The sequence below is a fragment of the Amborella trichopoda genome, chromosome 9, assembly GCF_054954075.1.
Source record: "Amborella trichopoda isolate Santa Cruz 75 chromosome 9, AtrichopodaSantaCruz75HAP2 v2.0, whole genome shotgun sequence".
Lineage (NCBI taxonomy): Eukaryota > Viridiplantae > Streptophyta > Magnoliopsida > Amborellales > Amborellaceae > Amborella > Amborella trichopoda.
The window spans coordinates 40,432,718-40,504,806 of NC_142344.1; the positions used below are offsets into that span (position 1 = coordinate 40,432,718).

The window sequence follows — 72,089 nt, forward strand, 5'->3', positions numbered from 1 at the left end:
AGAAATAAAAGTGTTTGCTTTAGAGAGAGGAAGAAGAAAAGGGATAAGAGAGGGTGAAGGTTAGCTTGGCTCTCACTAAACCTTCCAAAAGGGAGAAGAGATGAAAATGAAAGAAAGAAGAGAAGAGAAGACAAGAGAAGAAAAGAAAAGAGAGAAGAGAAGTGAAAGAGAGAGAAGACGTTTGACCGAGCGGCTAGACTGGCACAGTGGCAAGACTGGCGCGGCGGCTGGTCTCGCGCGGCAGCTAGACGGGCACAGTGACTAGACCGACACGACGGCTAAACTGTTCGTCGATAAGACTGGCACGATAGCACAAGGCTTAGCCTGCCTCTGGTCAAGCAAGCAAAGAGAGGAGAAAGGAGAGAGAGGTCGTGCTCGACATTATGCACTGTTGTGCAAGATAGAGAGGAAAGAGAGAGGTGTCACACCCGACAGTATGTGTTTCCATGTAGGACAGAGGGGGAGAGAAGAAAGGTCACGCTCGGTGGTGTTCACTATCATGCGAGACAGAGAGAAGAGAGAAGAGAGAAGAGAGAGAGAGGGTCGCGCTTAGCAGTATGGACTGCCATGCGGAACAGAAATAGAGAAGAGGGGAGAGAGAAAAGGTCGCGCTCGACGATGGTCACTACCATGCAAGACAAAGAGAAGAGAGAAGAGAGAGAGGGTTGTGCTCGGCAGTGTTCACTACCGTGCGGGGCAAAAGAGGGAAGAGAGAGGAGGTCGCGCTCAGTAATGCTCACTGCCATGCACAACAGAAGAAAAAAAGAAGAGAGAGAAGGTCACGCTCGACAGTGTTCACTGTCGTGCTCGACAGTGTTCACTGTCGTGCACGACAGAAGAAAGAAAGAAGAGAGAGAAAAGGTCACGCTTGGTAGTATTCACTGTCGTGCAAGACAGAAGAAAGAAAGAAGAGAGAAAAAGGAAGGAAGATGAGAGAGAAATGAAAGAAGAAGAGAGAGAAAAGAAAGAGAGGAGAGGGAAAGGAAAGAAGAAGAGAGAAAAAGGGAACGAGAAGAGAGAGAAAGGGAAAAAAGAAGATAGAGAAAGGAAAGAAGAAGAGAGGAGAGAGAAAGGAGAGAAGAGAGAGACTACCTTGAGGCTTAAGGGTACGCATCTAAATTTTCTCTCTCCTCTCTCTCTCCTCTCTCTCTCTCTCAAATTGTGACCCAATACTCAAGCAAAAAAGTCAAATTTTTATTGATTGAGGAATAATCTTTTACATGAAGAGAGTACGTGCTTATATAGAATTTAGGTCCAAACATGGGTGGATGCCCAAATTCTAACCTAATTGATAAAAATTATCAAGTAAATGAATTAAAGAAATTCTAAGAAAGTGAGGTAAAATGACGATTCTGCCCCTACACCAACAATCCGTGAAATTTTGAATCAATCTTTATAACGACTATGCAATCTTCACGATCTTTCGGGATCCGTTAGGGTCCTTCTAGTCTTCATCTGACCAAAAGATTATTCTTTTCCTGATCTGCTCGGGAAGATGATTGTTTTGATATCCATTTCGAGACATGGATCAGATTCTCGGGCCATCATAGCGTGACAAGCATGTTGCCACGATCGTTTTGCAAAAGGAACGGCTCGATTCGGTGCCCGGATAACCGTTTTCCAAATTGGAAAACTTTGGATGGAGTTTGGTTTTCGGTGCTGGAAATTGCAGCAACTTCATACTCGTAATGTGTCGCAATCTAACCATCCATTACGTGCGACGTTTGGGTAAAGTGGCCAGAACTTGCGCCAAAAGCATCCAAATGCGTCAAAAATTGGTACATGGGGGTTTTCGAATTTTCTGAATCCAATGGCGATGGTATGGAAACCATTTGATGCTCTGATAATGGTGTTGTAGTTCAGGGTCCATTTTCAACATTATAGCGGCATAATTTCCCAAAATTGTTTTGTCGTCTACACTGCCTTAAACTCGTCGGTTTGCGACGAAACTTGGCAGGTATTCTTAAGAGACCATTAGGCACGATCTTGAACCTTCTTCAGTCATTCTGATACTTTTAGAAATTTTACTTCTGGATCAGGGCTTATTGACCTACAGCTTCCATAGTCCATAGGCATTTTGGTACCTGCGGACCTAGGTCATGAACTGCTCTCTCCTTATTCGCACCGGGGATGCAAGTGATGAAAAATAACCTCAAACAATGACCTCTTGCTCCGATCTCCCCTATGCCTAGGACGTTGTGGGGGCCAAGAGCCATAATTCTCTTCTATGTGTATTCTTGGGCTATAATATCCAACATAAGGGTTATAGACGTCTACATCCACCCACGTGCCGAGCATATATCTCAAGACATGATGTATTTGATAAAGATATCTATCATTATGCTAATCTCAATTCTTTGTTTGATAGTGCTCATGTTCAAGGGAAGTTATCCAACTATGCAAAATGGACGAAGTGTTATGAGTCTGACATACAAATTTCTTCCTCTTCTGATTCATCACCTCCACATAAACCACATATACATGAAGCTTTTGATGTATCTTCTCCATCACATCCTACTTTGCCCATCACCAATGATAGCTCTCCAACTTTTCTTATAGAGGAAAATGTCACCACTGCAATACCAATATAAAATATCTAGGATGATGCAACACACAATCATGGCAATGAACATCTTACCACTTAAGAAACCAACCAATCTAAATTTTTACCAGCCTTTTAGCATCCCCGTCATCACATCGTCATAAGATCTCAAGATGATACTCGAAAACCTAGGATTTTCCTATCCATGACAGCAAACTCAAGTGCTCCTACTTTTGAAGCTATCCCTTATGAACCTAAAACCATTAAGTCTCGTTAAAACCATTAATATGTCTTGGGTCATCCGGGTTGGCATTGTGTAATGAAAGAGGAAATTGAAGCCCTACAGGTTAATTCAACTCGGGAGCTAGTTCCACATTTTTCAAGTATGAATATTGTTGGTTATCGTTGGGTCTATAAGGCTAAATTAAAGCCTGATGACAGTCTAAAGAGACTTAAGGCTAAATTAGTTGTTAAAGGATACAATCAAGTTATTGGAATTGATTTCTCTAAAACATTCAATCATATTATTAAGCCTGCTAGCATTCAGATTGTGCTCACCTCATCAATTGTGCGCTACTGGCTTATCAAACAGCTTGATGTAAACAATGCTTTCCTACACGACTTTCTTAAGAAACATGCATTTATGGAACAACCTTATGCATTTGTGAGGTTTAAATATCCAAATCATGTCTGCAAATTAAAAAGAGTTTTATATTGTCTCAAGCAAGCACATTGGGTTTGCTTTGACCGATTTAGTATCTGTTTATTATCATTGGGGTTTTATTGCAACATAGCCGATTCATCTATATTTGTTTCTCGCACTACTCAAGGCACTATTATCCTTCTCCTTTATGTTGATGATAATATTGTTACTATTGATAATTCAAATCTTCTAGAATTGTTCATTTCCCAATTTTGAAAGGAATTTAAAATGAAAGATAATGGCCATCTTCACTGGTTTCTTGGCATAGATGTTTTTTTTTTCAGGTGAGATTTTTCTCTCACAAAGCAAATATACCCAGTATCTTCTTGATCATATTTAGATGCTTGGTGCCAAACCTATTTAGGGGAATTCTGATCTATTTCTTGATCCATCTATTTATTGGAGTATTATTGGTGCACGCCAATATATTATCATAACACGGTCAAACCTTTCCCATAGTGTTAATACAATGTATCAATTTATGTATACCCCTACAAATGCACATTTTCAGGTAGTTAAATTGATTCTTTGTTATTTCAATGGTACACAATCCTATGGTCTAAGAATCTTATCTGCTAGTTCTCTTGAGGTATATGTCTTTTCTGATGCAAATTGGGTTGGGTGTGCAACCAATGGTTTTTGCAACTATATTGCTTCCAACTGTATATCTTAGAGTGTTAAAAAAATAATCAATTGTGGCTCGTTCCAGTATTGCAGTGGAATATCGATTTATAACATCCACTACTGCATAATTGACATGATTTTATTTTCTTCTTAGGGATATTGAGTTGCCTCTTCCTAAGCTACCAACACTTTTTTGTGACAATATTAGTGCTCTCTATATAACAGTTAATTCTGTTTTCATGCATGGATAAAGTATATTGAGTTAGACTATCATCTTGTGCATGAAAATGTTGCTCTTGAATTACTTGTTACTCATCTTGTTTACTCTCGCAATCAAGTAGGTGATATATTCACGAAGCCTTTGCCACGAGATGTTTTTTAAGATATTTGCTTCAAACTCAGACTTCAAATGCCTCATCAGCCAAGTTTGCAAGGAGTAATAGAAACAAAAATAAAATATTCAAGTTTTTTGAATGGTCACAGTAGAAATATTACTATTTTCTTTTAAAAGGAAAATGTAACAATATAGGAAATTATATATTGCATGTAACAAGATAGGAAAGTGTATATTGCATATAACAAAATATATTGCATATAACAAAATAGGAAAATGTATATTATACAATTGTATTTACCATTTTATATACAATAAAAAAAGTACCACAAAAATAGTGTGGGGCACAATTATTTTCTCAAAGAGTTCATCTCTCTCTTGAAATTTCCATACTATTATCAAATTGAATACTTGAGATAAACAAAATTAGCAATCTGCGGGAGGAGAACAAGAGTTTGAGTAGCATCATCCCTGCTTATAGACAATGTGCTTTGATGCTCATGCTCCTATGCACTTTAGAATTGATGTCTATTCTATTATTCTCTTTCCTACTATGTGTAATTTGAAAAGAACAACAAAACCTCATAAAAAGAATTATTAACAAAATAAATAATAATAACAAAACTTAAGCGAAGAAAAGCTTAACAAGACAAATAGTAATAAAAGCTAAACGCTTAAACACCACAAATAACGGAAGCTCGCACACAATCTTAACAAGATGAAATCACGATAGCTTGGAGCCTAGGTGTGAAAAATAATGCATGTAGTTTGAATAAGGTTCCGACATTAAACAATGAAAGACACACATTCAAATGGTGTCAAAAGATGTTATTTCAATATTAAAAATCTTTATGCTAACCCAAAACTTTGTTTTCACATTTAATTATGAAAGTTAAGATTTAAAAAATATTATAGATAGAGTCAATCTATGAATAATGTTGAAAATGAACGATTCATATAACACATTATAAGATGCACTATTTCAAGAACCTAAAATCTTTTTTTTTTTTTTTTTCACATGTGAACCTCTCCAAGGCGAGACAATGAATTGAAGAATTTTTCAATGTGAGAACCACCTTTTCTACATATATGGTTCACACTTTAACTAAATTCTCTCTTAAAGTCTAGAAGTTGAGATAATTAATTGGAAAGTTTTTCAATATTGAATTTTAAAAGTGTATATACAAGCCCGAAGATCTTAACAAAAATAATGAAAGCTTGGAGTAGTGGTTTAAATAATAGATATTAACGAGATAACTAATAAAAGTTTTGAGTCCTTGTTTAAATAATAGAAGCTCCGATAAATAATAAAAGCATGGGTCTTGGTTAGGGGTGGCAACATGTCCGGTCCAACTGGACTCGTACCTGAACCCAAATAGTATTTGGGTCTAGGTTTTGGACCTGAACCAACCTTTTGGTCCAAAATTTGGACCCATATCTAGACCCATTGGGTCATGGGTCTGGTCAGGCCCATTGCCACCCTATGACTATGAGTTTCAACTTCTTTTTTTTTTTTTGCCTTTTCTTTTACTATCATATCCTCATATTATAGGTAACATTTATAATATTGCACTACATTTAGGAGTACCTACATATACCTTCATTCCTTATTGGTTTACGTAATAACTGGAAATTCCTAAGAAACAAATGTATTAGCAACATTTATGAATATACCAACATAACATATACCCCAATTATTCGGGTCGGGTACGCGTCAAGTTCGGTTAGATTCAGACCCGAACCCAAACTAGGACCTAAATAATATTCAATTCCAGGTTTTTTACTCGGACCCAAACCTTCAGGTTCAAAAATTGGACCCATACCCAGACCCAAAGTCGGATCCATTGCCACCCCTAGTCCTAGTTTAAATTACAGAAGCTCCGATAAATAATAAAACCTTGGAGTTTTGGTTTAAATAATAAATCTTAAGGAGATAAATAATAAAAGCCTCGAGATAAATAATAAAGCTTGAAATCCTAGTCTAAAAAAACTCGGAGAAAAAACTTTTGATTTAAATAATAAATCTTTAAGAGATAAATAACAAAAGCCAGAAATCTTAGCCTAAAAAAACTTGAAAAAAAAAGTTTTGGTTTAAATACTAAATCTCAAGGAGATAAACAACAGAAGCCTCGAGATATATAATTAAAAGCCTGGAATCCTAGTATAATAAATTTTAAAAACTTGGAGTTTTGGTTTAAATAATAAATCTAAAGGAAATAAATAATTAAAAGCCTCAGAGATAAATAATTCAAAGCCCAGAATCCTAGTATCATAAATTAAAAAAACTAGAAAAAAAAAGTTTTTGTTTAAAAAATAAATCTTAAGGAGATAAATAATTAAAAGTCTCGAGATAAATAATTACAACCCTAGAATCCTAGTATTATAAATAAAAAACTCTAGTATCATAAATTTAAAAAAACTTGAAGAAAAATGTTTTGGTTTAAATAATAAATCTTAAGGAAAATTGCATAAAACCCCCTAAAAATGGACTTTCTAAGCTATTTACCCCAACCTAACTTTTCGTAACAACTTTTTATCCAAAACCATGTTTCCTAGCAAATACGTCCCAACTCAAAAAAAGAAACTGAAAAGAGAGACTAAAATACCCCTCATTTATGGTCCGGCACTTCACCATGGCGGTTCAGCATTTGGAAGAGGCGTTCCGACACTTAACTCACTGATTTGGAACGGTCCGACACTTCGCCATGACGGTCCGACACTTCACCATGGCAGTCTGGCGTTTGGAAGAGGCGGTTCGGCATTTGGAAGAGGTCGTTCCGACGTTTTCTAAGTGCGGTCCGGCATTTGTTTCTGGATTAATGAGCGGTCCAGCATTTATGATCTGTGGTCCGGCAAAATTGTGTATGGAATAGGCGGCCCGACAGTGTACAGTTCCGTTCCAGCAGAATGGATAGGTACGGAAATATACAACCGCGGTCCGTTGTTTCCTTTTATTGGGATCCGAAATTGATTTGTTATGTATAAGAAGGGTATTTTTGTCCAAAAAAAAGAACTTTTTGTATTGGGGGTATTTGCTATAAAACTTGATTTTTGAGAAAAATATGCTAAAAAAAATTAGGGTGGGTAAAGTGCCTAGAAAGTCTACATTTGATGGTAAAGTGCGTAAATTTGAGGAGATAAATAATTAAAAGCTTTCACATAAATAATTAAAAAAATATCATAAATAAAAGGGTGCGGTTTCTATAAGATTGCAACAATCCAACTAAGGCGCACCTCCAAAATTTATCATAACATGCTATTTTTGGGTAAAAAAATCTTAGGATTATCTGAAAACCTACTTTTATATCTATTTATAAAATTTTAAACTCCTAATATGATTAAAATCAAGTGGATCTATAAATATATGAAAATCTTGAAAACGGACAGTCTAGATAACGTGTTGCAAGATGCACTATTTCTAGGACTCAAAATAAATTTTTTTTTTTTTCAATATTCATACATCTCGATGTCGAGATGGTCAATTTGAGAGTTTTTTAACATAAAAACAACCTTTTGTGATGGAGTTTTGATGTGCATATGTGATTCTCTATTTTAAGGTTGCAACCTTATATAAATTTTTTCTTAAATAAAATAAAAAACTTCAGCAATTGTAAATAATTTTTTTTTCCTAAATATGTGATTCTACATTTTAAGGTTACAGCTTTATATAAATCTTTTTCTAAATAAAATAAAAAAAACCCGACAACCTTATATAAACTTTTTCGTAAAAATAAAATAAAAAAACCCGGAGAAAAAAGCTCTTTGGTGTTAGAGAATCATAAAATCGTTGACAGCTGTGGGATTTGAAACCCACGCTCTTTCGGACCAGAGCCTAAATCAGGCGCCTTGGGCCACTCAACCAAACCGTCGATGGTATGGTATTAGATGGTTTTCTTTTCAATGATTATAAAATCATAAAACCCCAGCCCTGTGACGTCTCATCTACCTGAAGTCTTAGAAAACCCTCTGGTCCTGCACTGTCTGCCGTTTTATCTCCATAAAGTATTAGAAAACGCTCCACCCCTGCACCGTCTCCAGCCCTGTGCTGTTCTAATCTCCATAAATTCTTAGAAAGCCTTCCAGCCCTGCACCGTCTCCAGCCTTTTGCCGTCTCATCTCGATAAAGTCTTAGAAAACCCTCCACCTCTGCACCTTCTCATCTCATACAGTCTTGAAAAACCCTCCAGCCCTGCACCGTCTCATCTCCATATATTCGTGGAATATTCAAGCAAGCTTCGTCTGTTTCAATAAGTTTCTTATCTTATTCTTGAATTTGACTTCCATTTTCTCTATATTTCTAGGTTCTCATGAATTAGTTTTCATTTAGCTTTAGTTTATTGCGTTCCTTTATCTCTACTGCACACAAGTGGGAGGGTAATGGAGACTAGAAACCCCTCTGCAACTACGCAGGCGGGAAAGGGGACAACTGATAATGATTCCAAACATAATCTCAACAATGTTATAAACTCCATTGACAAGACCCTTGGTCTTCTTCACCAGCTTCACCTGACGGTCTCTTCTTTTAGTGTGTCCTCTCAATTGCCGCTTCTTGAACGATTGTGAGTCCAAACTCTCCTTTCTCATTCTCTGAGTTTATTTTCTTATGGGTTTTAGCCTTTCTGGTTTCTTAATTGCTAGGTTTCTGAGCTTAAGTGAATTTATTGTCTTGAGTTGCATGATTTTTCTTTTATGTTTAGTGAAGAGCTATGAGAATTTTGCTTTTTAGGGAATTAAGTTTCTTGTTTCTTCTGACTTTCTAGGGTTCTTAGATATAAGGTGTTTCAGTTATGTATTTTCGCTAAATTAGCGAGGGGTTTGAGCGGCGCTTCACGTGTTGTAGTAATACTGTTGTATTAATAGGTGAAATAGAAATATACAATATATGGGAGGTACTTTGTCACTCTTCTATGTACATAATGCTTCTGTACATTTGGTTTGGAGTTGAATTTGCCATCTTCTATATATCTCTTTTATTGTCGTCCATTGTATGATGAACCTACAATCCGAGATGTTATTCTTGATCTTCCAAATTCATCCCTTAAAACCCATATATGATTTGTTTGCTGTCCTCTTTTGCTATTGAATTTCTTTCTTGCCAAATAAGGGCTAGTTTGGATGTCACAGAAAAAACTATTCATATAGAAAAAAATTGCAAGTTTTTTCCTCCTCAATTGAGAAACATTATTGTCTTATTTTATTATGTTGGTAGACTGTTTAGATGTTTATTAGAATATGAGAAGAAAATGTGATGTGGGTCCGACGCAATTTGAGAGCACCAAAGAACAACTCGTGCCATAGCTTCCACATAAAGAGAGTTTTTTATTCTGCAGTTATTTCATCTTGGTTTCCCTACTGAGAAACCACTGCTATGTTGGCTTTCCTATTGACTGCAAACATGAAAACGGAAAGCAACAAAAACCTGTAAAAAAATATCTACTAAAAACTAAAAAATTTAATACAAGAAAGGCTGCTATGTTGGCTTTCCTATTGCTTAACCACTGCAAACATGAAAACGAAAGCAACAAAAACCTGTAAAATAGTATCTAATAAAAACCCAAAACCTTAATACAGCAAAGGCATAGTTTGAGGATCTGCTGATGCCAAGCTACTAATGCTCCAAAATCCCCCATTCCCGTAGAAGCTTCTATTTTGAGCAGAAAACCTAGAATTCTCCCTAACCTCTAATTCTTAACCAACATGCTGAAGACACAATGTGGCACAAATGATCTTAATACACACCAGTGAAACAAGCTACTTGGTTTGCAAAAGTTGCAGAAACTAGAGAACAAATTAGGGCACAGCCTGAAAGGGAGAGAGAAGGAGAGAGAGAATAGAGAGAGAGCCTGCGTGTGGAGAGTACTTGTTGATGAGAGAGAGAGGCCTGCGTGTGGAGAGACCTTGATGAGAGAGAGAGGCCTACGTGTGGAGGAGTTACCTTGTTCATAAGAGTACCTTGTTGATAAGAGAGAGAGAGAGAGGCGCCGGAGGGTAAGTTTTAAAAGCAAACGCGTCTAAAGCAAAAAATATTTGAGTCTGACCTGATTTTTTTTGACACGGTAGTTTGAGGACAAATTGATATCTTTTTGGGTGAACTAGAAATCTTTATGAGGTTATCCAAATGGTTCTTGCCTTTTATCTTAATCATTTTTTCTTGGCATCGGAAAATATTGCAATTTTGGGTACATCCAAACTGACACTAAATCATATAATGGTGGGGAGATGTTGGAGGTATGGCATTTCAAGGCCTTGTATTTGCTAGCTTAGTTCTTGTTTCCAGTGTGAGTGAGCGAGAACCATTAGGCAACCAAAGTCCGTGAGAACTGGGATTCGGTTAAAGCGTGAAAACCCCATGTCATGAGGCGATTGTGTAAAGCCATTTTAGTTTAGACCGAGAGGTTTGGAGGTTCCTTCTAGTCAGGGTCGGTATGGATGCCTCATGACGATTGTAGCCAGGGCGTTTGTAAATGGATCATGTTCTTTAATGTGTTAAAGTTTGTCATGTGAGAGTGAACTAGGCTCTGAGAGGACAAAGCCAAAACCCTGACTCATAGTAATCACTCGCAGCGAGTGCCAATACAGTCACACTAGGAAGCCATTTTGATAAGGTTGGATCCTCCAAATTAGAAATGTGCACACGTGTAGAGAAAGGAACCCCTACATTCTTGAGAATGCATGTCCTTGGGGGGCCACCCATAATCCACTGTAGTCTCGGAAACCTCATCGCCAATTGGTTAGCTTTGATAGAACCATTTTTGTGTACCAACTTTAGATTATGTCACATGGGGTCTGTTGTGGCTAATTTTAGAAGACTATCCGTGTTTTTTAGGAAAAGCCCAGTGGCATACCATTTGCCCAGCTTCCATCGAATCCTAAATTGGATTTCTTTGGAATAAGTAAATATTCCAGAAAATGTTTTGGATATTGTTGATAGAATTATTTGGATCGAAACTATCTCGTAAAAATCGTTTTACCAAAGATACATTATTTGGACTCTTGCACATGTGGGAGTGCCACACAAATGGCCAATTTGTATCACCCCCATAGGGCCCACCTTGCCACATCATTGCCCAATGGGAGTGACGTGGATTATCCAGGATGGGAGTGGAAGGGACCATTTGTGTAGTAAATAGATATTCAAGACGTGTATAATTAGGACTATGAGAATTATGTACTCTTGTGTAAACTATAGATGAACATTTTACAAATATTTTCTAAGTATCTTTTATAAAGCCAATCATAAGGAAATGACCTTTGGTCCTAAAGAGTTTGTTGACAATAGATTGGATGAGTACATGAAAGAAAATGACATGATATTATGTTAAGGGAACATGTAATGCACTGTGTCATATGCAATCATTGTTAAAATGAAGGCTACTTGTGATGTAAGCAAGCTTATGGTTTCATGAGAGAAGCAAGATTCAAATTTAATAAAGTAGGGGCACACCCCACCTAATTAATTTGCTAAAGGAGATCATGTTGACTATGAAATCAGTGGTGACGCCTTATGTTTATGATAAAAGGGCATGTTGAAATTTAAGGGAAATTGAAAGCACTTTATGGGGCAATGGTGATTAAAGGTGTATGTTTAAATCCACACCATCCCATGATGGTAATGTGATGGATTGGGCTATGATGTGTTAGCCTCTCTCAACCTTTGGATTGTCTAAATTGAGCTCTAGGATTCAATCACTCATCACCACTCTTTTTTGGATTCTATAAATAGAGATTGGGGCCTAGGGGCCTATGGGTGTGTGTGCTTTTGGTCCATATTTATTGAAATGAATTAGCCACTTGAGTCATTAGATCTAGCCTACTTGAGCCCCACGCACCTATTCCTCCCATTATCTTTTGTAGTTGACAAGAGTAGAGTCTATCCTATTATAGTATGAAGTGAAGAAGCCCACACTTGCAGCCGTAGGTGTGTGTGGTAAGTTTTCAAACTCATTTCTGAAATCTACGGTTAGGGCATGAATCTTTGTATGTTTCTGGTCTTGTCTAATCACATAATATTAGTCCTTTATGTAGGAACATATAGGGCATGATCTGAGCCCACTTTTGTGCGCATCACTGAGTTTTATGAAGTGTTTTACTGTGACTATTATAGTCAGTAAAACAATAGTTGCATTAGGTGTTTTGGATCATGGTTATTTGAGGGTTTCATGTTTCTGCAACTGTTATTTTAGAGATAACTGTAGGTCGTGACATTGCAGATACTTTCTTGAGATTGCCTATTTCAACTTTCATTTAGCCACTGCATGAATGCTGCCATTGGATTTTATTACAGTATCATACGTGTCTGTCTTGGCATACCTTCCAGCATTTGATTTTCCATGTGTGTTCATCTTGCTGCATTTTCTAGCATCTAATTTTTATCTTGAATCCATGAGTGCTCACTGTGATACACTCTCTAGTTTCCACGTTCATGAGTGATCATCTTGCGGCATTATCTAGCCTTTGACTTTTTATCATTAACTTCATATGTGTGTTCTTTTTGGTCCATCTTCTAGTGTCTGATTTATTATGAGATGATGCATGATCAGCTCATCATTCATCCTAACTGTTATAGCAGTTGGATCATCACTTTACTTGCTCATTAAAATCCCAGTTTTGATAAATGTCTAGTTGGTGTGCATGAGCACATAACACATTCTTGAAATCATGCATTTTCCATGAGAATCTTGCTTGTCAAATAGCAGTTGCTGCTGCGGCAATAAGAGCCAGTGCGTGATCTTCCTTTTGTGATCTAAAAGCACTTGTCGCAGCCTATGACGTGATGAGTCTCATCTCGCATTTGCGTGAAGAAATGATTGCTCATGAGGTCAAGAGTCCTTTGAGTTGCTGCTGATAAATCATCGCCTAAAAGATTGTTTTGAATGAGTTTTTCCAAACTGTTTTGGGTATCTTGTATGTGTCTTGATGTTGAAAAACAGCTCCCTTGCTAGATTCATAGCATTGTGACTTAATTCAAAATACTACATTGCCTCTAGCATGGTTTTGGAATACCCGCTATTGTATGATCTAAATTGATATTCGTTCTCGGGTTGAGACCTCAGTACAGGTTGAGAACTCAGTACGTGTAGTTTGCATACCTTGGTTTGGCTGCATTTTGTTGCATGAGTTTCCAATTTCAGATGTAGTACCCTCATTATGTAACTTGCATAAACCTGTGTGGCTCATATTTGAGTATGGCTCGATTGTAAGGCTGTGGCTCGCCATAAAGGGAATTTGACCTAAAGGCGTGGCTTGTTCTTATAAGTGGTTTGGATCAAATGATGTCGCTTGAATCTTGAGGAGATTTGCCCATATCAAATGGAGAGATTGACATCAAATGAGTTACATGCATATTCTACTGAACCAATAGTGTTCTGGTATTGGTTCAGCTTGAGATCAATGATGTTTGAAGTATGAGATTTGCATGGCATATGATTCACTTTGATCATAGGATCGAGTGAATCCTTGGCACATGTGTTTTAGTCATTTCTCTTTGTCTGAGGGATAATTGAGGGGCCATTGATTTGAGGTGTTGATGCACTCATTAACATAAGTGGTGACACAATAACTGTTATTGTGTATGGCTTCCATTTTGAAATGAAATACTGAGCCCCAACTAGGGCCATCGATGTGAGACGATAACGAGGGTTGAATTCAGTCCAAGGATGTAATCTTTGACAAATTTGGTGATTTAGAAATCGGCTTCCCATTCCTTCTTAAGTCGTACTACTGTGTCTAATGTTATTTGGTTGGCTATTGTATGTATTTTGAGAGATTGTAGAAAGAATAGCGTTGTACTTCTTTTCTTTTGCAAGATAGTATTCTTGTAATAAAAGGGTTTTTCTACAAGTAAGTGTATTTTGTAAAGGGATTATTAGGGTTGTTGCTCCAACGAAGATGAAACTTTGTTGTGAATGGAAAAAGATTATAAAATTTTTATTTTTCATATCCTTGTGTAGCAGCCCTGTATCCCTACAAGTGATACTTCTGAAATCTTGGCTGGGCATTTATTTGTGAATTTCCTTTTAAACCAGTTTGTTATGAGATTTGGAATACTTGAGTTGGCTGTTGTATTAGTGTTGAACCTCCACGATATTTCTTTGTATATGCCCCTCACAAATACACATGAAATAAAAATATGACCACGATTCTCATTATCAACTTTATGTGAGTGGCATATGTTACCCAATTGGGAACCCCATCTCTGCACCCTATCAGAGTAGTCTCTTTTGGTAGGCTAGCCATGAAAACCATGAGGGCCTAGGATGAATAGGTCTTTTCCATATGGCGATTGATGTCTTGTTTTCCGGCCCTTGTTCTCTTATTATTTCATAGGCACTATTGGAGGTGAAGTCACCACATCACTAGAAACCTAGGTAAGTCTATCCTCAACTTCCTCATAGCCTGAGGCTTGACGGCTATGTAATTGGTTAGTTATGGTTTGATGGACTTGTAGATATTAGAGATTTATTATCTTTATTTTCGGGATTTTGATCCTTGGTTCCAGGTGCCTTTATTTTGGGATTTTGGACCTTTCTGGTACTTGAGTCTCATTTTTAAATTTCAAGTTCTTGGTGGTTTGGTGAAATTTTAGTTATTCTATTTCTACTTATTTGAAACTCTAAGGATTTCAGGTTCTTGATATTTTGTCATCCTAAAATTTCAGACTCTGATCCCTTCAGAAATACTCTATCTAGGTGTTGGGGTTCTGGAATCAAAGTTTGATATACTGTGGTTTTAAGATTTTTGGTCTTTTATAATTTACCTGTATGGTTATTGGGTCTTTGTATGCAAGTGTTTTTTGGTTTCTGATATCTTATTATCTGTGTAGAAATGCTGTTGTAACCGAGCTTGATACAATGCAGAGATTAGCAGACAGTTGCAACATTCAGATTCCCATGGAGGTTGTAAAGTGAGTTTTTCAAAAATACTTATACCCATGATTATTTGGTTTAGTTTTTTTTTTTCCTCCCATATGTTGGATTTTAACATATTTTTGAGATTTCAGCCTCATTGATGATGGGAAGAATCCAGATGAGTTCACAAGGGATGTTTTCAATAATTGTATTGCAAAGAATCAGATAACCAAAGGCAAAACTGAGGTTTTCAAGGTAAGATTGCCTATATTATCATTGAGCAGATATTCTACCTTTCTGTTACATTTAATTGAAAATTGCTTATTAAGATATCACACTGCACCCTGGCAGACTTGATTCTTGTAATGCAATGATGACTAGTTGTAATTTTTGCCCCATTTACTAATTTGCATTGGCACGTTTATTTGTGAGCCTAATTCTCATTGATAAATATTGCTTCCTGGGTACATAAAAGAGAAGGAAATGAAAGAGAAAGGATAGTGGGGTCTTTACTTATATCCATTGCATCATAGTTTCAAACACAATGAAGCTGCAGATTGAATAATTTTTGGGTGGGAATAGTATGGGGAGGACTAAGAATTTCTTAATCCTCGTCTCCTTTGATCGGTCTTGTTACATAAGGGATTTCCCTTTTTTTTTTTTTTTCCCGGTCTCATAAGTATCCTCCTCCCCATCCTTTTGTTTCTGTGGTTTCTTGATTCCGTTACTGCCCCCGTAAATTGGTGAACTCTTATGATCCAACGAGGTGAACCACCACCTCCTTTCCATAATGCTTACTGTCTATGACCTCAGTAAAAGGACGGTTTATATTTTGTTGATTACTCTTGGAAAATGTTGAGGCATCTACTCATTGTATGCTTTAGGAAATTTATCGGAAGGAGGTTTCATCCCAGTTTACTTATTCATTTTTGTAAACATGTATTGGCCTAACTATTCTCTAATGTCTTCATGACTTTGTTGGAATAAATAGATATATAGCTATCTGATTCCAAAGCTGCTGGATCTTGTAGGTGGCAATCCTCTAGAATGCGGCATTTTATATTGGAATAGAATAAGATGTCTACCTTGAGATCTAAAGAATTACTTCTTATCTACAAAAAATTTGTATCAGTTGACTTGAATTTTACTTGGAGAAGGTAGGATTTTACCCCATTTAGACTCCATGTTAGTTAAACAGGTAAAAGCTATCTCGGGGGTGAACATGGGCCCCATACAATTCCAATCACAGTTGTGGGAATATGTAACAAAAGAAAAGGGTAGTTTCAGTTTCTGAAACTCCTGGTTCAACCATCCCTCCAAAAAAACAGAAGGGAACGCTTGGTTCAACTAATGAGCTCTCTGGTTTAAGGATGAAACCAAAGTCTTTGGTCCCTTTGAACTAAGCAAATAAAACCTGATAAAATGGAGTCCTTCAAAAGATTAAAAAATAAAACAGACAACAAGTTTTTTCAATGTCCTAGTGGCCTTCTCTATATCCAAAACAAAAAACTACTTAACTTAGGGTTTGGATGTTTCGTCTTGTGGCCAGATTTTGATCAGGAAAGGGCTGGATCCCACAACGAAGCTTGTCCTTCTTTCAGTTGAGAGAGTTCACAAATTCCGTTCTCTCCCTCTCTCTAAAATTGTATTTTATACCCCCAAGTAACCCTAAAGATCGAGATTTTGCATATCCCATGCAAAAACCCATGAGAACAATACGCCCCTAAAACCTTATATCTGTTTAAAACAAGTTTAAGATCAAAATTGACCTCCCATCCCCCCTTGCCCCACCCCATCTCCTCCCCCCCGCCCCCCACCAAAAACCTGATATCTGTTTAAAACAAGTTTAAGATCAAAATTGACCCCCCCCCCCCCCCCCCCCCACGACATGCCTAAGAGATCGGTTTTAGTGTCATGTCCTTGTTTACCATTTGTTAAAATAGTCTTTTACCATCATTTTTGGTGATGTGTCAGGAGTCTCGACCATACTTACCGGAAGTGCTCAAGAAGGTGATTAATTCAGCTTTGGAAGCTTGATCGTGCACACTAGGACCAAGGATCTCGATTCCAGACATTTTTGTGAACTTAGTGATCTTGATCCGCAAATTTGGAGATCTAGATCCTTGGTCAAAGGGGTCTAAATCCCCCTCATGCAAATCATGAGTCTGATTATGTCTGACATGCTAAAGAGGTTAGAGTGAAGAATCCATACAACATAGCCAAAAGGTCTGGCTCCCCATACTATTGGGTATATACCTATATACCTAGGATGATTGGTATATGGTCTGAGATTGGTTTTGGAAGGGCGTTTAAGTGGGTGGAAGTGTTCTCGGCTTTCCAATCTTGTGATACAAGGAATCTGTCTGGTTTCATTAGAATTGGGTTTTGCGACTGGGGACCAAGTAAATTGGTCACCAATGGTAGGGATGTCTATCAAGCAGTATCTATATACAAAATCCACATAACCGTCCATGTGGGACCTTATCCTGCGTCTGTTTTCTTCACAGTTTTTTAGGGGTGTACATTTGAAATTACTCCCTATACACCTTGGTTTGGCGAAGTTTGATACCTGATCCAGTTCCTTCCTAGATTCCTCTCATTGATTGACCTTGTTTGGTCTGTAAACTGCAATGTGAACCCATTTGGAGCCCAATGCCGCCTCTCTGAAAGTGACCGAAATGGAGAAATGGCCCTTCAATGTCTATTCCTTAACAAGATAGTTTGGGTTCCATACAAACCGTATGCTGCCTGATGCACCAGATGAGGGTCATACCTCCTACCTAGCAGGTTTTCTCCCCATATGCCTCGAATCTTGGTTGAGGATGGTGCTCCCTATTCAATTTCCACAATAGCTAAGTTATGGCCTTGTATTTGAGCTCAAAATTCCCATTGCCCTCGCATTCCATGCACGAATTTTCAGCCTTGACAGGTAGTCAACACGCCGCTGTTCTCCTATCCTTTTGGGCACGGGCATTTGGGGCTGCTCTGTCGTAGTTAATATTAGAGGCTAAATTTGGAATTCACACTACCCTTAGACATTTTCTTTTTTAGCATTTGATCTAAAGGCATCTGCAATGTCTTCCATCTCCTCTTCATATTAAGAGATCCCTGGCCATTTTCTTCTGCTTGACAAACAACACACTTGTCTCGAGTTATGTTTCTGAAGGGCGTCAAGTGTTTGGCCTTGGTGGTTGGGTGGGTGACATGTCCGTCTTGTGGTTGCTTGTGGGTATGGACCATAGTTACCGGAATCTCTCACCCCAAGTGGTGACTCCACTTTGGAATCTTGATTTGGCGATTCCATCAAGGAATCTTCATGGAACCTATTATCGTAAAGTTAAGAATCTTGATTCTATATTTATTGAGTCTCGATATGATTGTTTTGAATCTAGACTTTACAATATCAAGTATTGCGGTTCATAGGTGCACGAGACCGTGATTCGATCAACATGGAATCTTGTTTCCACCTTTACAGAATCTTGATCCGAGTTGTTTGGAATCACGTAAAACGAAGACATCATATCAACCAAATAGTATATTATAAATAAATTTTAGGGATTTTTACACAACTTGCCTTTCTACTAGTGCTAGAACTTGCTGCCTACTTCTTAAAGAGGGTTTAGAAAGGGTTTTTTGTTTGATTTGATTCCCACTGATTACAACATGGAGCATCACAAAGGCTCAAACAAAAGTCTCATTTTCAGGTATGTGTGTGTGTGTGTGTGTATATATATATATATATATATATATATGGAAAAAGCTAACAATAGCTGGGCAGTTGTAATGAATAGTAATATAGGTGGAATGGGAGCCGTCAGATCTTCATCATGTGGTTCAGAATGCATATCACTATCTGAATTTTAATAGTTTTTCTAAAAGTCGGATCATAATAAAATTTTAGACCTGTGTATTAAAAAATAGGGTGCACAATTAAAAAATATATAAAAAATATTTCCCAAAATATAAAATGATCGAAATACCCCTGAAAAATGACGGGGATAAGTTGGTCATTTTAAATTATTCAAAATAATTTTTTTATATTTTTATATGGTGCGCAATAGTGTTAGGTATATACACCCAAAATTTCATCTTAATCAGATTTATAAAAAAACATTAAAATTCATATACTTATATGTATTCTGAACTACATGATGATCCGACGGCCGGGGTTCCACCTGTATTACTATTCACTATAGTTGCCAGCTATTGGAAGGTTTACTTTATATATATATATAATATCATTTTCATGTATGAATAAGATAATACTTGTATGTTTTGTATGCACAAACGTGAATTCCCTAGTGGACTAGTGAAGCATTCTGCTACAAATTTATTATTATTTAATATATGATCGATGTTTAAGAACTCTATGGATGAGTTCCTAATTTTTGAGAACCCAAAATAAATATCTTGTTGTTTTAAATTTCCTTGTTAACAAACCAAGCACTTTTATGTTCTTTATTCAATCCAGAACCTCAGTAAGGTTATTCAAGACATCGATTTTAATAATAGGAGAAGCTCTTGTTCAGGTTTTAAGGACCATTGAGTATCTTGATTGCAAGGCAGGGAAACCTTGGTGAAGCTTACCCGATACATTGATTCCAATACCAAGGGATTCTTGCTTATGTATACTCTAGAACCTTGAACCTTTTACCCAATACATTGATTTTTGTTGTCCGTGCTTTACTTGGGCCAAGAACTCCCTGGGTTGGAGGTGTCATCCTCTTGGGTTGTGATGTGCCGAACCTGGCCTCCAACTGGTGCTCCTTTTTTGCCTCTCCTCGGCTAGCAATGCAGCCTGATATGCCATTTCTGCTTGGGGTAGGTGTTGCAAGGAAAACTCATCTTGGATTTGAAGCCGCAAACCCGAGGTATACTGATGCAGATCAAAACGCAGATCAAAATTTGGTTGTTCAAAATTTTAATTTTATTTTTGTTAATTTTATTTTTAGAGATTGGGTAGACTTTTTATTTTTATTAAGGTTAATTTGTTTGAGATAGGATTAGTCTAGAATTCTTTGGGTTAATTTGATAAGTTCGTTTTAAAGAGGTAAGTCCGTGAGAGTTGAGTTATCTTTTAGTAGGTTAATTTTATTTTTGTTAATTTTATTTTTAGAGATTGGGTAGACTTTTTATTTTTATTAAGGTTAATTTGTTAGAGATAGGATTAGTCTAGAATTCTTTGAGTTAATTTGATAAGTTCGTTTTAAAGAGGTGATTACGTGAGAGTTGAGTTATCTTTTTTTAGAAGTTGGGTTTTTAAAAAAGATAAAGTTGACGTGCACGGTAGAAGTTTAGGGTCAAGTACAAGGTAAAGCTTTTAATCTTTAGAGAGATAATGCTTAGCTTTTAGACGTTAGAGAGATAAGCTTTTAGTCATTAGAGAGATAAAGCTTTTAGCGTGAATAGTTTTTGGTTATCCTTTTTTTTATGGATATAAAAAGAGTCGTGCCATTGTATTTGAAAGATTGAATTTTGATTAACAAAGAAAGTGTTTTCTTGGAGAGAGAGAGAAGCCCTTTGTGGGTGTGCCCTTTGTGAGTGTGTTTTTCTTCTCTTGTGTGTATGGGCCCGTAGTGGAATACTTGGATCCGCATGTTTTTTGTTCTTTCTTCTTGTGATTTCCTTCACGATTTTTATTTCTCTCTCTTAAACATGATTAATTTTGCTGGTGTTGTTTGCCGTTAAATTTTATATTGCGTCATATACCTTGCCACCTGTTGGTCCTTCGTCTCATCCAACCTTGTGCGCAAGGACAAGCAATAGAAGCCTTCAGTATACTTAGAGATTGACTTTGATCCTTTATGCAATTGATGGAACTGTTTCTAAATGGTTTGTACAAAGTTTGGCTGAAGAAATTGCTCACGCGTCTTTGCCCTCATTTTTGCCCAAGTTCGAATCTTATCTTTCCCCTTTCGTAATCTTTCTTCCTGAGCTTGATCCCACCAAACGAATGCAAGTCCCCGAAGCTTAATTGCAACTAATTTTACTTTCTTTGAATCTGACAAATCCTTCCATTCAAAGAATCTTTCTAACGTGCTCAAGCAATCTAAAACTCTGTCGGTGATAAACTACCACAAAGTTCAAGTAAGTTAACTTTAGTACTTGAGTTGTCTTCATGGCATCGTGCTTGCCTACTCCTCCTGGTTTGGACACTTTAAGTCACCATCCGACTCATGCATTCACCAAGACCTTTGTGTACCAACGTCTTCGCTTGCTTGAATTAGTCCCTGGTTCTGAGTTAGAAGAAGTCTCCATCTTTGACTCATGGTGCTCATCAAACAAGCCATCGTGTATGGGATTTATGACCGGGGATCTTCTCACGTTCACTGATTTCTATCTTGTAAAAGTACAGCCACCGACTTTGTAAGATTGTGCACAGTCTTTGCCAACCTATCGAGTTCACGGCCTACATTTCTTCGGCCACAACCCCTACCTTGAGCAGCCATCATGATTGACAAAGCCCACCAATAGTAGCTTTGATACCAAATGGTGCAAAATCGGCACCGGAAAGTATAGATTCGAGGCCAATTGTGCAACAATGACTAGGCTTCCTTGATCTCGATCAAGGGAATAAAGAGGAAGGGATCTTCAGCCTTAACTCTTATTACTCAAGGTACTTGCAGTACCCAAGGATGACCATCCAACTCAAAGTACTCTCGGTACACAAGGATGGGAACTCTCTCTCTCTACACCAAGGAGGAAGAAGATTTCATTATCAAACTTAAAACAAAACTAACTAATTGTTACGACAATGTTCCATATATATAAATCAGTTTGCTGGAACTAGAAACCAAAATACCTCTAACTAGGTGTGAAAACTAGATTACGCTTGTCCCTTATTCTTCACACTTGCATGCAACTTCTTGCACCCACTTTGCCATGCATGAAGCCAAATTCCTATGCATTGAAACTACACAATTTTGACTTTTGGACTCGAAAACTCACACAATATATTACTTGTTTTGTACACCAAATTTCCTATACCTTAACAAATACCAAAATGACCAACTAACAAAGAGAAAATGACAAACTCATCCTGGGGCTGAAAACAAAGAGACAATGACGAATACATCCTGTTGACAACATAAGATTCTAAAAATGACAAGCTCGTTCTGGTGACCAAAAAGAACTTGAAAAATGACAAACTCGTCCCGAGAGCCAAAAACTCCTAGATGTGATTTGTATCAATATTATTGCAGTAGTTAAGTGCTCTCAGCGGCCTTGATTTTTTTAACAAAAGGGGGGCTTGGTCCTGTATAATTTATCATCTGGTCCCAATGAAGTTCTAATTGAGCTCCCCCACATATTGGAATAGAGATCCTTACATTTAAGCATGTATGGACAACGGTTCCTACCATACGGAGGTGTTTACTTGTCACGATCCTGCAATCCCTATCCTTGATCTGATCAATACTGATACTGCTTACTATGATTTGACCCATACTTACCGGGATCTCTCAAGGAGGTGATCGCTCTAGCTCCAAAAGCTCGATCACACATGCCAGGAAAAGGGATCTTGATTTTAGGGATCTCAATCTGCAAAATTGGGGGTCTAGATCCCTGGTTAATGGGATCCAGATCCCTCTTATCCAACTAATGTGTCCATGTTTAATTAGAATAGATCCTCCACCGACCTGGAACTGAGTTTCTTCTACATTGTGAGTGAGGTTCACCGACACACTTGGAGATCATTTACAATGGGAGCATGGATCACTAGCATGTTTTAGTTGTTGTGAATGGCTAATCTTTTGTTTAAACTATGGGCTATAGACAATTTGACACAAATTTCCCACTGATGGAGGTTCTTTAGTTTTTGTACGACAACTTGCGTAAGAAAAAGTGTTTTGTGCGTTAGAGAACACAATTCTACATATGCATCCCTTGACGCATCTAACATCCACCTCAAAGATGTAAAAAGGTGATGGTCCCACCAAAACCCAAAAATTGATGGCATAAAAAAGAAAACTCATGAAATTATTACTTTTTATGTTCAAAATGATTTTTTTTTTTCTTTTTTCCATATCATGTTCACTATGGTATAGAGTGTCAACCCCTAAATTTTTTGGATGGATCTAAAATCCATCTCTAAGATGGATTTCGGAGGGAGGACAGTTGATTTGGCCGACTCATAAAAACTTCATCCTTTATGTAAAGGCCTCGATTTCTTATATGGTTTATATTTTAAATTTACAGTTTGCACACCTTTTGAGTTGTGACTTTTGACTAGTTTCAAAGAAAGACAACAAGAGAGGGCATGGAGATAGAAGGAAGAAGACCGAAGAAGATAGTAAGGATAGAGGAGTTGCAATATTATAAGCGTGGAAAGAGGTTGCAGTTGATGGGCTTAACTTCCTTGAGGTTAATTTATTGGGTCCTGTCCAGCATGTGGAGAGAGAGAGCGAGAGAGAGAGATGAGAATGTACAATGTTTCCCATGGAGGAATTTGGATAGAATGAGATGTACACAAATCCCAATGTGTGTATATCTGAGAGAGAGATCTTCACCACTTGAAAGAGAGAGAAAGAGGTCGCGAGCATTGTGATTGAGAATCAGTGATAGCATATCCAATCACTTTTTGAGAGACAGCACAAAGAGAGTCAAGAGTACACTTGTTTTTTTTTCTTTTTTAGCATTAACTATATAGAGGAGAGGGGAAGAGAGAGTGAAAGATGAGATACCTTTACCTTTTCTTTGACCATATCGCCTAATGGCATCTAATTGAAAGGACCAAACGAGGGAAAACAACGTCAAGGATATTGAGAATTAAGGCCTTCTTTGAAGGTTAAAAAACAGAAAGAAAGAAATAGCGGTGGAACCCTTGCCTTCCTTTTGTAAAGGTTAAAGTCTAGCCAAAATAATATTCAATGGCCTTTGACTCTTTTTCTACATATATAAATTATATATTCTATTTTATGGTTTTCTTTTTTTTATTGTTAACATTTTTCCATATTGCCGATCTAGATAATTTGGAATGCTGATTTGGCTGATCCCGATTGGGATCAGTGGGTGGAGTGGTGGGCAATCCACCTTATCGATTCTTTCTCTTAAAACACTGCTTGAAATTAAGATTTCCCCTAATTTATAAGGAGTTTGCCTGTGAAGTTTGGAAATGCTCCTCATTGATTCCTCTAAAAGATTATGAAAGTTCGGGTCAATAAACTAATTTGAGAGCACTAGAGCTGGAGAGATGGGGTCAGTGTGGCTCTTTGTATAACTTTGAGAACAATAGCATTGGGATCATGGTATGTATTATTGAGTTTAGATAAGTTATCATCACACCATAGACCCTCTCTTGCCCTTGCATTTTTAATATGTTTGTGATTGCCAGTGGGAAATAAGTTTCTTTGTTAGTGGATTGCTTCGTTTTTCAGTATTATTTGTCTTATCGGTCTGGTTTTATTGTCCTTCTACACTTGGATCATGATGGTTAATTGGTATACCAATTGAAAAGCATTGATATATAGCCATATTTCTCTACCAAGTTTTTGCAGATAACCAGCTTTTGCAATCTTAATTAGAGGCACTTCATCACAATTATGTATATGTATATATTTGATTGTAGAGTCTTCGCAAGCACCTTCTTGAGGAACTGGAGCAGGCATTTCCTGATGAAGTGGATACATACAGAGAGATACGAGCAACTTCTGCAGCTGTAAGTTTTGGGTCTAAAAAAAAATCTCAACTAACTCCCTTTTATTTCATAACAACCCAATTTTGCTATTTTAATGTCCATTTGTTTTGTGAGTTATTTTCTGAAGCCATTTCCGGATACAGGAACTGAAAAGGCAAACCCAAGCGCAGAGCATTCTACCAAATGGAGATATGAAGGTGAAAACAGAGCATTAAAGCATACATGCCTGACTCACTCTCACACACTCTCTCTCTCCCCCCACCCCACAAGCTCGAGTCTTCGCAGTTGCTGTGGCCCCTTATACCGGTGCCTGCTCCATCAGAGACAATGAGATGAGATGTAAATGTTATTAAGTTAAGCCTTATTATTTGTATTATGAATTGCATTAGTTTTGTATTGTGAATTCAATTTCCCCCCCCCCCCCCCTGTTTTGTAAGAAATCCTTTGGCGGGAGCCTGGTGTTGCAACTTCCGGGTTTCTTTTGATAGTGCAGATTGCCATAGCTACACAAATGTGCGCATGTGCTCGTGGCACACAGTTTCAAAGCACACCAGTGTGATCAGAATGGAAAAATCACTTTTTAGTTTTCGTATTCAGAAGGGGTTTGAGATGTTCCTAAATTTCTGTTACTATGCTACATGAGGCTCCTGTGTTATGTATTCTCAGTGTGGACCGTCCATGGACAAAGTTCCCATCATTGGGAGCTCCCTGTGTTAGGTTTTCTCAGTTTGGACCGTTTATGGCCATAGCTCCCACCACTGGGAGCTAGTAAATGGCTGGTCACAAAACCAGCCAGAATCTGAGGGGCTTGTCTTGATGGTTGGGGAAAAGGAGCCCATAAGAACCTCTTCGGCTTCGTAAAGCATTTCTGGTTCATCATAAACAAGTTTGCTGCCATTCACTTCTCGGCTGTATTCACCGTCTGAATAAGCTGTTGCATCTTTAACGGTGTCATCTCCTTCTGCTGATCCTGAGGCCTCTGATTTCTCCAATACGGCTCCCAGTTTTTGTAACTGCAATGAATCGAAAGGGAATCAATTGGAAAAAATTTGGGAGCAAGTTTTTTGTGATTATCATGCCAACGTTTTAAGTACACAGATGGGCCATCCATTGTTGGTCCCTATCTTTCATCAACCTTTATTTTCTTTTCGTTTGGTTTTTTTATTAGATGTTTATAAACCTGTATCTATGTTGGTAAATTTGGTTCCGGCTAGTTAGTGCTTCGTTTTTGTGGTCGGTGTTCTCTGTTTTTATCATACTCAAAAGCGTTGGCGATCCGCTAGAGCCATATGTACGAGTGTAAAAGGTGAAAAAAAAATTTAAAATAGCTGCCCTTTTGCCAAAAAAGAAAAGACAAGAAAAGTACGAAAAATTTATATAGAGTGGAGGCTATAAGCAATCAAATTAAAGCTCACATCAAAAATTTCACTAGAAGATATTTTGATGCCTAAATATTTTCAAATCGATTATCTCGATATCAAGATGTATAGACATGAGAAAAAAAGGATTTTAAGTTTTGGAAATAATGCATCTCGAAACGTATTTTTGGATTTTCAATTTTTACGATTTTCAAGTTTTCATGGATCTGTTTGATCTACACTATTTGTAAGTTTTAATATTTATAATTAAATATTAAAATATATTTAAAAGCTATTACAAATTAGAGGCTCTAAACAATCAAATTAGAGCTTACCTAAAAAATTTAACTAAAAGAGGTTGCTTTGATACCTAAATATCCTCAAATTGATCATCTCGACATCAAAATGCATGGAAATGGATTTCAAGTTTTGGAATAATGTATCTTCTAATGCATTTTTGGACGGTCAATTTTCAAGATCTTCAACTACACTATTTTTTAAGTTTTAAATTTTATAATTAAAGATGAAAATATATTTTAAGGCTATCACAAAGATTTTCAATATTGAAACAATATTCTTCTATATTATTTGAAAGTGCATTTTACTTTGATTGTTTAGAGCTTCGGCACTATACAAACCACACCCTTAATATTAAAACTACATACACTATTGAAAGGTGCGCTTTACTTCGATTCTTTAGAGCCTAGGCTCAAACCTGCTAGCATATATGCCGTTTTAGAGTGCGGTGCGTTTTATATACGCCATGCACCTTAAACTAACGAAGTAATGTGCACCTCCAAACCTGCTAGCATATATGCCGTTCTAGTGCCAAAAACTCTTGCGCGTTTTGACAACTGGAAGCATGTTGTCATCGAGAACCTGAAAGTTCTTTCTCCCTGTGAAGCTCGATGTTCTAGTTTCTTGTACTCGAAAATTTTGTGTTCGGTAACTGCCTGGAATTTTTTGGGGGATTGGAAATTTTTTCAAAATTTAGAAAGAAATTACCAATTATGCATGTCTTTAAATTTACCAATTAAAAAAAAAACAATTTTCCAATTTCCAATTTTTGAATAATTTTTTTAAAAAATGACCATTTGTGGGAAAACCCTAAACCCGATTAGTTTTGGGCCTAGATCTATGCAATAATCGGTTTGGATCCATCAAATTGGATCATCAACAATTTAAAGTGATGAATGAACTTTTCTTTGTTCAAACTCAACGTAGAAATCATCAATTTGGCAGATTTTCATTAAGTGTAATATTCATGAAACCCTATATTCGAGCAAAAAACTTAAACTATAAAACATAAACAAAACCTTATTAGATGCCGGGTGCAAATAATCAAGCTCGAAAACCCCATTCGTTTTGATAAACTATACAAAAAAATTATATTTGGCGGATTTCATAAATGGGCGGAGAAAAAACAATTTTTTTTAAGTCAGATCCACAAAAAAAAAAGGGGCAATATTCAGTCAAGTTGAGCCAATAATCTTGTAAGAAGCTTGATTACGACCACTTAGAACCAAAGTTGAGAAAATTTGGTTGAAGAATGAAGGAGAATGATGCATTTTGGCGGATTTATCAGAAAATAGCAAAAAAAAAAAAAACCTCATTTTTCAGTAAAAAAGGATAATTTTTAGTGAAAAAAAATCAAAAAAAATTTATCAAGATGAATTTATCATCCAATTTAGGGCTTCTTATATCCCTTAGAATCAATTATTCTATTAATTTATTGATGCACAAAAGTTGTAGAAAAATCATGCAAATGTGGTGAACCCTCACACTCTCTAAAACTTCTATGGGTACAAAGTTAGAGAGAGGATAATAGTAGAGAAATAAGTGTGGAGGGAGGAGGAAGAAAAAAAGCTGCTCTCCATGGAGGGTAGCGTGGAGGCCCGCACTTCACATTTTTGAGTTGAGTGACGTGGTCTAACTCGCCCCTAACCGAACTTGGAACTGGGCGTAAAGATCGGAACTCCCGTTATCTAAATACTAATTGGCAAACTTTAGTGACTTGAGAATAAGAAATTTAAACTCCATAAATAGTGCGAAGAACTAGATCTATTGTAGGGGTGGCAATGGCCCGCCTAAGCTGCCTAGCCTTAAAAAACTAGAGCTTTAGATAGAGAATGTGGTCCGAGGACAGGGCAACAACAGCCCTAAGGTACGGCGTACCTAATCCTGAAAAAGGTCGACATGGCCCGGTCTTCTTTTACTTTTATTTTTTCTTTCATTTTTTACCGATTTTATTTGGCTTCCAGGCCAGGACCGGCATTACCAGTCCTAATGTCAGTACGTTTGGCACGTGCAACGAATCTCATAAATGCACATGCCGTACATCAAAGAAAGACGCCCTGCAAAGAGAACCACAAACGTAAATGAAGATGCCTACGTGTCCGCCAAAAATCCCAATAATGTAAACATGAAGTGATCGTTAGAATCTTAAGGTACTTTTACCTGATTTTGGAGTTTTCATGACTATATTACGAAAAGCTGATTTTAATTTCAATGTAATTAGAATTGTAAAAAAATAATGGGATAGTACAGCTATTTTAAAAATTAAATTTATTTTTATAATTATAAAAAAGAGCTTGTGTACTGTAAAATTATTTATTTGGTATGAAATTATTTATTTGGTATGAGGTGAATCATTTTTAGCAATTAAATATAAAATATGATATATTAAAGTGTATCATAGGATTCGAGATATTATGTCCAATCACTACTGCATAGCCGACACCTGATTTGAAAATTAATGATAAATAATTATTATGATCTCTTAAAAAACAAAAATACTGTATAAGAAAATTAATGTTAAGCACCTATCAAAAATATTAAAAAACGTGAGGGTTTATGGGAACTCGAGAAACTGGAAACATCTTTTAATAGATAAGTGTTTAACGAGTTAGGGGACTCATATGTCTTTTTTTCTTTTTTTTTCCTTTTTTATTATTACTATATTCCGTAATTTTATTGCTCAAAGACGCATGTGTTCCCTTGACCATCAAACGCCGTCTTTGAGATGGGGAAGCCATAAAGAAGGTCCAACTTAAATACAAAATGGTTGGTGCAAAATATCTTTTAAAAAAAATATAACCTTTAAATTTTTACAATTTTAAATTTTTTTTTTTCCAGATTCACGAAAGATTTTTTATCCCTAAAAATTTTAATCCAAAATTTATGTTCATCATGAATTTTGGAGGGTGTTTGAATGCGTAAAGTCAGCCCATGCCCAAAAGGCTGGCTTGTTCAATTATTCAAAGTTTAATTTCTTAAAGAGAAATCCATTAAAAAAAAAAAACTATCGAAACCCACACGGAATACAGCATTCCGTTCCAAATTCATGTTCTTAAAAGGTTAACAACAAGGTGCAACTGCTTCAAAACATGGAAAGAGAGAGAGAGAGAGAGAGAGGAGAGAGAGAGAGAGATGATTACCTGCTTGATGAGAGTCCGTTTCTCTTGCTTGAGAGACTGAAAACTCGAAAGCAGAGCCTGGTAATCAGCTCCGAGCACCCCATAATCTCTCTCCAGTTGCTTAGACTTCCACCTTGCTCTCCTGTTCTGAAACCATATGGCTATCTGTCTTGGATTAAGTCCAAGCTCCCTTGCAAGCTCACCCTTCCTCTTCGCCTCTAACCTTCCTTCTTTCTCAAACGCGCTCTCCAGCGACCTCACTTGTTCCTGACTGAATCTTTTCTTCTCTCTCCTCTTTCCCCTCTTTCTCTCTCCTCCCCCCATTTCTCCACCCTCCATCTTTCCCTTAACTGTGGGGGTCGACTGATCCATGGAGTTTTAGTATGATTAACTATGTGCTTACAGGAATATATACATATCTCTAAGAGAGAGAACAAGAGTACCGTATCAAAAGATTTTCTACTCCATCGAGAGTATACTAACTGTTTACTCCACCGGCAAAATTTGCTATACATATAATTTTTTAGGGGTGTGGTTTCCACGAGGTTGCAACCTTGAAACTTAATTATTTTATTATTTTATGGGCGTGGTTTGCTTAAACAATGCGCCTTCATATTTTATAGTAAATATAAATTTGGTGTCAAACTGTTTTAGGATGGCTTGACAATCTATTTTCATTCTTAATTATAAACTCTAAAAACAGTTTAAATCAAGTAGATCTATAAACATACGAAAATCTTGAAAATAGACGGTCGAAATAATATATTGCAAGATACACTATCCTTGAGACTCAAAATCTTTTTTTTTCTTTTCATATTCATGCATTTCGACATCGAGATGTTTAATTAATGAGTTTTCCAACATCAAAACACCTTTTATCATATTTTTGAAGTGCACTTTAATCCTACATTTAAAAAGGTTGCAACTTTATATAAATTTTTTTTTATTTTAAATTTTAGAGATGTAACCTCTAGAATCTATTTTTTTTAAAAAATAATCATTTAGTTATAATTGGATGGATCCCAAAATTTTTTTTTTTTAAAAAAAACAAAAACAAATTGAGTGTTTGCCTGAGGGAATAAATATATAGTATGCTCCCGAGGGAGCTTAGTATACTCGATATTAGGTTGGAAAGTCTCTGGGGTTTAGAGCGTTGGTTTTGCTTTGGAGAGGAGCCATTGGGAAGTCCGCACGTAGAGCGGTGAATAAACTGGGATACTTTAGGAGTTGGCTACAAGTTTGAGGCTGCGTGCGTGGTTCAAAGCCCGACTCTTAGAACTAAGAAATTGCGACGTACCCTTTCTCTTTCTCTCTCAAACGCCACATACTTTTCTCTCTCTTTCTTTCTTTTTCTTAATATTTAATTTCTCTCCCGGCCCATTGGAATAAAAACAAATGTAGAAATCAACATCTTGTCTCTCTGCTCGCCACTCTCTTTCCATTCGTTGTCGCTACCACAAGTCTCTTTCTCTTCATTCTCTCTCTCATTTGAGTACTGTTAGTTTTGGATGTGGTTGACATGCGGCCATCCCGCTTATTGCAGTAATCCCGGCTTGATAATAAATATATTTTTTAAATATAATTTGATCTTAATTTTTAAAAAATATATAATTTTTAATATGGAGATTATAAATATGAAAAAATTAAATTTAAAATTAATAATATATTAAAAAAATATTTGAACGGTTAGTTACAATTCATTTTAGATGGACTACCTATTCGCATCCATTTCATCCATTTTTAAGACCGATGCTTTATACCTCTAGACCTAATGTAGAAATGTGGTCCAGCCCGCATGAAACAATTGTTTGTTAGTTTTTTGTGTGTGTGATTCAAAATAGGACTCGGTTTCTATTCGGCCAAGCCCGTATATGTAGAAATGTGGGTCTCTTAAAAAAAATCTATTTTTGAGATGGATTTTAAGACTTAATTTTTAAAGACATGTAATCTCTAGCATGGAGATCATGAATATGAATAAATAAATAAATTTTAAAAATTAAAAATAATAATTCCACTAAAAAAACCTTTGGACCGTTAGTTTCTATTGTTTTTAGATAGAACACCTACTTGCTGCATCCATCTTTAAAATGGATGGTTTACACTTTCTAAATGGCATATGTAGAAATGCAGTCCAGCCCGCATGAAATAAGTTTTCTTCAAAATAACACTTTTAGTGATTTTTATTAACCGGTTTACTATGGTCTCATAGGGCCATCACCTTTCCTCTAGCTTCCGTACCCCTAGTTTTTCTTTAGGACCTGGTTTCTATGCTTACAAGCCTGTACATATAGAAATGCGGGCCTTTTAATAAATATATTTGTGAGATGGATTTTTTGACTTAATTTTTAAGGACATGTAATCTCTAACATTGAAATCATGAATATAAAAAAATAAATAAATTTTTAAAACTAAAAATAATAATTCTAGTAAAAAAACATTTAGACCGTTACTTTCCATTGTTTTAAAATGAAACACCTTACATCCATCTTTAAGATCGCATGTGTAGTCATGCAGTCCAGCCCGCATGAGACAATTTTCCTTCTTTATCCGCGGTTAGTCCAGCCCGCACGAGACAATTTTCCGTCTTTATCCGCGGTTTCCTACCACGCTGATTCTAAAGTGGATCCTGAAGTTTTCAGAAGACAAAAAAGATTTTACCGGATGAAGCAAGTGTGTAGTGTGCACCTACAGGAGCACAATATAAAGAAAAAAAAGAAGACATTTGCATGTAAATGAGCTAGTTCCTTTAGTTAGCCTTTCATTATATTTTGATCCGCTTTAGAATCCCAGATGATTATTTTCAAAAATAAAATTTGGATCTTAGATTTATGTAAGTCTTTTGTTTTGAGCTTCCGAAGGCTTTTATTTTTAAGTGAAGGTACATGTTTCTAATTGGTTTTTCACTTAACAAAACAAAGTGATTGGGAAGTTCCAAACTGGTCTATTACTCAAAAAAAAAAAATGGGAGCCTTTGTTTTCATCGAATTTGCATAATTTCGTTGGTATTTCCAGGGCTTTTTCAGAAATTTTTATGCGACATTTTGTTCGGTGCACAGTTTACCTGCTGACTTAACTATATAGTTAAAAATAATATGCAAAGAGCCTCAAGTCAAATATTACATGATTCTATGAATTTTTGTCTCCTTTTGAAAAAACCCCGTAATACCTCAAATTTAAAAGATGTAACATCTGAACAACCTCAAAAGGAAAAAAAAAAAAAGACCTACGCTAAAAAAATCGACTCGGCTAAGGTATTCGGATCCTAGCCGAGGCGATTTACTCAGATGAGTCCGAGTAACTCCCTCGAGTTCAATTCATTTTTTTTTTTTAAATTCCGTTATATATTACAAGTCTTACTTCTTAATCATCAAGCAATGCTAGCCGGTTTGGTTATTGCTTTTTGCGAAAAGAGGCTACTTTCAAGAGGTCTTGACCTCTAGTTCAAATTTTTTTAAAAATCCAAAAACTAGGACTCCGTAAAAATATGTCACTTTTTAGAGGTCTTTGTTGGGTGAGTGTGGCCATTAAAAGCCTTATGGGTGTTTGTAAAATGAAATGATATAGATGAATATGAACTCAAGAGGAGTGTGGTCCCTTGTGGACCATACGAAGCAAATGACGTTTGCTGATATCGAACTGAGCTTGACGAGATAGGCCAATCGATTGGGAAAAACCTATATTAGTTGGACATAGAAAACTATCCGATAAGGGTTCTAATAGGTCATCCCTTGATGAGGTTGGAGTATGCCCGGATGACTGAGCCGAGGGACTGTGTGACCTTTGTGTTTGATGGTGGCCTTCAGGGACGGAGGGCCAAAGCCTCATCCGCCAGTCATCCCACGGCATGCAGAATGATAGTCGTTTCGGGAAAGCGAACCACCCTTTACGGTGAAATTTATGCATGTGCGAGAGATACCCCTATGCGTTATAGGAGCTGTAATCGCATCAGGTCTAGGTGATATTGGTATGTCTCTAGGGGAGAACTTGAAATTCACAAATTATGATTAAGACCCCTTGGCTCATGGGCCAGACTGTGGTGACCCACTAATGAGCCCCTTCATGAACTGTGGGTCATGAGAAACATTGAATCGGTTTGATAAAGCAAGTGTAGACCGTAGTCTACAGTTGAAGGTGGAGTGCCACAACGTTTATTTATTTAATTCCTAGACCATAAGGATCATTTTCCCATCTAATAAATTTAGTTATGTTTGTTTTAATAATATATGATTTTTATAATTATTATTTGAATTTTTCTATATCTTTAAATATTTTATTTATCAAATTGGGATTTATGAAAACAAAGATATTGATTTTAGAATGATTTAAATATTCAAATTTGATTTTATGGATTTCTAAAAATCATATAATTAATTTTAATAATTTTAATATTGCATGGGAGGCCCAATATGTTAATGGGCCTACCATTGCGTGTGGGTGGGGCCCATGAAGCAACACCTAGGGTGACACAACCTACCCTAATGAAACTCTCCTTGTGTTAGTTCAAGCTTTGGCTTGAAGAGAGAGCTTTGAAGAGTTTTGTAACATTTTGCCTTGAGGAAGCTTGCAAAGGATTTTTGGAAAGCATAAGAAGGCTTGTGCATAATTTTGGTAAGCACTATATTATGAATGAAATTATTTTATTTAATTTCTATTGATGGGAAAATGGTTTAAGAATAGGGGATAAATGTTCTAGCACCTTCCATAATGTTGATGTCCCATCTATAGAATTGAGGGCTCAAATCTCTCACCCCACAAATCACCCAAGATCAATGGTTCATATTCAATCTTACAAGAAGAGGCAAGTAAAAAAAAATCAAAACACCCTAATCTTGTTCAAAGCCTAGGGATTGTCTCTACCCAAAATCTCTATATATTTTCTTCTATCTCTCTCTCTTAAAAAAAGTTTGTCTCTAATGAAAACCCAAAGGGGGCACGCCCTACTCTCTCATCTTTAAGATCTCTCTCCCACATTGTGAAAGAACCTAAAGGGTTTAGGCTATTGAGAGTTGTCATCTCTCTCATAGTGTCTCTCATGATCTCTCATCACTCATTGGGGTTTTAGACTATAGGGTTGTGGTAAAAAAAGAAGTATTTCTCTCAAACTAAGTTGCTAAAGGGATTCACCTAAATATTTGAGATTTGTGATAAAGGAGTTCATAGTTCCATTAGAGGGTTTGGCCTAAACTTGCTTTCTCGGTTGAAATTGAAGGTTGATCATTGATCCTACGCCATCGGATGGTGGTGACTTAATGCGGGGTGTAATACGTCTGGTTGAGATAATCTCCATCACTCTCTTTTTGTTTCTTGCCATATTTAATTATATTGCCTTTACATTTCCAATTATAAGAGTTATTGATATTTTCTTTGTTTAAAGAAAATTGGTTTAATGATATCAATGTTTTTTAAGATCTTAGATTTTTTAGTTTTATTTTCTATGAAGAAAAGGTTATTGTAATAAGACTACTTGTAAGTGATCGTTGCCAAACGAAAAGAAAAAGAAAAGAAAAGGGGTGAAAAGAAGAAAAAAAAAAAAAAAAAATCCCTGGGCAATATTGCATTAGTTTTTCTTTCTTTGGTATCATAGCTATTGATACTTGATGGTATTTATTGGCTTTTATCTTTATTTAGTCTAGATCAACCTTGAGAATGAGATATAAATAACTAATGACCTTTGTGGTCACGTAATACACCCACGGTTAAAAATTATTGGAATATTTAAACATCGAAAAAAGCACTCTACATATTTGGTATTCTGGGCTATTTTGGAGTAGTGATAAGAAGAAGATAATGGTATATATTTTTATTTTATACTTCAGTGATATTGTGTGTTTTTGAGATTATGATATACCTGTAAAATTTCAGTAGGAGATACTGAGGTAATCGAGAGTTATGGACTCATCAATTAAGGGTGTAAGTTTTGACCCTGCAAAATCCAGGAACTGTCCGTTGAGTTCCGTAATTTTTTCTACCAATTATATGATTTTATTTATAGCTTAAATTTGATTTTAACTCATCAAATTAAGTCTAATTTCAAGAAAAAATAATTTCATCAAGAAATTCTTTGTGGTTTGAAAGATATGGTTTATTTATTGAAGGGTATGCAAGCGTTGTTTCTTAAACGAAAAACTATTTTAATGACTTGAGAAAGTCATGATTTTATTTTCATTCTTAACAAAATGTTTTATGGCCCATACTTAGTTTTTAAATTTTTACTCTAAATCTATTTTTTAATAAAATTTATTTGAGAGATAAATATCTATGCGAAGAGAGGAATAAAAGATTTGGATTGAAGAGAGGTCATCTTGATTTTCTGCAATTTGGTATATTTTTCATTGAAATATGAATATCTATATTTATCAAGCCTACTTAACAGAGTATTATGAGGCTTGGGGAAACATATATATTACCATTATGTATCTACTTTCAAACAAAATTGGTTTGAAAGGCAAACTCTAAGAGGGTAGCGAGAAAATACAATTTTAACTAGATAATGTTCATCATAGAATTCTGCAGTATGATTTATTTTATGATGTGAATGTCATTTATTTATTTCTCTGAAGAAAAGTATTATTTGAGATTCACACCATGATGTTATGATTTGGTTTTCAGTCTAGTTTTTAACACAAAATATTTGAGGAAGAAATTCTTTGAAACAAATTTTTTATTGAGAGGTGCTCAACCAGATTTTCTGCTGAGAAAATTGCATTGTGATGTAAATGTCACTGAAACGAAGACTCACTAAATAATATGATTTAGGGATGGAACTTAACACTTTTTTATATTTTTTAGTCTATTTTAATACTCAAAAGGATTCAGCGATAAACTCTTTATGAGTTGAGAGATATCATATTTTTATCATGGGATGCTCATGTTCTATTCTGCAGTAAATTAAAAGATGTGGAAAGTTAAGACACCTTTGGATTCTTAATTATGAAGACCTTTTTAGGACTCGTAAAGATTTTATAGTGTGCCATGAGTATGATTTATTATAGTAAAACTTCAGAGAGATGTAATACAGAGTTGACGAGATATGACACTCTATATGAAGAGTATTCGATCTGGGAATAGTAGAAAGAAGAAGAAACACAATCCCTATAAAAGCATTTTGGTTTCTTCGAGATGAAGGGATACATAGAGAAACTTAGTGGTATGAAATAAAACGCTAAAGATCAGTGAGAGAATCAAATTTGTGATATTTGGAATGAAGAAGAGCATTTCGTCATGATGTGAGACAGGGAGAATCCAAGTGCGAAAAGATGGACACTTCGTGACATGTGAAACCGATGACCAATATATACTTCATTAGTTGCGTGCTCTTTTAAGATCACAAAAGCTCAACAAACAAGTAAAATCAATGAATCAAGAAAGCCCAGGTACCACACTACATAGATTTGAGGTATGAAATATATCCTACATTATATGCATATAGGTAAAGAGAATTCTATGTTTAATATGCTTTAGTTCTATTTTGGCTAATTGTTTTATGAATATGTATGGAGTGTATGGACATTAGGCGATAGGTGCTAACAAATTTGAAAGAGCCGATTTTGAATACCTTGTGTTTTTGTACCTCATTGTGCTTGAATATGAACTACTTAAAGTAGTAATACACATAGAGATGTAGTTTGATCGAGAGCTTTGAGCCTAAGTATGAAACACGAGAGATGGATGTGTCTCATTCAAATATGTAAACACGAAGGGAGTGTTTTGATTGAACTTAGTCTTAGTGACCATCCTGCCAATAATGTCTATAATATGATGTGTTGCATGTGATGATGATATATTGATAAAGTCTCCATATTTTCCAAAAATGAAGTATTTTGTCAAGGCATTAATAACCATTCTTATTTTGGATAAAATTATAAGATGGTACTTATGATTTGTTTTTTTTGCCATGAACTCAACTTGGCAGGAAATTAAAGGAGAATGCGGTAAAATGATTTATGAAGGCTAAACATGTATTTTAAAATTAAATTGGATGATTTGAGAAAAACCAAAGTCTATTAATATGGTATGAGAAAACCACATAGGCTTGCGAGGTCTACTAAGAGTTTATGAAAAATCATTTTAAACTGTCATACTATTATCTAACTATTGCGTGTGAATGCATATATATATATATATATATATATATATATATATTCTTTATTTTTAATTCGTAGTGTACAGTTAGATGAAGATGCTGTTCTATTGGATAGAGTCCTAATGAAATTTGCCATTTCAAGATAACGGTTGAATACTAAGTCAGTTAGAAACAGTCCCTGTACCTTTTTCATGGCTCTTTTCGGCCTTTTCGGTAGTGCGGGTCACGACAACTTTTAGTTTCAATTCTCAGACTTATCTTGGATGGTAAATTTAATTAAGCTTTTAGCCTTTAGAATAGTTTCTAGAACTACAGTTCACCAATGTAAAACCAGTTTAGCTCTGATACCAACATCACTAGGATCGATAACAATTGCTTTTGCTTTTTGCAGTTATACTTTTATCAGTACACAATTTTTATAATAAGAAACAACAGTAGGTAGGCAATACAGAGAACATGTGATACATCAATAACAAACCAATTTATATAAGTGGTATTTTTAAACTTTAAACAAAATATCAACTTTATTTGCATAATAGATATTAGACAAAGGAAACTTACATTAGGCACTTGCAATAACTAGAGAAGGTATTCCACTCTTCAAGGCAATAACTTGGTAGAGTATCCAAATTACAATCACACATGTACAAATCCTCACCGTCACTCTTAAAAGAGGTTCGGTACGGTTGACGTACCACCCGATATACAAGAGTAGAAAAGCAAGGAAAAAGGCTAATACGATAATGGTAAAGAGAAGAGAAAATAACAAAGAAAGATATCAGAATAGTTACAGAATGTAAAGAAAACAGAAGAATACTGTAGAGAGTTGTAGGGAAAAACAGAGAAGATAAAGCAGCAGGGTAGAGTATTGACTAAAAAATATCAAAGAGGTATGGCTAAGAGCTCAGTGAGATATCGCAGAGGAATGAGAGCACCGAGAGATGTCACAGAAATATATGAGCACAAAGAGATGTTACAGAGAGATGTGAGTATAGAGGGACAAGAGCACAGAGAGTTGTCACAGAGATATGTGAGCGTAGAGAGATACAAAAAGTGAGTGGAGAACAGAGAAAGACCTGAGCAGAGAGCAGAGAGAGAGACTCTGGATCAGAGAGCACTCAGGGAGGAAGAGGTCTTCGAACTCCTGATGCCTCTAATGAACTTTCATCCCCCTTTTTTATAGATGGCGGACACCAAAGGTTTTATTTGGAGTCCGCTGTCTCTTCAAAATTAAAAGAGGTGAAATGAAATAAAGTACGATGAATAATAAAAAGGTGTCAGCATCGAAAGATGTCGGTGATGGGATAAAAAGTAGGCTGAACAGGGAAAAGTTGGTTGAAACGATGTGAATAGTAAAAGCTAAATAGTACAGTTCGTCGGTTGATTTTGCCAGGTGTTGGTGACCTCTGGCAAAGGCAAAATTATTGGTGTCGGCAGCAAAGCATCTATTTAGGCTTTATGGAAAATCGGGTCGCGGTTGCTGGAGCTCACAGTCTTCATTTTCTTGAGTATAATCCTCTTCATTTTGTGTAGAGGTGGATATGACTTCTTCTGCATCGAAGATCTGTAAGAGTTTCTTTTTGAGTTCCTCCTTGCTAGCTGTGGGATGTTGTTGATGCATTTTATTTATATAACTGGATATATTTATCTCTGTTTCTGGAGATGGGACCAAAATTTTCTTCATCTTGATATTTTCAAGATCTAGGGCTCTGTTTTCATAGACGTCCCACCACTTTATATATATCTATCTTCCGAGTTCGGGAATGTATTCCCAATTATGTGTATAATCATCAGCTATTTGATATGATCATTTCATTATCCAAGGTATCTGGTATAGTGCCATGAAATACATATGTATATCTATTTGTGTATTGTTATTATTATATTCAATGAATTTCTTCTGGGAAGTTTGTATTTTTGGGGGCAGTATTTCTGTTCCTGATTCCCAAAGTTGGAACCAGTTTTTAAACCAGTTGGGGAATTCCCCTATTAATGATATTTTTATTTGAAGGAACCAAGTATGGGAATTATTAGTATTTCGGAGAGCAAAAATATTATGCCAAGCTTCTATATAGTCAGAATATCTGAAGTATTTAATATTGAATCCTTCTGTCTATAGCCTTCTAGGCTTTAATGGGTCTAAGCCCCACTCCCCATACGATATGATTTTTCGTATTTGGAATTTGGAGTAGGCTATGATGTTAGTATTGTTTCTATAAAAATTGACCAGTGTAATTGATCCTGTTTCTAATAAGATGGCTTCAAACCATTCTTTGGTTTTATCATTTTTTTATGGATGGACGTGATTATTTAGGTATATATTAGCTATGTCATATGGATCTCTATTTTTATGAATATCCTCTATTATTATTGTAGTTATAAAGGAGGTTTCTATAAACCTCGTTTCTCTCCTGAGTTATTAGATATTGATACCGCCTTAGGTGAGAAAACTCTTTCCTGCGCCTGCTTCCTAACTAACTGATTTGGGTTTATTGGAGAGTTTATTAGGGTTTTGTCTGTTACTGGGACAATGTCCATTTTCCCTTTCCCTTTGTTTGATATTATTCTCCTGTCCTTGTCCCCCCTTCAAAAACTCATGGGTTAAAAAGTCAGGCAAATAATTATGATTTCCTTTAATATGTTCAATATCAAATTCAAAAGAGGATAAGATACCTTGCTATCTTGCAAATATTTGTTTGGATATAAGATGTTTTACATCTTTTTGAAGAATATCTTTGGCAGCTTTACAATCAGTTCTAATAAGAAAATTTTGGTTTAATAAATCGCTTTGGAATTTGGTAACACAATAAACAATGGCTAAAATTTCTTTTTTAATCGTGGAGTAATTTTGCTGCGTTTGATTCCAAGCTCGAGATGTAAAACGAACCAGCTGTTCCGTATTTGAAAGTCTTTGTTTAAGAATTCCGCCCATTCCTATTTCGGAGGCATCACATTCTATTATCTTAAAGGCAGTAGGATTTGAGAGAGTAAGGCAAGGTAATTCTTTAGCTTTTTTTTTTTTTTTTCTGACAGCTAAAGTATGTTCTTCAGTCCATTTTCAAAGATTCTTCTTAAGTCTTTGGAATAATGGTCTAGCATCAATGGCTAAATTTTCGTAAAAATCTGCGATATAATTAAGACATCCCAAAAATCTTTGAAGCTCTGTTTTATCTAAGATAATATCAGGGAATTTTTCAGCAAATTCAATTGCTCTATCATTGGGAATTATACTTCCTTGAAAGATATTATGTCCTAAGAATCGTATTCTGGTTTGGCAAAGACTCATTTTTTTGGCTGAGACTACTAATCCTACTGTCTTTATTGCTTTGATAAAAACATTTAAGTGGTTAAAATGTTGCTCAATGTTTTTGGAAAATATCAGGACATCATCAATGTAAACAATCATGAATTTTGTATAAGGATTAAAAATATCATTCATAATATTTTGAAATTCAGATGGAGCATTTTGAAGTCCAAAGGGCATTACGTTCCATTTATATTGACCGGAAGGGACATTGAAAGCAGTTTTATATCTATCTCTTTCAGCAATTTGTATCTGCCAATACCCAGACTTAAGATCAAATTTAGAAAAGATGCAAGCATCAACTAGTCTATCAAGCAAATCCTTCTTATTTGGAATTGGATATCTTATCCACCTTAGGACTTTATTTAGGGGTTTATAATTTATTACCAGACGAGGAACCCTTCTTTCTTTCTCTGATGCTTTCTCCACATAGAATGCTGAACAACTCCAAGGAGAAGAACTCTTTCTAATAAGTCTTTTCTGCAATAGATCATCAATTTCCTTTTTGCATATTTCTAATAATCGAGGATTCATTTGGATTGGCCTGGCTTTAGTGGTATTTTATCTTCATGAAAATCATTTTCATAAGGGAGATTTACTATATGCTTTTTTCTATCACAAAAGGCGTTAGGCAATTTAGCACAAATTTCTTTTTCTATTTTAGTTTTAATTTTTTCAATTTCTTTTTTATTTTCTGAATTTAAAAGTTTTTCTTCTACTGTCTTGTATTTTATTTCTTCTTTAAGATAGTATAAGAATCTTTCTTTATTATGAATTGTTCCTTAATATTATTTACCTCTCAGGTTTTTGGTTTTTTGATAAACCCAAATTTTACATTATGTCCTTGATCATTAGCTCCTATTCTTGAGCTATCTATTTTAAGCGAATATAGCATATTGAGGAATGAAATTCTAAGTATTACAGCTTGACTTAATCCTTTTACCATTATAAAAGGCATTTCAAAACAATTTCTATTATTACAAACAGCAGTATTAGAAAGTTTATAGTTTATCATTAATCTACTTCGACCAGCTGTATTTAATATTTGAGTGGTTTTACTAAAATATTTAGTAGGGACTAATCCATCATTTATGCAATTTAGATCAGTACCAAAGTCTATTAAGGCTAAACTTTGAAAACTATATTCTTTATTGACTATTATCTTTACTAATGTAAACCATTTTTGGGTAACCACTTTGTCAAGTAGGTTTACATAATTATCAGTTTGTATGGTGCTAGAACTTTCTGGCTCATGACCAGTAGGAGGTATTGGTTGCTTATATTTGTTTATAATTTTATTGAATTCTAATTCTTCATCAGAATTATCAGAACTATTTTCCTGATAATTAGAGGCTAATTCTAAAATCTGTATCCTACTTTTTAAACCTATTAATTCATTACGTACTTCATTTATCTCATGTTTCAATTCTGATATAGATGGTTCCTTTTGAACATTATTCTTTTCTTCAACTCTTCTTAGTATTTTGGCAAAATTATAATCTTCTTGTGTTTTGACAAGAGGAGGAGGTTTTTTGTTTGTTCTTGCAATATTAATATACTGTATTAAGGCTTCCCTTCCTCAGGGTCAGTTATTTTATCTATGATATCGATAATTAGATTCTTTTCTTTAGAGAGTGTATTACAAAAGTAGCTAGTATTATCTTCTGAATCAGTACTACTAAGAATCAAGTCTTCATTCTCTATTTCTTTAGTAATTAGTTTAGTACTAGAATCAGACGAATTATCTGAGGATTCTTCATTTACTTGTAGTATATGCAGTAATTGACTTTTAATATTCTCTTCTATTTGTAAGGCATCTATTTTCTTTTTTATTCGACATTTATTTTTATAGTGTCCTACTTTACCACAGTTATAACATACATGTATTTTTCTTTTCCCTTTATATTTTTTGAACCTATTTTTTGGTGAGAATTTTTTAGAGAATTTCTCTTTTATAGATTTATTGGTTCCTGATTTGTACTTTTTAGGCTTATATTTTCTTCTATCAGCATCTTTAGTTATTGGTATTGTATTAAATCCAAATTGTTCGAAGAAATCTCCTAGTTCTTTTCTACCTGTCATTTTCTGTTTTTTCAATTGCCGTTTTAATTTCAAGTCTGTACAGAGGGCAAGGCCTTCTGCACAAATTTATGCATACAGTTCTCCTAATGTATAAAGGGTATATGGGATTATTCCACTATGTTTATTTTTCAGTCTTGTTTTGACCTTCTCGGCAAATAGATGAAGTAATCTAGCAATGAATTTCTCTTTTCAGTGGTCTGATTTACTATCTTTTCTAGAAAGGAGCCTGGAGAAAAATACATCTTTATACCATTTATAATGAGACTATATAGGGCACCTAAGATTGGACAGGAGGCCTTCAGACCTAGCATTTAAAAGTGCAGTGCTCCCTACAAAGTGAAGCGTGATTGTATAAATCAATGTATTGACTGCATCACTTTCGTTATTGGTTATTTCTTGACCATATTCATTTTTTACAGTCCATTGTCTTGTGGCCGTCAGTATCTCATTTTTTGTATTTTCTTCCATATAGAAATCCCACCATCCTCTTAACCATCCAATAAAACCATAGATGATTGCTTTAGCTATCTCTTGATTATGGTTCTCACCTATTTTGCATGATGTGGCGTACATGGTCATATGTTTCATTGCATCAAGTATTTGATGGTCCGACATACCATCTATATTCCAATTGACTATTGTTCTTCCTGAATATGACACGGTACTAGTGATTAGGTCTTCTTCAAACTGATTATCTATGGGAGTTGGTCTTGGGTAGTACAATCTAGTTTGAGAGGTTGGTCTAAACTTTTTACCGTATTTATTGATTTCATAACTTTCTGTTTTAAAGGCTTCTTCCATCTCTTGGATTTCATTATAGGTTATGTCTTCTTCCTGTAGAACCATAGCCTCTGGTTTAGTTACTATACCTTTCCCTTTTATACTTAGCTACCCATAAAATAGATGTTATACCCCATATAATTGAACAAAACAACTATACTAATCTTTGCTTGCATACTATTGGGAAACAAACCACTAGGATTGATAATAAGTACACCCCAAATACACTTAAAGACAAGGCAGTACATACAGATATGAAAAAGGCCGTGTTATTTAAACCACCTCTAGAACTAAGTAAGGAACAATTTAGCCTAGACGGTATAAAACAGAAGGAAGACAATAAGGTATAAACATCTATTAATTCCTTATTGTCTTCCTTCTTTTTTATACCGTCTAGGCTAAATTGTTCCTTACTTAGTTCTAGAGGTGGTTTAAATAACACGGCCTTTTCTTATCTGTATGTACTGCCTTGTCTTTAAGTGTATTTTGGGGTGCACTTATTATATTTTCAATCGTAGTGGTTTGTTTCCCAATAGTCTGTAGGCAAAGATTAGTATAGTTCTTTTGTTCAATTAGATGGAGTATAACATCTATTTTATGGGTATGATGTTCATTTTCTTTGAGAATTATTTTATAAGGAGAGGCTCTAGTTTTAGGTTTTTCCTTTAGTACCCCTTTTATCTGAAGGCTTTTTTCAGGGAATGAATACTTTGTATTTCTTCCCCTTCATTGGTATATAGAAGGTTTGATACTGGTTTTCAATAATATTAATACTAAAGTCTGGGATTGGTATTTCTTTTTTTTTAAAGTATTTTTTAGCCAATCAAAGAATCCTATATTCTGTTTATTTTTCTTTATAAGCTTATTAAATCTTTTATGAAAGGCATCTAATAATTCTTGAGGGAATTCGGCTAAATACCAATCTCGGATTTGTTTATTTTCTTCTGACAAGAAATCGTTTCTGAGTCCTTCTATATCTATCTTGACCCTTTCCTCTTTTTGGAGAGTAAGTACGTTAAAGTCCAAATCAGAGGGCATTGGTTCATTATCAGATGAGCTTGGTTCATAAACTTTATATATTAGTCTTTGTATATTACTATTGGTTCTTATTAATCCTGGAATTATAGGTCTATGAGTTATAGAAGAAGTAGAATTCCTTGAAGGCAATATATGTCTAGGTGGCATTCTAACAGATTTTTCTAATAGATTTATTTTTGTGCGTCTATTTGTATTAAACTGTATTTCTATATCCCCATCTAGGTATTCAATGATTTGGTCTGGTTCTCTATTTATAGGGATTTTAGCCTGTTGATTGCTACAGTGTAAAGACCAATTTTCTAGAAGGGTAACCTGAGACCAACTTATGGATTTCAGTATAGCTGTATTTGATTTTTCTATGTTGGTTTGAAAAAATACAGTTTATCCTTTTGTGTCCATTTGCAAAGCGTTAGGGCATAATGTGTTCATTACTTTATAACATAGTCTGTATACTAATGCTATATTTTGTGATCCAGGGTTCATGTCAAACCCTTGAGTTTTTATATTCAGAGTAAGTACTTCTAAAAGGTTAAGGTCTGCTAAGGAAACAGGAAAGTTAAGGAAGCAGTTAAAATATATAGGTCCGTTACAAAGGCTAGATTCTATTATTCCTAAGAGAGAGTCAGTAAACTTATTATGACGATCATCCCATAAACATAATATGACAGAATTATTTAGTCCTAATCTAGCTAAAGGTTTAACAACTATCAAAATAAGTCGTATATGTAGGTATTTATAATCTTTAGTTTTATGGTTTTGTATCATCCTATCAGAAAGTAGTTGCAAACTTTCCTGTTCATTACTAATAGATATACTCTGTTCTACTGTCTTAATAGCAAAACTAGATTTGAACTCAAAAGATCCTTTTTTATATATATCAGTTATAGGTACCTTAGGGATATTCCAATTCCGTATTTGTCTCTCTATAGTATCTATAGTTACTTCTTCTTTATTTTTTATTCGTAGTGTACTGTTAGATGAAGATGTTGTCCTATTGGATAGAGTCCTAATGAAATTTTACATTTCAAGATAACGGTTGAATACTTAGTCAGTCGGAAACAGTCCCTGTACCTTTTTCACCGCTCTTTCCGGCCTTTTCGATAGTGCGAGTCACGACAACTTTTAGTTTCAATTCTCGGACTTATATTGGATGGTAAATTTAATTAAGCTTTTAGCCTTTAGAACAATTTATAGAACTATAGATCACCACTGTAAAACCAATTTGGCTGTATTACCAACATCACCAAGATCTATAACAATTGCTTTTGCTTTTTATAGTTATACTTCTATCAATACACAATTTTTATAATAAGAAACAATAGTAGGCAGGCAATACAGAGAACAAGTGATACATCAATGACAAACCAATTTATATAAGTGGTATTTCTAAACTTTAAACAGAATATCAACTTTATTTGCATAGTAGATATTAGACAAAGAAAACTTACATTAGGCACTTACAGTAACTAGAGAAGATTTTCCACTCTTCAGGGCAATAACTTGGTAGAGTATCCAAATTACAGTCACACATGTACAAAACCTCACAGTCACTCCTAAAAGAGGTTTGGTATGGTTGATGCACCACCCGATATACAAGAGTAGAAAAGAAAGTGAAAACACTAATACAATAATAATAAAGAGAAGAGAAAATAACAAAGAAAGATAACATAATAGTTACATAATGTAAAGAAAACAGAAGACTACTGTAGAGAGTTGCAGGGAGAAAAGGAGAAGATAAAGCAGCAGGATAGAGTACTGACTAAAAACTATCAGAGAGGTATGGCTAAGAGCGCAGTGAGATATTGCAGAGGAATGAGAGCACCGAGAGATGTCACAGAAATATATGAGCACAGAGAGATGTTACAGAGAGATGTGAGTATAGAGGGACAAGAGCGCAGAGAGTTGTCACAGAGATATGTGAGCACAAAGAGATACAAAAAGTGAGTGGAGAACAGAGAAAGACCTGAGCAGAGAGTAGAGAGAGAGACTCTGGATCAGAGAGCACTCAGGGAGGAAGAGGTCTTCGAACTCCTGATGCTTCTAATGAACCTTCATCCCCCTTTTTTATAGATGGCGGACACCAAAGTTTTTATTTGGAGTCCGCTGTCTCCTCAAAATTAAAAGAGGTGAAATGAAATAAAGTAAGATAAACAGTAAAATGGTGTCGACACCGAAAGATGTCGGTGATGGGATAAAAAGTAGGCCGAACAAGGAAAAGTTGGTTGAAACGACGTGAATAGTAAAAGCTAAATAGTACAATTTGTCGGCTGATTTTGCCAGGTGTTGGTAACCTCTGACAAAGGAAAAATTTTTGGTGTTTTCAGCAAAGCATCTATTCGGGCTTTATGGAAAATCGGGTCGTGGTTGCTGGAGCTCACAGTCTTCATTTTCTTGAGTATGTAGAGGTGGACGTGGCTTCTTCTTCTTCATCGAAGTTCTGTAAGAGTTTCTTTTTGAGTTCCTCCTTGTTAGCTGTGGGATGCTATTGATGCATTTTATTTATATAATTGGATATATTTATCTCTGTTTCTGGAGATGGGATCGAAATTTTCTTCATCTTGATATTTTCAGGATCTAGGGCTCTGTTCTCATAGACGTCCAACCACTTTATATATATCTGTCTTCCGAGTTCGGGAATGTATTCCCAAATATGTGTATAATCATCAGTTATTTGATATGACCATATCATTATCCAAGATATATGGTATAGTGCCATGAAATACATATGTATATCTATTTGTGTATTGTTATTATTATATTCAATGAATTTCTTCTGGGAAGTTTGTATTTTTTGGGGCAGTATTCTGTTCCTGATCCCAGAGTTGGAACCAGTTTTTAAACCAGTTGGGGAATTCCCCTATTAATGGTATTTTATTTGAAGGAATCAGGTATGGGAATTATTACTATTTTGGAGAGCAAAAATATTATGCCAAGCTTTTATATAGTTAGAATATCTGAAGTATTTAATATTGAATCCTTCGGTCTGTAGCCTTCTAGGCTTTAATGGGTCAAAGCCCCACTTGGAATTTGGAGTAGGCTATTATGTTAGTATTGTTTCTATAAAAATGGACTAGTGTAATTGATCCTGTTTCTAATAAGATGGCTTCAAACCATTCTTTGGTTTTATCATTTTTTTATGGATGGATGTGATTATTTAGGTAGATATTAGCTATGTCATATGGATCTCTATTTTTATGAATATCCTCTATTATTATTGTAGTTATAAAGGAGGTTTTTATAAACCTCGTTTTCTCTCTTGAGTTATTAGATATTGATATCGCCTCAGGTGAGAAAACTATTTCCTGCGCCTTCTTCCTAACTAACTTTTTTGGGGTTATTGGAGAGTTTATCAAGGTTTTGTCTGTTACTGGGACTATGTCCATTTTCCCTTTCCCTTTGTTTGATATTATTCTCCTGTCCTTGTCCCCCCTGCAAAAACTCATGGGTTAAAAAGTCAGGCAAATAATTATGATTTCCTTTAATATGTTCAATATCAAATTCAAAAGAGGATAAGATACCTTGCCATCTTGCAAATATTTATTTGGATATTAGATTTTTTATGTCTTTTTGAAGAATATCTTTGGAAACTTTACAATCAGTTCTAATAAGAAACTTTTGGTTTATTAAATCGCCTTGGTATTTGGTAACGCAATAAAGAGAAAAACATTGTGTCTTGAATGTATTTATAAAAGTAGGAGAAAAATTATCAAGCATTGGTTTTTAAATACCCATATGCCTTGACCCATGTTTCTAGTTATTTAGAATCCTTAATTACCTAGACCTTCAACCATAGGGAATGTTATAGGAAGACCATCTTGCTAGGCTTCCTTGACACATGTTGTGTTGATTAGATAACTTAGTTTGTATGGAGTTACTACCAAGACAATTAATGAGGTTGAACCTTTGTGATTCAGGAAGGTTTTGTATATTGTGAAACCAATGGGCATTGAATTACATATTACATGATACTTGCTATGATACCTCATGATATAAGAATAAGAATGTTGAGAATGCATATGTTATATGTGCAATAATTGTGTGGGAGCTGCTACAGTCCCATGTCTCTTTTAGTTGCTTGGATGTCACGACGGAGAGTGACAGAGTGCGGGGTAGTGACCGGAGGTCGCAAATGTCACTCAGGTGGGCGTAACTCAACGCATGAAAACGCGGAATCAAGAACAAAACCAGAAAAAAAAAACCATTCATCAAAACAAATAACAATTCCAAAAGTATAGCCATCACATTCATCCAACATTAAAAAAGTCTTTCCAATTCCTTCAAGGCACTACTGACCCAAAATTCACAAAATGAGGTACACCACACATTACTGAGACATCCAAATATACAATGAAAGTCTTCAAAGGATGGCTTTTTAACCTCTCGACTTCAAGCTTCAAATCCCCAATGATCACCCACCTTAAGCACAGGTGTCAATACTCTTCATTCTACAGTTATGAAAATAAGATGGAATGAGCTAATATCCCAGTAAATAGATCTACACCATTGTATTCCAACTAGCATGATAGTAATAACAAATACACAATACATATATACGTACATATACACATGTATCAAATAAAGTCTGTCAACATGCTTCTCAACACTCTAACAGAAATGTGAGAAAGGCAATTCAATATATAATGCATGAGTCACAATCATCTTTCTTAAGGTAGAGCAATAAGGACAGCAGATCACAATTTCAGTTAGAAGATCATGCAAAAAGCGTAAATAAGTCAGGCAAACAGATCTATCTACTCCTGAAGTAGAAGCCACATCGATCAGGTTAAGCCAATCCTGAACTTGGGACTTCTACTTCACTCAGGAGGGTGGATCTTGACAACTGGAAGACCCACTTTGTAAGGACCTCTCACACACACACATCCCCAGTGCGTTTTGGGGTTTTCGCTAGGCAGAGGCCTTGTAAGATACTACCCTCTCCTTGCCCCTTTTTGTCAAGAGGGCGTTACACTACCATTAGGTGACCCAATGTGTAGTGCCCACTTAGATCTGGCCCAACTACTCACATCCTGAGTCCCATCCTATCATGGGGAGTCAGGGAAAAATTGCAGCTGTTAGCACCATCATTCACATAGTAGGTGTCATTTCCCATAACATAATAGCATCGCAGCTGTCGGTACCATCATTCACATAGTAGGTACCCTTTCACATACAACATAAGCATCATGATACCATCATTCACACAGTAGGTATCTATTCACATAGAGCATAAGCATCATGATACCATCATTCACACAGTAGGTATCCATTCACATATAGTATAAGCATCATGATACCATCATTCACACAGTAGGTATCCATTCACATATAGTATAAGCATCATGATACCATCATTCACACAGTAGGTATCCATTCACATATAGCATAAGCATTATTAAAATCATGCAATTCATATTGCAATAGGGCATTCATCATAAGCACACTTCCATGTCATAGCAAAGCATAACTTCATTATCATGCATGCGCACATGCGCTAACTTTTGGATCATTTAGTGTTTGAAGATGATTCCAAAATCAATTTCGTACCAAACACACCTATCCCTCACTTGGGAGTGGTTTAGAGACAACAGGGTTCCATTTGACCTATTAAAAGTTCAAGGAAATGAGGGTTAACTACTGCCCCCCCTCCCGGTGTGTACAATGGACAACAACATACCCTGTTTTAAATCATTATAATATTCAAACTGTAAGGCAACATACATATATCTAAAAAACCAAGTTTGAAAGCATTTGGATTCCATTTGGTGGTTCAAAAAATCGTGGCAAGCAAGGTGATAGTTCTGATTTTCATCAATACTGCCCACAATGACATACCTTCATAAAACAAGGTATAACTTTCAATCTAGGATGCTTTTCAAAGTAGTTTCCCATGAAAATTTTAGCCCATTCAAAGATCTTTCAAATGGCTATGGTTTGGCCGAAAATGAACTTTGTTTGGCTAGCTAAAATCAGTGACTACAATGGTGTAAATAAAAAATCCAAGAAAACAGTCAATAATGATATACCTTCTCATTTTGAAACATAACTTCATTTTTGTAAATAATTTCAATAATGGGTAAAAACAAACATTTTACTAGACTTGTAAATATTTCCAATAGGGGTGGTTTGACGTCAATCGAACCCTATTTAGTTGTTCAAAAGCCTCTTACAAGAACATGCAAACTTCTGAAATTTCATAATGGCATACAACATGTCTCAAGCATACATTCCATGATCGTCATTTCATGGTGAGGCACTTGACAAAAACCATTCTCTCACAGTGTGAACACACACATAATCACGTATAGCATGCATTTCTTACATAATCTACGAATCATGCATTCATTCTTGACATTCACCATTATCATAGAACAAGAGCCCCAAACAACAATGGTGTCTTCCCCACTCCTCTCCTCACAGCTCTCACCAGCCCAATAGTGGCTTTCCACCTTGTGTCTTAGAGAGAGAGAGAGAGAGAGAGAGAGAGAGAGAGATGAAGTAAGAATAACTAGTATGGGTGAGGAAAGGGGCTTAAGTACTCTTGGGTTGAGGTGGCTTGCCAAGTGTCACCAAGAGACTGTAAAATTTGGACATGTGGCACTCAATCAGCATGCATTTGACAAGAATCATACACAATTCATGCATGTTAGAGTCACAGTCGACGCTGCATATAAATCTACCCAGCGCTAGCCTTCCAACCAGAGTTGGCCCCTTCACACAATCCACCCGACGCTGGCTCTTCTAACCGGCGCTGGCCTCTTCTCAAACTCACCTGGCGTTGGCCTCTTCACACAAATCCACCCGGAGCTAGCTCTTCCAACGGACGTTGGCCTCTTCTCCAACTCACCCGACGCTGGCTACAACCTCAGCCTCCCTATCCTGCCATGCCTTCTAACTGGTCGAAAAAAGTTTGGGTCGTCACATTGGATATTCAGATATACAGATGCAAGCTATCTCACAAATCCAGATGATGCAAAGTCTACATCTGGATATGTATTCATGCTTGGAAGGGGTACAATTTCTTGGAAATCAAATAAAAAGGATGTGGTGGAATTGTCCATCATGGAAGCAAAGTACGTGGCATGCTATTTGGCGGTCAATAAGGCTGTATGGATTAATAAATTTTTTAATCGACTTGATTTTCACCCCGTATATTGTGAGACAGTAAGGATTTTTTGTGATAACACGGCGGCGATTTGCATGTCAAAAGATCCATGATTCTATAAGAACTCCAAGCATATAAAACCATATTTCTATCATTTGAGGAATGATGTGAGAATGAGAAAGATCAAGATAAACTAATTATTCCAGTGGGAGCACCTGCTAATATTTGATAGGCTAGCTGGAACAACAGATTATAATGTTGTTCACCCATGGAACCCGAATGTGTGGCGCTGGTTGTATAGTTACAGAAGGGAGCAGATTGTTTGAAGAACTCCTTTGAGCCCATTAACATACGATCTCATGCAATAATGGTACATGACGATCTTCTGCAACAACATGTCCATGATTCGCAATGCGATATGAAAGATGGACTTCGACCACTTTTGAGATAAGATCTGAGCAGCAAAGAGAAAAGGGCGTTTACTCTATAAGTCCTTTTGTGAAATGATTGATGGCAAAAGCCATGATTAATGTATTGAGAGAGAATAAGTATAAAAAATGCTTAAGAGAGAGATTGTAATTGGGAGAGAGAGATGGAGATGAGAGAAAGTGAGGAAGAATAAATGTAAGGCCTTCAATGGCCAAGTGGGACATGTTGGGTGAGTGTGGCCATTAAAGGCCTTATGAGTGCTTGTAAAATGAAATGATATAGAGGAACATGAACTCAGTGAGAGTGTGGTCCCTTGTGAACCATACTAAACAAACGATGTTTGCTAACACCGGATGGAACTTGACGAGCCAGTTCAGTTGGTAGGAAAAAACCTATGTTACATGGGCATAGAAAGCTATTCGATAAGGGTTCTAATAGATCATCCCTTGATGAGGTCGGAGTATGCCCGGATGAGTGAGTCGAGGGACTGTGTGACCCTTGTGTGTGATGGTGACCTTCAGAAACAGGAGCCAAAGCCTCATCTACGAGCCATCACACGACATGCATAATGATAGCCATTTCGAAAAAACGAACTACCTTTTAGGGTAAAGCTTATGCATGTGAGAGGGTAAAGCTCATAGGAGTTGTGGTTGCATCAAGTCTAGGTGATCTTGGTACGGCTCTAGGGGAGAACCTGAAATCAAAAAATTGGGATTACGATCCCTTAGCTCATTGGCCAGACTTAAGTGACCCACTAATGAGCCCCTTCATGGACTGTGTGTCATGGGAAACACTGGTAGGTTTGATAAAATAAGTGTGGATCGTAGTCCACCGTTGAAGGTGGAGTATCCCAACGTTTATTTATTTAATTCCTAGACTATATGGATCAGTTTCCCATCTAATGAATTTAATTATGTTTGTTTTAATAATATATGATTTTTAAAATTATTATTTGAATTTTTTTAGCTCTCTGAATATTTTATTTTTGGATTTATAAAAACAGATATATTGATTTTATATTGAATATTCAAATTTGATTTTATGGATTTTTAAAATTATATAATTAATTTTAATATTTTTAATATTGCATAGGATGCCCAATATGTTAATAGGCCTACCATTGCATATGGGTGTGGCCCATGAAGTACCACTTAGGGTGGCACACCCCACCCTAATGAAACTTTCCTTGTGTTAGTTCAAGCTTTAGCTTGAAGATAAAGCTTTGAAGTGTTTTGGAAAGATTTTTTCTTTGAGGAAGCTTTCAAAGGATTTTTAAAAAGTATGAGAAGGATTGTGCAAAATTTTGGTAAGCACTATATTATGAATGAAATTATTTTATTTAATTTCTATATATGGGAAAATGGTTTACAAATGGGAGATAAAGATTCTAGCGCCTTCCATAGTGTTGATGACTCATCTATGGAATAAAGGGCTCAAATCTCTCACCTCACAAGTCACCCAAGATCAATGATTCATATTCAATCTCACAAGAAGATGAAAGCCAAGGAAAATCTTAAGAAACCCTGATCTTGATCAAAGCCTACAAAAAATGATTGTCTCTACCCAAAATCTCTACACCTCATCTTTTTATCTCTCTCTCAAGAAAACTTTTTTTCTCCCTCTCATGAAAGTCCAAAGGGAGCACGTTGTTGGGTTTATGTTACCTTTAAAGGCCTTATGAGTGTTTGTAAAATGAAATAGTATAGTGGAACATGAACTCAATAGGAGTGTGGTCTCTCGTGGACTAAACTATGTAAATGATGTTTACAGATAACGGATTGTACTTGACAATCTAGTTCAATCGGTTGGGAAAAACCCATGTTACATGAGTATAGAGAATAAACCAAGAAGGGTTTTAATGGGTCATTCCTTGATGAGGTAGGAGCATATGCTCGGATGAGTGAGCTGATGGACTGTGTGACCCTTGTGTGTGATAGTGGCTTACAAAGATGGGGGCCAAAGCCTCATTCATGTGCGATCACATGGCATGTATATTGATAGATCTTTCGAGAAATCAAGTAAGCCACTTTCAGGGTGAAGCATATACATGTGCGAGAGATACCCCTATGCGTCATAGACCTGTGGTCGCATCAGATCTAAGTGACATTGACTCGTCTCTAGGGGAAGACCTATAATCCATAGATTGGGATTGTAACCCTTTGACTCATATGCTAGACTATGGTGACCGCTAATGAGCTCCTACTTTGACTGTGGGTCATAGGAAACATTGGCTCGGTCTGATAAAGAAAGTGTGATATGTAGTCCACAGTTGAAGGTGGACATGATTGTTGATTTAATTTTTAAACCATATGGATCATTTTCCCATCAAATTAATTTAATTATATTTTTTTTCTGATAGAAATTATCCTAGAATTATTATTTGAATTTTTATGAACCACTCAATATTTTATTTATAATTTTTGAATTTATAAAATTAAAGATATTGATTTTAAAATGGTTTAAATATTCAAATAATATTCTAAATTATTTTATTAATTTTAAAAATATAAAAATACCATGGGGGCCCATTGTGCACTTGGGCCCACCATATTTCTAGAATGTGTGGCCCATGAATGCCTCCTTTGAGTGGGACACCCCACCCTTATTATCTTTTCTATGTTTTGGTGATATGACATGTGGCTATATGGTTGGAAGATATTAACTAAATATTGAGTTGGTATATCTTTCAAAGATTTTATGGAAAGATTGAGTAAACTTGTGCTATTTTATAGTATACATAATATTTTAATTAGATTTAATTTATTTAATTTCTATTGATAGAAAAATGGTTTAGGAAATGAAGATAATGGTTCATGCACCTTCCATAATGTTGAAAGCCTATCTATAGAATGGATGACTCAAATCTCTCACTCTACAAGTCACCCTAGATCAATGGTTCATATTTAATATCACAAGAAAAGGCAAGCCAAGAAAAACCCTAAGAAACCCTAATCTTATTCAAATCCTATAAAAATGAATTGTCTCTACCAAAAAATCTCTACACCTTATCTCTTGTACCTAATTCTATATTTCTCTCTCATATCCCACAAAGGTGTAACAATCCTAAAATTTCAAAAAAAAAAAAAAAAAAAAGGGGGGAAATGATGCTTTTAATAGGTGATGGTCTGATTAAGTATGATGGTCCTTGGGGACCATCACTATTTTCAAAACTTTTACTTTGGTTTAACTTTTGCTTTGCCTGCTTTTGCCTCCTGCTGCTTGCAGCTGGCAACGTCCTTTAGCGGACGTGGTTTTCGTACGATAAAAGCAGACTTTTAACGCGACACCTCAGGTATGAGGTAGAGCGTAATAAAATAATATAATAATACGTTATAAGAATTTAAATAGCGGATGTGAGCACTCCCACCCTAAAACAAAATTTTGAGATCTCTCTCTCTGGTCGAAACACAGTGAACTTCTCTCTCGAACCGAATTTTTTTATCTGAAGCTCCCTCTCAAATAATTGTGGGTAAGTGACATGTCTTTCTGAAAAATAGTCTATTTTTAATAAATAGTGATATTTCCGTCTAGGATCTTTATTTTATCAGTTTTGTGTGTAAGTGACCTCATTGTCTCGAAAAATAATCCATTCTTTTTAATAATAAAATGAAATAATTATTTCTGCTTATTATCATGAATTTTAGGCGTGATAAATTTTATGCGCACGTGACCTCATTATCTTGAAAAATAATATTTTTAGTAAAATTGTGATAATTTATCTATGTTAGAAATTTTGAATGCTGTAAATTAGAAAAATAAATTTATTTATTTTTCTTGTCTATTGTTAGAAATAAATGTGATATTTTTGCTTTTAGTAAAATTGTGATATTTCTTTCTACTGTTTTGAATATTTAGACAATGTAAAATTCATGTGCAAATGACTGCCTTATTATTTAAAAATTAACATTTTTGCAATTGATTATAGTATTGTTGTGAAATGTTTATTTGTGGATTGATATCCCATAAATTGTGGTAATTTCGTATTCTTGAATTTCTATAAGAGTTTTTCTATACATATTAAATTGGCAATTATGCTAGAATGCCTTTACAAACTGCTACCTTTCTAAATTTGAGCCCAAAATATTTGATTGGTTATTTTTGAAATGTTATAGAGAGTGACTGTTATTAATGGTTTAAGTGAAATTCATATTAATGATTTCAATGATATGTTGAGTACATGATATTGCTGCTTTCGAATGTTTAAAGAGATTTAGAAATAATTTAAGTATGCAAGTGGACTCATCCGGTTCGCCGATGAGGTATAAGTGGACCTATCTGGGACGCCGGTAGGGATTAAGTGGACTCATTCGGTACGCCGGTGAGGTATAAGTGGACCTATCTGGGACGCCGGTAAGGATTAAGTGGACCCAACAGGATACTGATGGGGTATATAGGTGACCTACTTGGGACGCCAGTAGGGTATTTTGTGAAATCCTTTGAATTATATACTGCCGTTAAAAGTGTTATAAGCATTTCATTTACTCGGATTATACTTAATTATGCATTTATTGAAAGTGAAACTGTTGATGCATTTCTGTTAATAGATCTCATTTTGAAAAATATTGATATCTTTCAATCATGATTATTTTTAAGATTATGATGATCACTTACTGAGTAGCCAAACTCATCAAACTATGGTAAACATTTTTTCAGGATAACTACGGATTCATTTTGAGTGCTAGTCAAGATCAACCTTGGAAGATACTGTTGTTGTGCTAGCTTTCTTTATTTACTATGTAAGACCTCGCCACTGTAAATTTGTCCTATCAATAGATGTATATATGTTTTGTCTGTCACATCTCAGGAATAACAGTACTGTAAATTCTTGGGGTGTGACAATTATGGTATCAGAGCAATAGGTTTAAGATCCTTAGGAAATTTAAAAAGAATGTACTTAAAATCATATTTATTGTGTGTACAGACCGGGATAAATTTAAGATCCAGAATAGCTGAAGCCAATATGGAAGGAATTCACAAAGCCTTGGAAAATATGGTTGCTCTAATGCAACATCAGATGGAAAACAACAATCCACCCAGGCAGTCAGTTATAGGAAATGGTGGGAGCAATATCGAACAATTTAAAAAAATTAAACCCACCTTCTTTTAAGGGTGCTGTAAACCCACTGGAAGCCGAGGGATGGATTATGCAATTGGAAAAAATATTCGAGGTTATGGAATGTCCTGATGATAGGAAGGTGGCCTTGGCAGTTTTTATGTTAGAAGGTGAGGCACAACACTGGTGGCAAATGGCAAAAGGAGTTTTGGTCAAAGAAAATAAAACCTTGACTTGGGAAGTATTTCTAGAGGCATTTAATGAAAAATATTTCCCAGATTTTATTCGAGACCAAAAAGAAATGGAATTTCTAGAATTAATCCAAGGAAATAGGACAGTAGCACAGTACGAGGCCAAGTTTACTGAATTGGCCAGGTTTGCACCACATATGATTAACAATGAGGCAAGAAAGGTGAAGAAATTTGAAAGGGGTCTCAGGCCAGCTATTAGAAGCAGAATATCAGTCTTGAAATTAAGAACTTATGCTGAAATAGTGGATCGTGCCCAAATTGTCGAAAAAGATTTTGAAGATTACCAAAAGACGAAAAATCAGAACAGTCATGTTAGACCTACATCATCTAATCGACAAGAGTTTGAAAGGCCAAACAAGAAGCCAAGGCCCTCGCCATTTCAAAACCCAATAGAACCATGTAGAAAATGTGGGAAAAATCATGGATCAAGCCCTTGTTATTGGAATACCAGAGCCTGTTTTAAGTGTGGAAAATTGGGACACCAGAATAAACAATGTCCTAGCTTACAGACACAACAGCTTTCAAAGCAGGGAGAGATAGCTCCAAAGCCTCAGATGAAGGGAAGAGTATTTGCGATTACCGAGCAAGACGCTCAGGCCTCAAAATCAGTGATCCAAGGTACTCTTACTATCTTTCAAAAAGTAGCTCATGTTTTGATTGATCTTGGATCTACTCATTCATTTGTGTCACAACACTTTGCATGCCACTTAAAGGTAGAACCAGAACAATTAGAATACATTCTAGAGGTAGAGGTAGCCACACCGATGGGAGATTCAATTAACACCAATATAATGTACAAATCATGTGTAATATAGATAGAAGAAAAGGAACTGTTGGTTGACTTAATACTCCTGGAAATTCAAGATTTTGATGTAATCTTAGGCATGGATTGGCTCTCTGCATACCATGCAAGTATTGATTGTTATAAGAAAATTGTTACCTTTAGTATTTCGAATCAACCAGTATTTTACTTCAATGGTGTAAAAGAAGACTCCCCATCATATTTAATCTCTTGTATTCGAGCTAATTGCCTCCTTCGAAAAGGGTGTCAAGGCTTTCTTGCCTATATCAAAGAAGATAGGAAGGAAGAAATAAATTTGGATACCACTTCGGTTATCCGAGAATTTCCCGACGGTTTTCCTGAAGAATTGCCAGGATTACCGCCTGACAGGGAAATTGACTTCTCCATTGAATTATTGCCAGGGGTAGCACCAATTTCTAAGGCACCTTACATAATAGCTCCTGCAGAACTTAAAGAACTGAAACAACAATTGGAAGAATTATTAAATAAAGGTTTTATCAAGCCCAGTGTGTCACCTTGGGGTGCTCCAGTACTGTTTGTCAAAAAGAGAGATGGGACTATGAGATTGTGTATTGATTATAGACAGTTGAACCAAGTGACAGTGAAAAATAAGTATCCATTACCTAGAATTGATGATTTATTTGATCAATTACAAGGATCACAAGTGTTTTCAAAAATTGATCTTAGATCTGGATACCATAAGCTTAAGATTAAAAGTGAAGATGTACTCAAGACAACTTTCAGAACAAGGTATGGCCATTATGAATATTTAGTCATGTCTTTTGGATTAACTAATGCACCAGCTGCATTTATGGATTTGATGAATCGGATCTTTAAGCCCTTTTTGGATAAATTTATTGTGGTATTCATCGATGATATTTTAATTTATTCCAAGAATCAGAAGGAACATGAGCAGCATGTAAGAATGGTATTGCAAATACTAAGAGAGAAGAAATTGTATGCCAAACTTAGTAAATGTGAATTTTGGCTTGAACAAGTGACATTTTTAGGACATGTCATATTAAAAGAAGGTCTATCAGTTGATCCTTCAAAGGTTGAAGCCGTTGTTAATTGGATACAACCAAGTAATGTGACTGAAGTTCGAAGCTTTTTGGGATTGGCAGGATATTACAGAAAATTTGTAGAAGGATTTTCTCGAATCGCAATCCCATTGACTCGATTGACACAGAAAAATGTCAAATTTGAGTGGACAAGTGAATGTGAGGAGAATTTTCAAGAACTAAAAGTTCGATTAACTTCAGCACCTATTTTAACTATTCCTGAGGGGAGTGGGGGATTTGTGATTTATAGTGATGCTTCACATAAAGGTTTGGGCTGTGTATTAATGCAATATGGGAAAGTAGTGGCATATGCATCCAGACAGTTGAAAGAATATGAGAAAAAATATCCAATTCATGATTTGGAGCTAGCTGCAATAGTATTCGCTTTGAAAATATGGAGGCATTATCTATATGGTGAGCAATTCGTAATATACACGGATCATAAGAGTTTGAAATACCTTTTCTCTCAGAAGGATTTAAATATGCGGCAGATAAGATGGATGGATTTCTTAAAAGATTATGATTGTACAATCCATTATCATTCAGGAAAAGCTAACGTTGTGGCCGACGCTCTAAGTAGAAAATCTACGGGAGTCTTAGCTCATCTAATGATCCAAGAAATGCGATTGTTAGAGGAAATAGTGGATTGGCATCCAACTCCGTCCATTAATGGTGTGGTAAATATGATTGCCAACATTAAGGCGGAACCCCAATTAATCGAACAAATTCGATTGGCACAAAAGAAAGACCTTCAGCTTATAACAATTATAGAAGAGGTGAAGCAAGGAAAGAGAGATGAATTCTCTATATGTAGTGAGGATTTGTTAAGATTCAAAGGTCGGGTTTATGTCCCGAATGATGAGAGTGTAAAGAAAGCTATCTTAGAAGAAGCACATCATTCTCGTTATACAATACATCCCAAAAGTATTAAAATGTATCAGGACCTGAAGAAAACCTTTTGGTGGAATAATATGAAAAAAGAGGTAGCACTATTTGTGTCTAAATGCCTAACATGCCAGCAAGTAAAAGCTGAACATCAAAGGCCCGCTGGGTTGTTGCAGCCTTTACCCGTGCCAGAATGGAAGTGGGAGCACATCTCTATGGATTTTGTCTCTGGCTTGCCTAGAACAAATTCAAGACATGATAGCATTTGGGTCATTGTGGACCGGTAGACCAAAGCTGCCCACTTTCTACCGATTCGCACGACGTACACTTTGGATCGACTGGCTCAGTTGTACATTAAGGAAATAGTGCGATTGCATGGAGTTCTTGTCAGTATTGTATCGGACAGGGATACTCGGTTTACTTCTAAATTTTGGGCTAGACTACAGTCAGCCATGAGGACGAGACTCACCTTTAGTACTGCCTTTCACCCCCAAACTGATGGACAATCGGAGAGGACCATCCAAACCTTGGAAGATATGCTGAGGGCCTGTGTTATTGACCTTACAGGAAGCTGGGATGACCATTTACCCCTGATTGAGTTTGCTTATAATAATAGCTTCCAAGCCAGTATTCAGATTACACCATGTGAAGCTCTGTATGGAAGGAAATGCAGGTCACCCATATGTTGGGACGAGGTTGGTGAAAGAAAGCTTTTGGGGCTAAAAATTGTCCAGATAACCACAGATAAAATAGCATTAATTCGTGAAAGGCTCAGGACAGCTCAGTGTCAGCAAAAGAGTTATGCCGATAACCGAAGGAAAGATCTTGAATTTGAGGAAGGTGATCGAGTTTTCCTAAAAATCTCACCAATAAAGGGCATTATGAGATTCGACAAGAAAGGAAAGTTGAGCCCACGTTACATCGGACCATTTGAAATGCTGGAAAGAATCGGAGGTGTCGCTTATAGACTTGCCTTACCACCCGAATTGGCAAATGTCCATAATGTCTTTCATGTATCTTCACTACGAAAATATCAGCCCGACCCATCCCATATCTTAAAATATGAACCTTTACCGATCAGGAAGGACCTATCCTTCATTGAGCAGCCAATTCTGATACTGGATAGAAGGGTGCAAGTGTTGCGTAACAAGGAGATTCCTTTAGTCCGTGTATTATGGCAGTACCATTCAAGAGAAGAGTCGACTTGGGAACGAGAAGACGAAATCAGAGAAAAATACCCCTATCTTTTTCAGTAATCAGGTACACAAATTTAGAGGACTAAATTTCTTTAAGGAGGGAAGAATGTAACAATCCTAAAATTTCAAAAAAAAAAGGGGGGAAATGATGCTTTTAATAGGTGATGGTCTGATTAAGTATGATGGTCCTTGGGGACCATCACTATTTTCAAAACTTTTACTTTGGTTTAACTTTTGCTTTGCCTGCTTTTGCCTCCTGCTGCTTGCAGCTGGCAACGTCCTTTAGCGGACGTGGTTTTTGTACGATAAAAGCAGACTTTTAACACGACACCTCAGGTATGAGGTAGAGCGTAATAAAATAATATAATAATACGTTATAAGAATTTAAATAGCGGATGTGAGCACTCCCACCCTAAAACAAAATTTTGAGATCTCTCTCTCTGGTCGAAACACAGTGAACTTCTCTCTCGAACCGAATTTTTTATCTGAAGCTCCCTCTCAAATAATTGTGGGTAAGTGACATCGTCTTTCTGAAAAATAGTCTATTTTTAATAAATAGTGATATTTTCGTCTAGGATCTTTATTTTATCAGTTTTGTGTATAAGTAACCTCATTGTCTCGAAAAATAATCCATTCTTTTTAAAAATAAAATGAAATAATTATTTCTGCTTATTATCATGAATTTTAGGCGCGATAAATTTTATGCGCACGTGACCTCATTATCTTGAAAAATAATCTTTTTAGTAAAATTGTGATATTTTATCTATGTTAGAAATTTTGAATGCTGTAAATTAGAAAAATAAATTTATTTATTTTTCTTGTCTATTGTTAGAAATAAATGTGATATTTTTGCTTTTAGTAAAATTGTGATATTTCTTTCTACTGTTTTGAATATTTAGACAATGTGAAATTCATGTGCAAATGACTGCCTTATTATTTAAAAATTGACATTTTTGTAATTGATTATAGTATTGTTGTGAAATGTTTATTTGTGGATTGATATACCATAAATTGTGGTAATTCCGTATTCTTGAATTTCTATAAGAGTTTTTCTATACATATTAAATTGGCAATTATGCTAAAATGCCTTTACAAACTGCTACCTTTCTAAATTTGAGCCCAAAATATTTGATTGGTTATTTTTGAAATGTTATAGAGAGTGACTGTTATTAATGGTTTAAGTGAAATTCATATTAATGATTTCAGTGATATGTTGAGTACATGATATTGCTGCTTTCGAATGTTTAAAGAGATTTAGAAATAATTTAAGTATGCAAGTGGACTCATCCGGTTCGCCGATGAGGTATAAGTGGACCTATCTGGGACGTCGGTAGGGATTAAGTGGACTCATTCGGTACGCCGGTGAGGTATAAGTGGACCTGCAGGGATTAAGTGGACCTATCTGGGACGCCGATAGGGATTAAGTGTACCCAACAGGACGCTGATGGGGTATATAGGTGACCTACTTGGGACGCCAGTAGGGTATTTTGTGAAATCCTTTGAATTATGTACTGCCGTTAAAAGTGTTATAAGCATTTCAATTACTCGGATTAAACTTAATTATGCATTTATTGAAAGTGAAACTGTTGATGCATTTCTGTTAATAGATCTCATTTTGGAAAATATTGATATCTTTCAATCATGATTATTTTTAGGATTATGATGATCACTTACTGAGTAGCCAACTCATCAAACTATGATAAACATTTTTTCAGGATAACTACGGATTCATTTTGAGTGCTAGTCAAGATCAACCTTGGAAGATACTGTTGTTGTGCTAGCTTTCTTTATTTACTATGTAAGACCTCGCCACTGTAAATTTGTCCTATCAATAGATGTATATATGTTTTGTCTGTCACATCTCAGGAATAACAGTACTGTAAATTCTTGGGGTGTGACAAAAGGGAAATGCCCCACTTAGAATTTATTTCTCTCTCTCTCTCTCTTAAGAAAAATTTATCTCTTATGGAAGCCAAAGGGGGACACGCCCCACTCTCTCATTTTTTATTTCTTTCTCCCACATTGTAAAAGAACCTAAAGGTTAGGTTAAGGAGTTCTTCTCTTCATACCTCTCAACTATGGATTTATGGCTAAAGGATTTAGGGTTTAGTAAAAAGAGAATCAATCTCTTTTAAACTAGGTTACTAAGGGAAATCACCTAGAGTTTGAGTTTGTGATTAAAGGGGTTCATGTTTTATTGGTGTGGCTTGGCCTAAACTTGTTTTCCCAATGGATGGTGGTGATTTGGTGTAAGGTCTAATAAGCTCGGTTGAGATAATCTCTAACACTATCTTTTTGTTTCTTGTCATATTTTATTATATTGTCTTTATATTCCTAAGTATAAGAATTGTGGATATTTTCTTTGTTTTGAAAAAAATTGGTTTAATGGCATCAAGGTTTTTTAAGATCTTGGATTTGTTAGTTTAATTTTCTTTGGACAAGCATTATTGTAATAAGACTACTTGTAAGCGATCTTTGCCAAAAGGAAATAAAAATAAAAGAAAATGAGTGAAAAAAAAAAAAACAACCCCGACATTATTGCATTAGTATTTCTTTCATACGCCCCACTCTCTCATCTTTGATATCTCTCTCTCCCACATTGTGAAAGAACCTAAGGGGTTTAGGCTATTGAGAGTTGTCATCTCTCTCATGGTGTCTCTCATGATTTTTCATATCTCATTGGAGTTTTAGACTATAGGGTTGTGGTAGAAAAGAGAAATATTTCTCTCAAACTAGGTTGCTAAGGGGATTCACCTAAGGGTTTGAGATTTGTGATAAAGAAATTCATATGTCTATTAAAGGGCTTGGCCTAAACTTGCTTTCCCGGTTGAGATTAAAGGTTGACCGTTAATCCCGCACTATCAGATGGTAATGACTTGAGCCCGGTTGAGGTAATATCTGACACTCTCTTTTTGTTTCTTGTCATATTTAATTATGTTGTCTTTATATTACCAAGCATAAGAGTTGTGGATATTTTCTATGTTTAAAGAAAATTGGTTTAATGACATCAATGTTTTTTAAGATCTTAGATTTGTTAGTTTTACTTTCTTTGAATCAAGAGTTAATGTAATGAGAAAGGTTTCTATACTTCTCATACAACATAGAAGATCTATGCTTCTCCTACCATCCAGCCATCCAATTTTTTATCAAGAGAGCCACTCACCGTTTGATCGTAGATCCGACGTCTCAAAGTATTTTATTTTTATTTATTTTTATACAAATTGTATGAGTATGAAATTTTCTACGTGTTATCTTCTCATTGGGATGCACTTATAAAAAAGATTAAAAATAATTTTTCGATAAGATATAATGACCAAAATACCCCTTGAAATTTTTAAGGGTATTTTGGTCATTTTATTTTATTGGAAATATTGTTTTTTTTATGTTTCACTAACGTGAGTTTGATAGAGGATTGGACGCATTAAAATTTCTATTAAAATAGTTTGTAGAAAAAAAATTAAAAATAAAATAATATAAAAACGTGACATTGTGATTGGGGCAATCTTAACCCTCCATTCAGAATGGATGATTGGATAAGGGGAAGTATGTAAGTTTTATGTTATAGGGGAAGCATAGAAAGCTCTCCTATGTAATAAGACTACTTGTAAGTGATATTTGCCTTTTCAAAAAGTGGATGCCATTGGGATTCAAACCCGGAAAGTTTGAACTAATAATACTAACCAAAAAGACATTGTCATGCACATGATTTAGAATTGAGGTATTAATATACTTGAACTAAAACATATATGATATACAACTAACTCACCTCAAACTATCGGCAGAGTCCGAGTTGCCTGGGCCGAATTTCAAAACAATGCTATTAACAGATGCATGAGAGAAATAACATTTTAATACTAGGCACATATCATCTGAGTCTTGAACGGCCAGGCCGAGATGTATAAAAACACAAAAATTCAATTTCTACTTTTCTTATTTTTGTGAAACACTTGTACGATGGTTCTCTAGTGGATCTCAAATTTTTAAAGGGGAAATTTTTGGTGCTTTTTGATTAAGTAACCTCTCCTCCAACGTCCATGTTAGATACGGATTTCGGAAATAAAGCTTTTCATATCGATTATATTGACGGCAATGACTATGAACTTGAAAAGAAAATGCAATTAGATTAAAAAAAAAATATTTTAGAGAATTAAAACCAATTAACCAAAATAAGTGAAAAAAAGTATACGATTATTGATTTTTAAGATTTAAAAATCGCTTTTTTTAGATTTATAATTAAGACGGTCGACAATATTAGATGGATGTTGCATTGATTCCCATGGTGCACCAAACCCCATCCTTCTCAGAAAGCATGCCCAAGCTAACATGTTGGAGCACGGTGCACCAGTGAAGGTAAGTATTTTCTTTTGAGGAGCTACGGAAAGGGACAATTACAATGTGCCAGTACAAGTGCATAGATCAGCCTGAAAGAAAGATTTATGTAATCTTTTGTCGAGGAAATACAATTTTTTTTTTTTTAATAATAATCACCCTTTATAATTTTGGCAACAGGATCACTCACAGATAGTCTTATTACAAACAATAGAAATTCCAAAAATAAATAACACATAAATAAAATAAATCTCAATTACTTGATGTCATTCATACAACATAATACTGTGCTTGAGAATATAAAATAAAAGAACAAACAATTAAAAGAAAAGATGTTGGAGATTACCTCAACCGGGCTTTTTACACCCCACACCGAGTCACCACATCCAATGGCATGGGATCAGCGGTCTAGCTTCAATCTCGAACAGAGAAAGCTGATTTCGGCCAAACTAGATAACCACCTTTAAATCTTTACAAAACCCTAACTCCAAAATAATTAGGCTGAACCGTAATTTTTTCAACCTTTAGATTAAATCATGACAGAGAGAGAGAGAATCTCTATGTTGGGGCGTGCCCCCAATGGTCTTTTTAAGAGAGAGAGAGTAAAGAGAGAAAATCAGAGAGTAGAGAGAGAGGGGCGCGGCCCTTAGGGAAGAGAGAGAGAGTTTATGGTGTGTAGAGATGGGGAGGAGAGCATCTCTATTTATAGTGAAATTTAGGTCTAAGGTTTCATATAGTTTGCTTCTTTTTTTATATTGAATATGGACCATTGATCAAGGTGACTTGTGGGATGAGAGATTTGAGCCATCCGTTCCATAGATGAGTCATCAACATTATGGAAGATGCATGAATCATTATTCCCCTTTTATTAAACCATTTTTCCATCAATATATTTAAATAAATTAAATCCATTAAAGACATAGTGCATACCATAAATTGCATATTCCAACTCATATTTTCCATAAGAATATTTCAATAATATCAAGTCAAGATATTCCTTCAATAATCAAGATAAGATATGGTCAATATTTCCTAATCAATAGTTGACCATATGCTACAAGATATAGTTACCATATTTAATAAACTTGAAGACAAAGCAACAAGAGAAGGTATCCAAGGGTGGGGGGTGCCACCCATGTATGGTATGTGGGGTCCCACCTAATACCCTCATGGTGGGCCCATGTGCACTATGGGCCCCAATGTATTTTTTTTAATAAATATTTTAAAATTAAACAAAATGAATTTTAAAACATTATAACTTTGTAAATTAATAACTTCATTTTTATGATTCCAAAAATAAGAAATAAAATATCAAAATGACTTATAAAAATTCAAATAATAAATCTAAAATAATTTAATAATAAAATGAACACAATTAAATTAATATGATGGGAAATGTATCCATATGGTTCAAGAATTCAATCAACGATCATGGGGTACTCCACCTTCAACTGTGGACTACAGACTATACTTGCTTTATCGAACCAACCCAATATTTCCCATGACCCACAGTCCAAGCAAGGGCTCATTAGCGGGTCACCAAAGTTTGGTCGATGAGCGAAAGAGTCGCAATCTCAGTCTGTGGATTACAAGTTCTCTCCTAGAGACAAGTCAAGGTCCCCATGACCTGATGCGACCACAGCTCTATGGCGCATAGGGGTATCTCTCGCACATGCATATGCTTCACCCAAAGATGGATATCTAGCTTTTTTGAACGATCTATCTATATGCATAACGTGTGATGGAACATGGATGAGGTTTTGGCCCCCGTCTCTGTAGGCCTACCATCACACACAAGGGTCACACAGTCCCTCGACTCACTCATCTAAGCATAAGCTCCGACCTCATCAAGGGCTAACCCAAAAACCCTTCTCGATTTATTTTTTATGCCTAAGTACCTTGAGTTTTCCAACCGACTGGCCTAGATCGTCAAGTACAGTTCGGTATCAGCAAATATCATTTGCTTAATATGGTCTTCAAGGGACCACACTCCCACTGAGTTTATGTTCCATTATAATAAATGTTTTTCATTACACACTCATAAGGCCTTTAAAGGCCACATAAACCCAACATCTCTCACTTGACATTTGAAGGCCTTACATTCTCTCTTCCTCACTTTCTTTCATCATCATCTCTCTCACATATCTTACAAAAACATTAGGGACAACTCCCTTAGTCAGAGGGTCTGCAATCATCAAATCTGTAGATATGTAGCTGATCTCGATCTCTTTCAATCTCACCTCATTTTCAAGTGATAGAAGTATGGCTTGATATACTTTCATTTCTTGTGAAACTAAGGCTCTTTAGAGATAGCCGTTGTGTTGTTACAGAAAATTCGCATCGCTTCACAACATACATGATGAAAATTAAGTTGATTAAGAAACTTCTTAATCCACATAGCTTCCTTGGCTGCCAGACAGCATGCCACGTACTCGGATTCCATGGTAGACAAAGCCACAATATCTTGTTTCTTTGACTTCCAAGAAACCGCACCCCCTCCAAGCATAAATACATACCTAGATGTAGATTTCGCATCATCTGGATCCGCGAGATAGCTTGCATCTGAATATCCATCTATTATTATTTCAGTTCCCCCCTTATATGTGAGGGCATAGTTCATGGTCCCCTTTAAATATCTGAGAATTCTTTTTTACTGCTTTCCAATGCTCCTCTCCTATATTACTTTGGAAACGGCTCACCAGACTCATGATGAAGGACAAGTCAAGTCTTGTTCTCGTCATGACGTACATAAGGGACCCAACTGCGCTCCTGTATGGCACTCTCTCTATGGCTCTTACATCCATGTCTTCGGTAGGACACATTTTGTTACTAAGCTTTGTCTTTTTGTCAATTGGGGTTGACATGGGCTTACACATACTCATATCAAACTTTTCCAGTATCCTCTTACAGTAGGTTGCCTGGGAAAGTTGGATAGTCTTCTCTCTCTTGTTTCTTATTATCTTGATGCGCAACACATATGAAGCTTCTCCAAGATCCTTCATATCGAAGTGTTGTACAAGGAAATTTTTCGTCTCTACTACTAGGGCAATTGCGCTACTAATAATTAGCATATCATCCACATAAAACTATATAAAGGCCACATTACTCCCACTAACCTTTTCATATATGCAATAATCGTCATTATTTGTAGAGAATCCTACAAGAGCAAGGGTCTCTTGGAATTTTATGTACCATTGTCGTTATGCTTGTTTCGGGCCATAAAGGGATTTTTTAAGTTTGCATACAAGGTTCTCTTTCCCTTTCTCCTCAAATCCCTCAGGTTGGATAATGTAAAGTTCTTACTCTAAATCCCTATTTAGAAAGGTTGTTTTGACATCCATTTGATAAACCTCAAAGTCAAAATGGGCTGCTATAGCTATAAGGATTCGGATGGATGGAAATTTGGCAACAGGGGAAAAAGTTTCCTCACAATCTATCCCTTCTTTCTGGGTGAAACCCTTTGCAACCAACCTAGCTTTATATTTTTCTATTTTCCCTTCAGAGTTCAACTTTTTTTTGAAAATCCACTTACAACCATTAGCCTTACGTTTTTCAAGTAGGGATACTAATTGCCATACATGGTTTTGGTTAATAGAAGCATACTCATCTTTTATGGTTTCTACCCAGTATTCCTTTTCAGGACAGGTCAAGACCTCACGGTGAGTTCTAGGTTCTGAATCTGGATCTTCCCCAACCTTATCAAAATGTTTTCCATGATAGACAAAATGTTCTAGGTAAAAAGGTGGTCTACTGACTTGGTTACTTCATCTTGGTTCAGGTAAAGGTTCACTTTCTTTAAGGAGTTCAGAAACAGGTTGGGTTGGTTTTGAAGTTTCAAGTTAAGGGTCTCAAACTATATCCTTGTTTTTGTCCTCCTCATAAAAGTTAACTTGTTTTGTACTCACCCTTATTTCAAGGAACTCCTGCTTAAAGAAGTGAGCATCGCGGCTTTCAATAACTGTATCAGTTTCAAGGTTGTAGAATCGATACCTCTTATCATGATCTGGGTAACCAATGAAAATGGTTTTGACAATTTTGGGTTGCAATTTGGTTCTATTTTGATATGGGATAAGGACATGGGCTGAGTAACCCCAAACTTTCAGGTGTTCAAGAGAGGGAGTACGGCCTGTGAAAATTTCGTGAGGAGTAAATGGGGCAGCTTTTGTGGGAGTCTAGTTAAGGATGTAACATGACATTAATACGGCTTCTCCCCAAAACTCCAATGAGAGATTTGCATGGCCCATCATACTCCGTACCATTTCTACTAAGGTCTTATACCTTCTCTCAACTACACCATTTTGTTCAGGAGTATAAGGCATGGTGTATTAATGGATGATCCCATTTTTAATGCATAATTCTTTGAAAATGTCAGATGAATATTCCTCCCCTCTATCGGTTATAAGGACTTTAATTTTCAGGTTGGTTTGATTCTTCACTTGGGCCTTATATTCTTTGAATTTTTCTAGGGCTTCTGATTTTGCATGAATAAGATACATATGGCCATATCGTGAGTGGTCATCTATAAAAGAGATAAAATATCTTTTTCCAGTTTTAGTGGTTATATTCATAGGTCCACATATGTCACTATGAATGATTTCCAATACGCTAGTAACTCTTTTTTCCCTGGTGGTATTTTTCCTTATTAGTTTTCCTTGCACACAAGACTCGCACACTTTCGATAAATCTCCCTTATAATTATGAAAAATCTCGTCCCTTTTTAATCTTTCCATTCGTTTGATATTAATGTGTCCTAACCTCATATGTCATAGGGTAGTATCTAATTAATTAGGGGACGAGACATAAACAACGTTCTCTTTTATTTCAATAGTAAATAGCCCGTCTACAAGTCGTCCAATCATGATCACATATATCCCCTTCTTGACCACCACTTTCTCCCCAATAAAAGTAGCTATGAATCCAGCCATAGATATCTTAGGAACCGAAACCAAGCACTTCCTTATATCATGAGCATAAAATGCTTGTTTTAGGATCAAGGTGCTCCCATTCTTTAATTTCAGCTCAAAATCTCAAACTCCAAGTACATCAATCTTCTGATTTCTTCCCATATAAATATGCTTATGTCCTGGCCCCATGGGAGTGAAAGAACGGTAACCTTTCTTGGTGTTTATGACATGGGCCGTAGGTCCCAAGTCAAGACACCAAGAAGCTTTTTTGGGGTCAACTAGCATGGACCAAAAAACCACACATGCCAATTCCTTGTTAGTTCCACCAGATTTGTTGAACCGACAACTATTGGCTATGTGGCCCACCTTTTTGCAAATAAAACAAGTTCGAGTCTCTCTCTTTGCTCTCTTATTTCTAAAATCTCTTCTTTTGAAATATCTTTTCTTTTCAAAAGTATTTATTCCTTTTCTTTTCTTAAATTTAAAGGTGGTTGAGATTTTACCATATGCACAGCATCCCTTGGGGTTTGTCTTGAACTCCTCCTTTCTTCTTCAGATTTGATGGTCATGATGAGTTCCTCCAATTTTGGTGCCTTTTTTCTAGCAAAGATGGAAGATATGAAAGTCTCCCATGAATTAGGAAGAGAATTCATTAAGTGAATCACTTGCATAGATTCATTGGGCTTCATGCCTGTATCTTTCAAATCCCTGACTAGCGCACGAAACACGTGTACATGATCTGTAAACTTGGTACATTCTATTATTTTTAAATCATTGTACCTTCTCATAGCTATAGTTTACTTCATGAGAGAGGGTTCAGCATACTCTCTTTCAAGTTTATAAAAAATCTCATTTGCAGTATAGATTGACTCGTACTCAGAAGCATACGAGTCAGTCATGGCACATAAAAGAATGTGCTTGCATCTCAAGTTCCTCCTCTTCCAGTTGGCGTACTCATCTTTGATTATTTGATATGAGTCGTCGGTTAGGCGATGAGGTTGGTCCTCAAAGAGTACCTCATGCAAGTTTTCTTTATAGAGCACAAATTTGATATTTTTTTTCCATGAAGCAAAGTTGGTCCCATGAAACCTTTCGGTTTTAAGGATCTCAGAGATGAAGGTATGAGCAGCCATTATATTTCTATTCTCAAGCAAAATAAGAAAAGACTCATAATGGCAATCAAGTAAAACTACCTCTGATATCAATGAAAGAAAGACCTATGTAATCTTTTGTAGGGAAAATACAAATTTTTTTTTTTTTCCAGCAATAATCATCCCTTATAATTTTGGCAACAATATCACTCACAGATGGTCTTATTACAAATAATAGAAA

General features: G+C 35.8%; 2 protein-coding genes across 3 annotated transcripts; one reads left to right on the plus strand and one right to left on the minus strand.

The window, feature by feature from the left end:
* Positions 1–8,218: 8,218 nt before the first annotated feature.
* Positions 8,219–25,304, plus strand: LOC18438922 (mediator of RNA polymerase II transcription subunit 10b). Of its 2 annotated transcripts, none has more exons than XM_006849097.4 (5): positions 8,219–8,762; positions 15,026–15,106; positions 15,203–15,305; positions 24,616–24,705; positions 24,828–25,304. In XM_006849097.4, exons 1-5 carry the CDS (start codon positions 8,581–8,583, stop codon positions 24,897–24,899), a joined length of 528 nt encoding a protein of 175 aa, XP_006849160.1. In that variant the 5' UTR covers positions 8,219–8,580; the 3' UTR covers positions 24,900–25,304. The 2 variants fall into 2 exon arrangements, with proteins under 2 accessions (XP_006849160.1, XP_088702416.1); XM_088846290.1 differs by having other exon boundaries at positions 8,621–8,762; positions 15,060–15,106.
* On the minus strand, positions 25,243–29,844 carry LOC18438923 (homeobox-leucine zipper protein HOX6). Its single transcript, XM_088846289.1, has 2 exons — positions 29,480–29,844; positions 25,243–25,697 (listed from the first exon to the last, which is right to left on the minus strand). Exons 1-2 carry the CDS (start codon positions 29,828–29,830, stop codon positions 25,422–25,424), a joined length of 627 nt encoding a protein of 208 aa, XP_088702415.1. The 5' UTR covers positions 29,831–29,844; the 3' UTR covers positions 25,243–25,421.
* Between the last annotated feature and the right edge of the window lie 42,245 nt (positions 29,845–72,089).

What these genes read in the sequence shown, in the direction of transcription:
- LOC18438923 (XM_088846289.1), bottom strand. Translation starts at nt 29,830, where the DNA reads ATGGATCAGTCGACCCCCACAGTTAAGGGAAAGATGGAGGGTGGAGAA. An exon ending in AACGGACTCTCATCAAGCAG is followed by an intron (nt 25,698 to 29,479) that starts GTAATCATCTCT and finishes GATTCATTGCAG; the next exon opens with TTACAAAAACTGGGAGCCGT.
- LOC18438922 (XM_006849097.4), top strand. Translation starts at nt 8,581, where the DNA reads ATGGAGACTAGAAACCCCTCTGCAACTACGCAGGCGGGAAAGGGGACA. An exon ending in TTGCCGCTTCTTGAACGATT is followed by an intron (nt 8,763 to 15,025) that starts GTGAGTCCAAAC and finishes TTATCTGTGTAG; the next exon opens with AAATGCTGTTGTAACCGAGC. An exon ending in TACGAGCAACTTCTGCAGCT is followed by an intron (nt 24,706 to 24,827) that starts GTAAGTTTTGGG and finishes TTCCGGATACAG; the next exon opens with GAACTGAAAAGGCAAACCCA.